This window comes from Scardinius erythrophthalmus (assembly GCF_964197995.2).
Source record: "Scardinius erythrophthalmus genome assembly, chromosome: 1".
In the NCBI taxonomy this organism is placed as follows: Eukaryota; Metazoa; Chordata; class Actinopteri; order Cypriniformes; family Leuciscidae; genus Scardinius; species Scardinius erythrophthalmus.
Genome location: NC_138221.1, coordinates 66,159,052 through 66,231,140, shown reverse-complemented (window position 1 = coordinate 66,231,140; position 72,089 = coordinate 66,159,052). Strand labels below are relative to the sequence as shown.

The 72,089-nt window shown below is 38.3% G+C and overlaps 1 protein-coding gene and 1 pseudogene across 2 annotated transcripts in view; both read right to left on the bottom strand.

Annotated features, from left to right (window-relative positions):
- Positions 1-8,802, bottom strand: part of LOC308687444 (galectin-3-binding protein A-like) — a gene marked incomplete at both ends in the record, with an annotated part of 12,183 nt that extends 3,381 nt beyond the window's left edge. The window contains 4 exons of the mRNA XM_081360001.1: positions 3,229-3,490; positions 6,115-6,246; positions 6,334-6,537; positions 8,742-8,802. Coding sequence (XP_081216127.1) covers positions 3,229-3,490; positions 6,115-6,246; positions 6,334-6,537; positions 8,742-8,802 — 659 coding nt within the window. The remainder of the gene's footprint in view (positions 1-3,228; positions 3,491-6,114; positions 6,247-6,333; positions 6,538-8,741) is intronic.
- Positions 8,803-18,218: 9,416 nt separating this feature from the next.
- Positions 18,219-50,230, bottom strand: LOC308696444 (putative DMBT1-like protein; annotated as a pseudogene). Its single transcript, XR_014032275.1, has 12 exons — positions 50,107-50,230; positions 49,752-49,825; positions 42,557-42,763; positions 42,332-42,463; positions 42,026-42,220; positions 40,866-41,879; positions 26,280-26,366; positions 25,934-26,007; positions 20,223-20,429; positions 19,999-20,130; positions 19,637-19,898; positions 18,219-19,490 (listed from the first exon to the last, which is right to left on the bottom strand). The product of XR_014032275.1 is annotated as a putative DMBT1-like protein (transcript).
- Positions 50,231-72,089: the final 21,859 nt, after the last annotated feature.

Below are 72,089 nucleotides of genomic sequence, written 5' to 3'. Positions count from 1 at the left end.
TATTTGTTGTGCTCCCCCCTGAGATGCTGACACGCATATGATGACAGTTATATGAAATATGCGTCCGAGGTTTTGCGTTCCCAAACGTACATTATCGGAAACCTAAACAAACAGCACATGAGGAGACTGAGTATGTGTGGAGCAGCGTTTACTATGAACGGAGCTGAGGAACTTTTAACAATCTGCAGCATATAAATAATTAAAGCGTCATGCTTCTCTGTAAAAAACAAAAAAAACAGCGCATATATTTTTTGCGCATATCACAGCCTTTACGATTTCATGATAGCACTCTGCTATTTTATGATTGTAAATTGTTTTAAAAAGATCGCGTAGCCTTAGAAAACGGTGTAATAATGCGGTTCATGGATTCGATCTAAACAGGCTATGAAAATGTGAACTTGGAATATGACTTTGGAATAAAGACTAAAGACTTTGTTTACTTCTGTTGGCGGTAAAGAAGATCAAAACAGACTAGCGCGCGAGCCGACCACTACCATCTCTCTCTCTCTCTCTCTCTCTCTCTCTCTCTCTCTCTCTCTCTCTCTCTCTCTCTCTCTCTCTCTCTCTCTCTCTCTCTCTCTCTCTCTCTCTCTCTCTCTCTCTCTCTCTCTCTCATCAGAGATGACGTCTCACGGCCAAATCAAATAAACAATCGGAGGAGAGCCCTTTTAGCCAATCAGAGGTGAAAAAGGCGGTACCTTCTCCTACCATCCTGGGGGAAAAAATATCACACAAATATACAAAATGTGTAGAATGGTAGAATGGCGCTTTTGGGGATCATTTAAAAATCCAGTCCCATACTGTGACGTCGTGCCGCGACGCGGGAATGGACAGAACGGAACGTTCGGAATCGTTAGTGGAATCGTTAACTTGTGGACGTGTACGATTCCGATGGATCGGAACGTTTGGAACCGGTTCCAAACCGGAACCTGGAACCGATTCCCAAGCCTACCTGCACGTAACCTTGATTATGCGGAGTGGGTTCCCCCTCGGGGGAAAACCCCTTGGGACTGACTCAGATGCACTGACACACTGTGCCTGAGGCATGACCTCGCTGGAAACCTCTGCGCCCCGAAGCACAGAGGGTGGCAGGGGTGGCAGACACTGAGAAGGAATGGGCACCACATAATGAGGTTGGAACCACTTACACTTCTCTTTACGGTCTCGTAAACGCGAGATCGAGCCACTAGATTCTTTATTGCGTAAGACTTTCTTCTCTCGAGAACAAAAGTCAACAGGGGCAGAGCTAAAACTCCCGATAGTGCATTCCTGTAATCGTCGGGAAATGTTATGAATGAATAAATGCTCCCTGTATGTGCATGCTCCTCGTAAGCAGGGAATCATTTAAAGTCATGCTCCTCGTAAGCAGGGAATCAATTAAAGTCATTATAAACACAATAAACTTACATGGAACCATGCACCTCTTTGATAGGAGATGCAGGACAAATGAAAACAATAGGTGAATGAGAATGAAAAAATCGGCTCAAAATATCAACCATGTTAGATTAGAGCCCTGCACGGGCCTCAAATCTAAGCCCGAGCCCGGCCCTGGCCCGAGACGCTCAGGCCCTAGCCCGACCCGTGTCCGACAGCTCATCAGAATTATCAGCCCGAGTCCGACCCGAGCCCGTTTTTTTATATATATATATTTTTTTCACAGCAGCAGCCTGCCCTATTTGCAGCCGTTAAAATAGGTCATTTTTGTTAGTTATGTTTCTTTTCTTTTCATTTCTTTATTAAGTTAATTAAGACAAATGTTTTGAGCATTTTTTTTTAAATGACGACCAAGCAGCCGAGCCGACAGCGAGTAAAACATGTGATCAGTTTAGCCTCTCAAATCAACGCTAATACTTTACTTGGCTACAATAAAATCCATAAATATAAAACACTTCAAGCATATCACACAGACAGTTAAGTTTAATGTTTATTTATTAAACCACAGTGAACAAAATTTTTTTGAAATACTGAGGCAGGCTCAGGCTGCTCGCAACAGCGCTCGCAAACGAAATGAGCAATAGCCTACAATCTAAACAAATTAAATTAAATAAATCAAAAACAAACTTGCAGGTTATCTTACCTAAAAAATGCACAACAGAACATGGCCATTCTTTGTAGTTTCCAACAGTTAAACGAAAATAAAGTCCAATCAAACGAAAAGTTAGAACAGTCTCTTACAGAGCATCGTGGAGTAAAAGAATAGCATCCACAGTGGAAGATTTTAACCCAGTCCTCTCTTCTATCACTCTTCCCGCTGCGCTGAAGACACGCTCGCTGCTGCGATTTTCTCTTAATATTCTCCATTATTTGCACATGAGGTGAATCATGGGTTGCGCTGACGGGAAACCTTCTGTGTGTGTGCGTGCGTGCGTGAAACTGTCATGTCAATCATATGTCAGTGTAATTATAAGATTATGAAAGTTATGAGGTTATGAAATGTCTATGTTTGTTTTTCTATCGTCTACGTCAACTTCTCATATTTTTTTAATAAATGTCTAAAAATATAAAAAGAAGGATAACCCAAAAAAGGCCAGAGGCCCGGCCCGCGTGTTACCTATGACGTGAAAATTGGCCCGAAGCCCGGCCCTAGGGGCGTGAAAAAGTCGGGCCCCGTCGGGCTCGGGCTGAAATGCAGGGCTCTATGTTAGATCTCCTCCAATTGGATGGAATCATAGTCAGAATCTGAAATCTAAAAAACAGAGTATGATGCTAATTGTGGATGATAGTGCATGGACGTCATGTTTACAAATGATTGGAATTCACTAACATACACACGTTTAACTATCAAATCTGATTTTTACGAAGCGTTTGTGAATCTGGAGAAGAGTTTTCGGTTAGGTGCGTTTTACACGCAAATTACTCATATAACTCAAATAATAACATTCAAAAATAAGTTAATATATTTACGATAGTTTAATGAATGAGGCCCATTAAATGTCACCGGCCAGTGTATTTACACTGGCGTGATTTTAAGCTTCAGTATTCTTGGATAAAGTTGTTTTCCTCATAGCGTAAGATGCTGACAAATAAATGAACTTGTCATCAAGCAGTAATAACTTTCGTTAATACCTTTTATTTCTAAGGTGTGGCTTATTTTTTTTTAGATCCACAACCGTAAATATTCCAGTTTATCCCATTCATTGTCTAGACACAATAGGCCACCAAATACACCATTCCAGAGAATCACACAGAATAGACTGAGAAAAAAAAGTGTGCTATTCTGAAACTTACCTGAACAAAGTAGGGACATGACGATGGCACGCCTGGCTGACATCCACTGTGAGGTTTCTGGACTCATTTGTTATGTTTAGTTCTGGATAAATCATGAGGATCATACTGTGGGCACAAATAGTAAACTCTGCCTCTTCACTGAGGTCTCGTACATTAATGCTGAAATCACAACCATATCCACTGTCAAACAGAAGACCAAGATCTTCAGACAAACCCAGACTGTTATCCACAGAGAACTGAAGATCGCTGGTTATGTTTGTACCTGCAAAGAAAATGTATAAAACATTAAAATGTTCCTCAAGTTCCTGAATCTGATAAAAAGCTGTGGTTAAAGCATCTAAAAAATGACAAAAATTTCTGTGGAAAACATCTAGGTTACTAATGAAAACACAGTTCCCTGAAGGAGGGAATGGAGACGTTACGTCAGACGTGAACTGACAAATTGGAATCTCACCTGAGAGCCCAATTCCCTTAGAATGTAAACTAAGCAAGCCAATGGACATTGCAATGCAAGCAAATCTTGCCTCGCGAACCCCCCCCCCCCCCCCCCCACAAAGCGCCATGAATGGAAGCGCGCTGCATTCGCTCAGTTAAGTTTTCCACAGAGGAGCTGAGACGGTGTGTCCCAGCCATTCAACGTTGGTACAGCAATTGTGGCGAACGGGACGTGACATCTCCGTTCCCTCCTTCATGGAATGTGGGTTATATTAGTAACCTAACACATCCCCTATTAGTCAGTCATGTTCGATATTACACCAGACGTGAACTAACGAATTGGGATCCCTAACAAAATGCCACAGATGCTGCCCCTTCCAGTGCCCCGCATAAGCCGCCTAACGGTCTCGAAAGGTCCAGACTTTAATGCAGAAAGAGTGTCCATCACTGCTGTTTCTTCTGACACTGGGAAAGTGAGCCTATTCCAAATGGAAAGGGACGCTACGTAGACCACATCCTGCCCGTAGGGAAGTTATTTGTGGAAATTACACATATGGACTGACCGTTAGGGCAGTGCTACATATCTCTGTAGAGATATGGATAGGAAGGTGTCCGTGGTAGATCCAGCCTAGCTAAGTAAATAACGGCAGAGACAGCTCTGCCAAGGGAAAGATGTGGGCTTGCCAACGGGGAAGCTGTTCCGTGGAAGAATACACATGTGGGATCACCCGTAATCGCAAAACATGGGCACCTAGTCTAACACAGGGGCTAACCTTCTGGGCATAAACACAAGTGCTAGACCTAGTCCCAGACGCCTCCGTCGAGACACCAGGCGGGACCCCCCAATTACTATCTACTCATAGCTAGTAAATGCTAGGACACAGGTTCTACATGGAGATTATAAAACTTTTTTCAAATGTGTGGGGTGTCGACCAGCCCGCAGCTGTCTGTCAGTGAGGCCCCGTGCACCAATACCCAGGAGGAGGCAATGCTCTGAGTGGAGTGTGTCCTCACCCCAAGGGGGCATGGCTAGTCTTGAGCCTGATACTCCAAGACCATGGATATCCACTATAGGTTGTGTAGGTTCACCACCAGTCATCTGATAACTAATATTGTTGGGGGGGGGGGGGTACTTCTGGGGGTAGCCACCTATGTCCTCTGCGTCCTATCCAGACACCACCCGTGGAGGTTCCAGAGGTCTGGACGCGGGTCGCATAAGGTGCTCCATCTCTGAGAAAGCAGGTCCTTCCTCAAAGAAATTTACCAGGGAGGGGCTGTCATGAGGAGCACCAGTTCTGGGAACCTCCTCCCTGACCTTGCACAGTGTCTGTGCGAGAAGGCTCACTTGGGGAAACGCATACTTGCGTCGGCCCCGAGGCCAGCTGTGTGCCAGCACATCCTTGCCGAGGGTCTCCTCAGTCAGGGAGTAAAACAACTGGCTGTGGGATGTGTCCAGAGAGGCAAACAGGTCTACCTGTGCGGCTCCGAAGAGTCTCCAGATCAGCTGGACTGCCTGGGACTGGAGTCTCCATTCTTTTGGGAGCATGGGCTGTTGTGGGAGTTCGTCGGCTGCACAATTGAGCTTGCCTGGAATGTAAATGGTGAAAACCGACCTCAGGTGCTTCTGACTCCAGACATGCAACGGGAGTGTAGACCACCCTCATGGTTGATGTATGCAACAAGTGTTACCTCTGCGACCTTCGTGAAGACCCAAGGCAACAGTGACAGCCCGAAGGAGAGGACCTTGTACTGACATGCCCATCCCTCGAACGCAAAGTGTAAGAGTTGTCTGTGTCAAGGGAGAATCTAAGCATGAATGTACACGTCCTTCAGGTTGATCGCTGAAAACCAATCTTGGGGACAAATTCATTCGAAGATGCATCTCTGCATTGACATCTTGAACGGGAGCTTGTGAAGGGCCTGATTCAAAACACACAGGTCCTAGATTGGCTACAATGAAGTATGGGCTGTTAAGCCCTGGCTTCATATCAGCTGGAGGGGCCGGCTCTATCGCGTCCTTCGCTAGTAGGACTGTGATCTCTGCACGCAAGACAGAAGCATCCTTGTCCACCACTGAGGTGAACTCCGCCGCTGAACTTGAGAGGACACCAGGCGAACTGAATTGCATAGCCGATCCTGATAGTCCAAATGAGCCAGCGAGAGGGTCTGGGAAGAGTTATCCAGGCTTCCAGATGGCATACAAGCAGGGTCAGAGGGACTACCGACGTAACCGCAATGGGGCAGCGTGGTGAAGCACAGGGGCCCGACCTGGAAGGCACAGTGTCTCGGAGTGGGGACTGAGTGTTCACGAGGCAGGGGGTGCATGAGAAGGCATCAGGAGAGATCAGGTGAGATCCCAATTCGTCAGTTTACATCTGACGTAACAGCGAACATTACTGACTGAAGAGTTTGAGGAGTTGTAATTTTGGTAAAATCTAGCAGATGTCTTACCAGTATCGCAGGTCACTCCTGCATCCTCTTTATGTGAGCAGTCAGTAACACCCCAGCCTTTGAAGCAGCATTCCGACAGTAAGCTCTCTGAGCCACTACAGTTCATGTCATCCAGCCAGATTGGACCAGAGCCTTAAAAGTATAATAGAATAAATATAATACTATTGTTGTTATCACAATGTGTATCAATCAAATTATCTTCCTCATGTTGCACCATACCTTCACCATATTGTCCTCCAGGCGTAACTGAGATTGCTCCAGGGAAACCCATCTGACGACACACTACTTGTGCTTCAGCCAGGTCCCATCCGTCATCACAAACTGTTCCCCACTGTCCATCATGATAGATCTCCACACGACCAGATGAAGGCAGATCTCCGACGAGCCTCACTCTGCCCTCTCGCTTAGGCTTTGACTGCTCATCTGCCACAAGCAATGTTGTTAATTAATATGTTGATTATCATCATTATTAAGATTATTATGTTTCTACCATTTTATATGTTTGGGAACAGTTCTTCTAACCCCAATTGCCCAGACAGCAACATAGTATAAGCCCAGATCCGGCCCACATCTGCCCACACCTGGGCAGACACTATATTGCTGTCTGGGTGATGGAGTGTGTAGCTTTTCATTTCTTAAACAAACATTTAGGAACACACCTATTTGGCACACCGTCTGTTTACCTGACCAACCCTCAAAATCTGTGTGCCGAACTGCGCGACGCATTGGACAGCGTGAAGAGAATGCATAAGCTACATTGTAGTGAAGCGCAGAGCACAATCGATTTCCTGGGTAGACTATGAAATAACATTTTGAAAAATAAAGTGAAAATATCGCCAGAGATAAAAGAGTAATTTTATATTTATTGCTATCAATCACTGTCAGAAATGAATTAAGCCAAATACCTAGATTGTTTTCTAACATATTAAATTTGTAGGCCTATGACATCTTTAAATTTAAATTCTTAAATTTAGTCAATAAAATTTGAGTTTGACACAAAATCTGAGGCTGTTTCAACCAAAAGCATCTTGTGCTGCATAGGTGGCAAAGAAAGAGCATCTGAATTTGCTTTTAAATGTATTTACACAATTTAATGCTGCTCAGAGAGGTCAGTAAATGCCTTTTAACAGCAACTGCAAATGCATAATGCAATTTGATTAATTTTATGTTTTTAAGATAAAGTTTTGAAAACAGAAATATTAAATAAATTACAAGATGATGATTAGGAAATATCGATTTCATCTAAGCCGGTGGCTGGAAGTCAGTAATAATTCTTGTGTTTCACTTTCCTTCAGTTATTCTGCTCACTATCATCAAGTGTCTTCAATAATTGAACGATCATCAATCAATTAATCATTTAAGTACCTAATTAACTGATTCAGTGTTACTGGTTGCTCCCATATAACACTAGGTGGTGTAAAAGCAATGCATCTCGCTGCAGCCTGCGGTGGACATCCAACCTGGCCCGCATATAGTGTGACCTCAGAAGCTACGCCCATGTCCAAATACGGAACATTCTCATTGGCCTGTTTTATTTTTTTTTCAAACCAGTTCAGCGAAAACTCTGCCCTGCAGCCGATTCTTAAGATTTTATTGGTCATGTCAATCACATTACTGATTACCTACACCAAACACTGAAACTTATTGTAACATTAAGCCTAAAAAACCCTTTTAATCTAGAAACTACATACTGAAACTCACCTAATGTGAGTTGGATATTCACCGCAGGATGCCCTACTTCGTTAATTTAACACTGGGGACCGATGACTCAAATACTTTGAGTAGCATAAACATACTTCAATTGAGTGAATGTAACTCATGAAAACATTGTAAACATGTTGTCACATATTTTTTTCAATACATGAAAAGCGGCAATTGCTTATGTATTATTCAATATTGTAATATGAAGAGTTCACATGCAAAAGCCTCTAAGTGCCATCTGAAATTTTCTTCTAGAATGATAATTTTTATCAAGCTCATATATTTAAATTCAATAATTTCACTTAAATGGCAAAGTGAAATTACTGAACTTAAATATACGAGCTTGATAAAAATGATCATTCTATAAGAAAATTTCAGATGGCACTTAGAGGCTTTTGCATCTGAACTCTTCATATATTAACACAATATATTATTATGTCAATTTTTCAATTAATTAAAACAATTTAATTTATCTCTTTCCATAAGGGCAATGCAATTACCTTTGATTTTATTGAAATGAAAAAAAAAAAAATTTTTTTTTAATAAAAATCAACATTAATTGCGGGTGCAAAAGTCATGGTGATTCAATGCAACTGCAATGATGCATTAACATTGTTTTAATGGTTGCTTGCTACCTGAGTATTTTGTATACATTTATATAAATGGTTCATGAAAATGTGCTCAGAAAGCCCAGAACAAACAAAACAGAGCAATTTGTAAAACGAATAAGACTATATAAAGGACAGTATTGGCTGTGTAAAATCAGATGAGCAGCTTTGCATACCCAATAATTATACAAGATAAATTCTTATATTTGTAAACACATGCTGTTTTTGTCTAAGATTTATACAGAAAATACAAATGATTACGGTATGAAGGTCATATTGTAATTCAAATTTAAAGCAGTGGTATGTTCAGATACTAACCAAACAGAGTCCAACGCTGTGCTGACACAGGTAGAAACAGCAAGGCCCATACAAGGTACATGTCCAATCGCTTGGCGGAAACTCTTTACACCAGCCAATTAGGATGGAAAAGATTCATGAAAGACTATAACAATTCCTCTTGTATCTCATCTAAATATCTACCAAATCAGGTCAAGCATTGTGAGATAGGTATCACTTACATGTTCTACACTGTCCAATCAAATTTGAGGACTACCTTAAATTTCATTTCACGAGAAAACAAAACCTGTGGTGTGCAGACAAAACCTGTTTGACTGCATGGCTTTAGGTTTGCCACACACACACACACACACACACACACACACACACACACACACACACACACACACACACACACACACACACACACACACACACACACACACACACACACACACACACACACACACACACACACACAAATCACAATAATACAGAGAGCAAATTCCCTTATGTAACTATACTGCAAAATATAATGCGATATACTACGTAATACATTTCCATATACTGTATGGGACTAGTGCTTATATTTTTCATTTTACTGCAATGCATTGACATGTATGGCTAATATTGATTCATAAAAAAAAAGAAAGAAATAAAGACAAAAACAGCATTACATGTAATGTTCATAAAGTTTTATCATTTATTGTGTGCATATATTGCGCATTCATGTTCCCATATAAATGTGAATGTATTGTACACGTAACGTTCATGGAATGAGTTATAGCAGATTTCTACACAGCAAAATCCCCAGTGTTAAATTAACACTGCTCAGTGTTTATATAATCCACACTCAGAGTGTTATAAATTAATGAGATAATTAAGTGATTAACTGAGTGATGATTGAGCATTATTGAAGGTCTTGAATCAGCCTGAAGTGGTTGTATTCGCTATAACAACCGCCTCACTCTTTCTCGCTTATTACATGGCCTACCAAATAAATCAATAATTTGACGAAAAATATTTATTTAAAAAGGAGTTTATTGATTAAAATAGTCTGTTCCGTCTCTACAGTTAGAATCCTGTGTCCATAGCAACTCTTTGTTTTTCATGGCAACGGTGTGTTATCCTATGGTTATCCCTAGCAGCGGTCTGTTGTCAACACACTGCATTCTACATTAGAATTCAACCAAGCCATTACATATAGACTACATGTAATAATTAAAAATAACAAATATTATACATCATATATCGTATAGCCTATATGTGTATGTACTGTATATACTGCATGAGTAAATATGTTCAATATATTTATTTGCATGCTGTACCATATCTTATCATTTGTGCATCTATATGTTATGAAGGGTTTTACTGAATATAAAATTACATTCTGATACATAAGTAAATATATTTTCAATATATGAAATCAGAAATTCCTTATGTATTATTCAATTTATTGTAATTTATTTACACAATATATTATTCTGTGTATTTTCTAATATACCATTAAATAATTTAATATATTAATCATTCATATTTTAGGAAGTATATTTCTTTAAAAAAGGGTTCTCAAGTAATTTCTGAGCATATTCTTTATTCTCCAAAAGTCTTTGTTTAAATAAACCGGTCTGTTTGCTTTTTCATTGTATTCATATTTACAAGAACATTCCAGGGTGTTGGCATTCCAGTGACTGCGATTAGACCTGGCTTTGAACCGGACTTGAGCATGACACAGCTGAATAGCGTTACATTTTGATGCAGAAAAAAGTACAGTTTGTATTTAAGGTCACATATATTATCAAATGAGACTTTTGCTCAGAGATAACTAAACCCTTTTGGATCTGAGCAGAAATTAAAACAACAACAGCAAATTAAACTTTAGCATGGGGAGGAGATAGAGATTGATGATGAATGATATGGGGAAACCCTGGGTTTATTAAAGACCACAGAAAGGCAGGGCATTAGTTTAAGTGCTCATCTGAAGCTAAGTGTGGACAAGGACAGACCTCGGGACGTGCTTCCCGTTCTGGCCTCACCAACACACTTTCAGCTGTAGTTTGGCCAGGACGTTTCCCACCCTGAGGCCTCTCTCATGAAGCATTTAAAAGTTGAAAAGCTTTACACATTATAGTCACCATGAAATCAAACTGGACAATTCTCATTTTTTTACAGAACGTTGCAGTGCTTATTATAAATGATTTATCTGTGCACATCATCATTATAATTTTCTTTTTTTAAATTCATATGCACATGTAATCTTTAATCAAAAACGCTAACCTCCCCTCCCCTCAAAACGACATCTGATCTCTTCATGACGTGTCTCGGTTAAATATCCTCCATAACTGGCTGAAAACAACAACTATAGAGAACTTAAATATACGAGCTTGATAAAAATGATCATTCTATAAGAAAATTTCAGATGGCACTTAGAGGCTTTTGCATCTGAACTCTTCATATATTAACACAATATATTATTATGTCAATTTTTCAATTAATTAAAACAATTTAATTTATCTCTTTCCATAAGGGCAATGCAATTACCTTTGATTTTATTGAAATGAAAAAAAAATAAAAAAAAATTATATAAAAATCAACATTAATTGCGGGTGCAAAAGTCATGGTGATTCAATGCAATTGCAATGATGCATTAACATTGTTTTAATGGTTGCTTGCTACCTGAGTATTTTGTATACATATATTTATATAAATGGTTCATGAAAATGTGCTCAGAAAGCCCAGAACAAACAAAACAGAGCAATTTGTAAAACGAATAAGACTATATAAAGGACAGTATTGGCTGTGTAAAATCAGATGAGCAGCTTTGCATACCCAATAATTATACAAGATAAATTCTTATATTTGTAAACACATGCTGTTTTTGTCTAAGATTTATACAGAAAATACAAATGATTACGGTATGAAGGTCATATTGTAATTCAAATTTAAAGCAGTGGTATGTTCAGATACTAACCAAACAGAGTCCAACGCTGTGCTGACACAGGTAGAAACAGCAAGGCCCATACAAGGTACATGTCCAATCGCTTGGCGGAAACTCTTTACACCAGCCAATTAGGATGGAAAAGATTCATGAAAGACTAACAATTCCTCTTGTATTTGTTGTTGTTTCAGAAGTTGTTTCACTCGGATATACGTCACAATAGGGAAGAAAAGACTATTTCATGTCGACTTTAAAGCTAGGGTAGGCGATCCTGTTCAGAAGCATTTTTTTTTATACTGGGTGAAATGGTCCTTCCATTCTGATAGTAGTACATTATGTGTTCAGAAAAAGGAATTAAAAAAAATCTGACCTCTGTAGCAGCTGCAGGACAGTAAAAACTCTGACCAATCACTGCCATTCGGTGCGAATGTAAAGAACCAATCAGATGCCTTCATGTCTCGTGCCCGCGCCCCACTGCGTGCGCTGCCCTACGTGCGCTCATCACATGCAGGGCCGGCCCGAGGCATAAGCGAACTAAGCGGCTGCTTGGGGCCCCCTCGCCACCAGGGGGCCCCCAAGCGAGGTTTTTTTTTTTTTTTTTTTTTATTTACATATTAATTAAATTAAACAAGTGGCATAAATGAATGAATGGATTAATAATTCAAGACAAGAACATTCTGATTTCATGATCAATATAGCCTACCTGCCTACAACTGCTGCTGTGTCTGCCAGTGTTTGAGTCATGCGCATAACCTCGCGTGCATAGACAATTCGTGCGCAAAGACAAAGTCACGGTAATGTTAAGCCATGTCACAAAAATTTTATTTGATCAATGATTTATCCTTTAAATTTAATGATATTCAGAACAGAACAAGAATAAAAAAATAACTAAAAACAAGCCAAAACGAAATAATTTAAAGCGAAAGTGAAAGCGGCGTTGGGCTCACGTATCTCTCTCATTAGAATCAAAATGTTTCAGCATTCGCAATGGATTTGGATGGTAAACTATTCTTTATTATAGGCTTCTTTGTACTTCACCCACGTTCCAATATCGAGGGAAAAAAATCACTCTCTTCACATGCGCAAAAATGTGCCTGGAAACATCACAGTTGAGCGTTGCTAAGGCCGTTACGCAGTGCTGAATAAGAATTGTAGGCTTATTTAAACAGAGCAGTGTAATTTTTATATGTTAGGTTGACTATTTTATTATTATATTTTATTATAACGAACAGGCTGCGATGTCAAGATTGCAATGCTTGAATATGTTGTGTGTGTGTGTGTGTGTGTGTGTGTGTGTGTGTGTGTGTGTGAGTGGCACGGGCGCGATCGAACAGTGGAAACATAAAAACCGTCATGTTCATACAAGACATCATTCAAACTGCAAAGTGTTGCAAAACGTTTGAGGATATTTTGCAAATAAGTTTTTTAATATGTTTTGTGACAATTTGTTCTCAGAAGTTTCAAAGAGTTAGTAAAAGAGTAAAGAAAAAGTTAAAACATTAAGTATCTATTTTTTATTAAATATTTATTTTGTATTAATACATAACCTCATTGTATTAATGTATAATGTAACATTATAGAGTGACATTGTGTCAATAATCGTCAAGCACAGGTGACTCCGCGTGGTGGGAGGGGGCCCCCAAATCAAATTCTGCTTAGGGCCCCCAAAAGGCTCGGGCCGGCACTGATCACATGTCACCGTTTCCGGAAACATATAGCTCACTACACCGACTAAGCAGGAGTTTGCGGCACAATGGCAGATAAAATGCAGCCAAAATTACCAATACCAGCTTTGCTTGTAACTACTCGCCCTGACAAAAAGGCTAAAAAAAGAAAGTCTGAGGCAGAAAAGGCTGCAACGAAACTGGCGCTTGATAAAGCCAGAGGACAAACTCGGGTCAACATCGGTTCATCTTTTGAACGCTGGAGACAAATAAGGAAGCTGGAGGGCCTAAAAAGCGATGCCGAGGTTGCGGTCTTTCTGCTGGACAGGTAATTATTTGTTTTGCTTCGGGGGGATTTGTTATTTCCATGATATATGTTATGTTAGGCAACGTAGTTACTGTTGTAGCTTGTATTAGCCCAATCAGATCCAATGCTCTCGTCGTGGAAGCTCTAACAACCAAAATAACGAAGATTTATAAAAACATAAAATTCACGTTTGCCAGTGATAGTAACAAAACAAAACGTTACATTTTTACATTTACTTTAGCAGACGCTTTTATCCAAAGAGACGTAGCTACATTTCCGAGTTCATACAACACCAAACGTGTAACGTTAGCCTGAAAACTGCGAGTAACATTACTAACAATAGCCATGTTTTTTTTTTTTTTTTTTTTTTTTGCATTCATTTGAATAATAATATAGTTTACTTACAGGTGAATGAGACATGACGTAGTTTGGTTGATGCCCATAATGTGCTGAAGTACTCGGCTTTCCTGTGAAGTGCAGCTGACTCCAAATGTGGATGCGCGTTCATGTTTGTGGGGGGGGCGTGGTTTTGGACGGAGCACTGACAGGAGGGGGCGGAGCTTAGAAGAGGTGCCACTTTCAAATCTGGCTAGCTCTACAGCAGGGGTGGGGAACGTTGATCCTGGAGGGCCATTGTCCTGCAGAGTTTAGCTCCAACCCTAATCAAACACCTAATCAAACACACCTGAAGCTAATCAATGTCTTCAGGATTACTGAAGTTGCAGGCAGCCAAATGTTTTATTCAGGGTTGGAGCTAAACTCTGCAGGACAATGGCCCTCCAGGATCAACGTTCCCCACCCCTGCTCTACAGGATTGCCTACCCTAGCTTTAAACTGAAGTTTTACACATTCAATTGAAAGCTTTTTAATATATAGTTTAAATTTAAAACTTCATATTAATGGTCAAATTAGTATTGACAATGTGTATTGCATTTTGTAAGCCTAAATTCGTAAGACTAATCGACATCTTTCTTTTTAATATAGGCTACTGTAACTTTAACTCCCCCCTTCCATTTTGTGACTCAGACTCAGACTGATTAGGATCCATGTGCAGTTTTATTTAACAAAGGTGCAAGCTCAGTGTACAAACAGGCGTGGGTCAAAATACCAGAGCGAACAACAATATCAGAGACAGAACAACAAACGTGGTCAAAACTGGCAAAAGGTCAAGGCAGGCACCAGGCAGCTAACAACAGAAGTGAGAGTCCAGGTGAAACAGAGATCAAGGGCAGGCAGAGAAGAATCGTAAACGGTAATCCAAGGCAGGGTCCAAACACAGGCAGAAGATACAATCAGAAGATACAATCAGAAGATACAATCAGAAATGCAGCCAGGGCAAACAAGACTTCGCAATTTGTGCATGAGCAGGCAGGGTTTAAATAGTCTGGTGATGAAGATCAGGTGTGCAGTAATCAGTACCAGTATGTGGCTTCTTGGGAAATGTAGTTCAAAACCAACACTAATTCAGGAGAGTGAGACCTCCGGTGGCCGACAGAGGATTCTTCACTGGCGTTCGTGACACATTTAAAGTGAAGAATAAAACTGAAACTAAAACAAACAAAAAAACTAAAATAAAAATAATAGTTATTATTGTTATTAATAATAATAACATTTAATCTGTTATGACTTGGCATTTCAAAAGATTAATTTTAAACAATACTACAGTTTTTAAAATATTGAATTGATTAAAATGTCTGTGATCATTTAACCATAAGCATGCAATATTTGATTAATTTTGTTTATGATGGGGCATAATTTTATTTAAATGCTGTCATAAAATACATTGTAATTTATTCCTGCTCTAATCCAAATCTTCGGGATGTGATGCTTTGAGTGATGAACTGTCGAAGAGTGAGATTTAAAAGTTGTATGTGAATATTTATGACAGTCTAATGCAGTTCAACCCGTGATGCGGTTGATTGAACTGCTTGCTGTTGTACTCACTCAGTAAATGCTCAATCTTTAATTCTCAGACCTGTCTCTCTCAAGTTATAACAGGAACAGATCCAAATTCAAACTTTTAATTCAGGGATATTTATCTCCTTCCTCACTTATGATTAAAAAAAAAGAAAAAGAAAAAGGTCAAATGACTGTCAGCAGTGGCTGCCAAAAAAACCCTGTAAAATTAAAGTAAAATATCCTACTTTAAATACAGTGCAAAAAACTTTACCAGAAATATTTGACAGAAAACTGTTGTTTTACAGGTATTTCCTGAATTAATTCAAATGTCTGGCAGAAACAGAACATTAAACACTAACAGATCTCTCAAGAAATGATTTGATTTCTCTTTGTTCAATTTCATTTATTAAAATGAGCATATACGACATAACCCTTCATAGAAATGATTCCAGCTTAATTTCATTAAATGTAATCAATGTAATTTAAATAAAAATTGGTTTACCATTTTTTTTTTATTGAGTCAACATGAATATTTTTCGTTCGTCTTAACCGGATGTCACTCAAAAAATGAATTTTGACCTCTTGTTAAAATAATTAATTAAAACAAGCAAAAGTAACACGATTGTTTAATATCGTCACAACTTAATTTAATTGTGTTCAATCAACCTAATTAATTTGTGTGAAAACTACATGAATCATTGTTGTTGACATCTAACTGGGCAGTGGATCTGTAGTTCCCAACATGCTTTGCAAGGGACTGCATTAAGAGGGTCAATTTAGGGAAAAAGTGTTATTTTATGTGTTTTTCAGTAAATGGAAAGATGTTGTTAATGTTTAATGTTCAGTTATGTTAGAAACTTAGAGGACTTTCTGTAATGTTTTTTAATTTTGTGGTTACCATTATGCAGAAGAGTGGCGACTGTGTTTAGGCTGTGGGCTCAGTGCATTACTCTTTGCGTACAGGCTGTGGGTACTCATTATACACTATGTGTAAACCTCACTTGCTGACCTGCACAAGTAATATTATATTATCATATAAAAAAATGTTTTAATTCAATTGAACACTAGTAGTGAAGTGACAGTAGAGTCATATTAGCTAAAATTATAATGTTGGTGATTTAAGGCAGGACAAAAACTAAATGTAGTTAACCTGACAAAACTTTATCTAGCAGGAATGACTAAATTAATTTAAATTCATACTTACAACAAATTATTTCCATCTAATTCGATTTTGTTGGAAAAATGTAATTCAATTTCGTGGAAAAGCTTTCCTTAATTTAATTAAGTTCGTTCAACAGCTTATTTTTTTGAGTGATGTTATTTTATTACAATCCAGTTTGACTTTATTTCTTTCATACACAAGTTCTCATTGAGAATAACAGGGGTTTACATACTAATGTTTGGTTCAACTTTATTTATACTCTATACTATAATGACACTTAGTTGACATGTAGTTGCAAAGTTACTTATGCGCAGAATGTCTAAAGTGGACTTTCAAAATAAAGTGTTACCTAATGTTTTATTAAAATTAATAAAGTTACCAGAATGTCACCATTTTGATTATCAGTGTTTGCTTTAGTTGGGCTCTTGACCATTGACTTTTTAAAATTAGTTTTTCTTTGGCTGCATGCTTCAACTGTGTGTTTCTAATACACATTTGTTATGACAAAAAAAAGTTGGTACCGTTTTAGCGTTAATATAGTCATTGTGTGGTCTGAAGCACTGATGTTGCTTAAATTCAAACATCTGAGTACATTAGCAGTTCATTTCACATGAGTAGCCTTGTTATATTGTGGCATCAGTATTATAACAATCTGATATTCAGTTTTTTTTATATGTTTTTTTTTATCAATATACAGAAAAGTTTTTGAGCTGTGTTTTTATTTTATGGCACACAGAGACATCAAGAATCAACATATTAATCTCAACAATGGTGACAATCAACAAAGCTTTTTTGTGATGTTCAGAGTTGATCTGAAAATTGTGTTAATTATCATCATTGTTGAGTTTCATACGCTGATTCTTGATGTCTGTGTGAGTCTTCATTATCGTGTAAAAACATTCTCTGCATAATTACTTCATAAAATCTTTCAGAGTATCACAGCACTGCATTAGTACTGACATGTGGAATTTACAAATAATATTAAACAACTTAATTAAACTCTTATTCCATTGAATCAGGCCATAAATGATGAGTAGTTCATCAGTAAAAAGTAACCAACATAATCTGATCATAGTTTCTTTTGTATTTTGTGCCATAATAAACATGTATCAGAGAAACTCAGTTTCAGAAGCACAGGTTAATTCAGGAAATAATTCAGGAAATACATGTAAATTAAGTGTTTTTGTTTTTTAATTAGTTAATTTTAACGTTTGTTTGGCAGCCATAACTGACAGTCATTTTTAATGAGTCATTTAAAGGTAATTTGGTCGTGAGGAGGTATTTTATAGTAATTTGGCTCAGTTTTGGAGTTTCTGGTGTACTTTTGGCTGAGAGTTGGTTCCAAAACTAAAACCTATTCAGGCCCAGCGCAGGGCCAGTTATGGGTTAGTAAATGGCTGAGACTCGGGCCAGTTATAGCCCATATGTGGCCCTTGTCTTTAATCCAGATCTTTGTGGCATGTGGGCCGTTTGAAAATGGGCTCTGTGGACCAAAGCTGGGCCACAAAAAAACTGCAATGTGAGGAATAAAGGGAATCAAACTAGCAGAGAAAATGAAAAAAAAAATACATTTTTATTTTTATGGGCACTTGCAAAATTAAGCATTTTTATTGCTAAAACAATTAAATGAAACCTTTAAAATCAAGTGAAACATTTCAGACAATTCATTCAAGATTATAAATGAATAACATGTATTTTAAAAAAAGAGACTTGATTGAATCTAATAGATTTGATTAGACTGAAAATGGCTATAGTAAACTACAGTAGCCAAATGTAACTGTGCAGTCAGATATACTCTGGACGCACAACAAATCTAAAACTGTAGTCATCAGGACAGGGGTTAGGCAGACCCATACTGCTGTTGGTTTGAATCACTGCCAAGCTGTTTTTAAATTCTTGGATATGAAAGACATTGTTTTGATTTTTACAGGTGAGAATCAATCTGTTGCTGAAGCGAATGGTGTTAGTGTAACTGTACTGATTGCCACTTGCGAGGAACCTTGCAACAGGAAAAGATTTACATGAGACACCATAGTTAGAGCATTCCTGAGCATTACGAAAAACCTGGGCTTGCCACTGGACCTTCTTCTCTTTGTAAAGAGCACTAGGGTGTGCAGGAGTGGAGAAGGTTTTGAATCTGTTATTTTGACCATAGTTGTAGTTATAGTATGGGTAATTGTTGGTTGTGTCATTGATAACTACACTCCACTCATCAGAAGTGTAGATTCTGGGCAGATAATCATTACTCATGTTATCCATTTTATTCCTGATCTTAGAGAAAGGCAGAGCATTGAACTGAAAACCTCTGAGCAGACCAGTTAGGTACAGTTTCTCATGATTCTGATGGAGAACACTTGAGGAAAACTGCATTTCATACAGTTTATCCACTGGGATCAAGAGGAAGCGGATGTGATTCAGGAGGCTGGCCTGTTGTTCTGAACTAATTTCATCACCTTTGTCTTGGATCCATCTCTCCAGAGCTTCAAGAAGAAAAGCTTCATCCTCCACAATCAGGTCTGAGCGCTGCAGCAGAGCGTCCATCATGTGAAAGGAGATGGTGCTCCACAGCGGAGAGCTTATGAGGAACTCACAGTTCCAGGAGAGATACTGAAGGACATTCTCCTGCAGAACAAGGTCACCTGTGCGGACGCCATACTCGTACATTGATAGCTGTGTCCGGAAGGTGTTGTCTTCAGGAAGGAGGGAAGTGAAGATCCTGCCAACATCCTCCATAAGGGTCTTCACTCCGAAGATAAATGACAGCTGATGGAGACATTGAGCCGAAGTGATGGAAACATCAATCTGACGTGTGTACAAATACCTGAGAAAAACAGTTCAGACACTGTAAGCATCTATAACCCAAAATATATTCAGTAGAATTATGATATGCACTATTCAAAGCAACATTCTCGATTAATTGAGACAATTGGATTGAGCTACGAACTGAAGTGATCTTAAGAAATGTACCTGAGAAAAGCAGAGACATGAGGATGGCACGCCTGGCTGACATCCACTGTGAGGTTTCTGGACTCATTTGTTATGTTTAGTTCTGGATAAATCATGAGGATCATACGGTGCACACAAAACGCCAACTCTGCCTCTTCACTGAGGTCTCGTGCATTGATGCTGAAATCACAACCATCTCCACTGTCAAACAGAAGACCAAGATCATCAGACAAACCCAGACTGTTATCCACAGAGAACTGACGATTGCTGGTTATGTTTTTACCTGCAAAGAAAATATAATAAAACTGATTAAATTTATGTAAATAATACATATACAATGGACAACTGCAAATATATCTCTTGTAGACAATTTTTTTTCTTACCAGTATTGCAGATCACTCCTGCATCTTCTTTATGTGAGCAGTCAGTAACACCCCAGCCTTTAAAGCTGCAATCAGACAATGAGCTTTCTGAACCTTTACACTTCATGTCATCCAGCCAGATTGGACCAGAGCCTGGAAAAATAAATAGCATTTGGGGTAAAAAAAAATTAGACAATTATTGTTATCATAGTGTGTAGCAATAAAATGGACTGAGGATCATATACCTTCACCATATTGTCCTCCAGGCGTAACTGAGATTGCTCCAGGGAAACCCATCTGACGACACACCACTTGTGCTTCGGCCACGTCCCAGTCGTCATCACAAACTGTTCCCCACTGTCCATCATGATAGATCTCCACACGACCAGAAGAAGGAAGATTCCCCACCAATCTCAATCTGCCCTCCTGTGTTGGCTGCTTTGGTGTGTAACCTTCATCCAGCAGCAAAAGATTAAAATATTTATTTATTTTACTGAAAAACACTTTAAAGACTTTAAAGCAGCCAATGAAAGGTGTTGCTTAACCTCAGCTAACTGTGCATTTGTTGCTGTAACAGATGTGTTTGGTTGTAAAATTCCACTGGATGTTTAAGACTTTGTAGATTACATTTAACATAATTTTTTTTTTTTGTAATGTTTACAAATATTACTGATATATTGTATTTATTTGATATAAAACTCACAACAAACCTGTAAATACAAATACTGCAAACAAACAATAGAGCTTTTTACACTCTTTTTCAAAAAGAAATTGGGGCAGTGATGAAGTGAGCAGGTAGGTTAGAGTACAAAAGATGATCTTGAGGGAGACACAGAGGAATGGAGACAGGGAGAATAGTCCACTATGGGTAATTGAGACCGGACAATGAGCTGGGGTGAAGTGTGTGTACAAGTAGTATAGGTAATGAGGTTGATGATGAGGTGAAGGTGTGTGTGAGGTCATGAACAACGTGCAGGTGGGAACCAAGGAGAGCGATGGGAGATAATGTGCAGAACTGTGACAGTAGCGCCGTGTAACATCCCAGGGATGGAAGGGTGGGCGCCTTGGAGGCTGACAAGGAGGTGGAAGCCTCTAGGGTGGTGCTGGTTCAGACGGCCAGGGTGGAGCCGGCCATTCAGATGGCCAGAGTGGAGACGGCAGCTTCGGGAGACCAGGGCAGAGCCGGCAGTACGGGTTTATAGACCCCCCCCCCAAAATAAAATTCTTGGGGAGCTCCAGGCGTCGCAGCAGCGGCCATCTTGGACTAGGGATCAGGCGCGACGGCAGCCATCTTGGACGAGGGATCAGGTGCGGCGGTGGTCATCTTGGACGAGGGCTCTGGCGCGGCAGCGGGCATCTTGGACAAGGGCTCAGGTGTGGCAGTGGCCATCTTGGCAGAGGGCTTTGGAAAGGCGGCCATGACGGGACAAGACTCTGGAACGGCGGCCATCTTGGGACGAGACTCTGGAACGGCGACCATCTTGGGACAAGACTCTGGAACGGCGGCCATCTTGGGACGAGACTCTGGAACGGCGGCCATCTTGGGACGAGACTCTGGAATGGCGGCCATCTTGGGACGAGACTCTGGAACGGCGGCCATCATGGGACGAGACTCTGGAACGGCGGCCATCTTGGGACGAGACTCTGGAACGGCGGCCATCTTGGGACGAGACTCTGGAACGGCGGCCATGGGATGATGCTCTGGAATGTCGTCGAGTTCACCATCGCTGGGATGGCGAACGGGGACTCACTGCTGGCCCACACCCACTCCACAAAGCCTTGAAATTCACCCGAGGTCCCGCAACAGGCAGGTGTGTCTTCATCTCCGCATTTAGGCCTGTGTGGAAGAAAACACTCAATGGTCAGTCGGGGAAGGAGGTAAGGCACGCCAGGTCGAGGAATGCCGCAGTGTGGGCCTCGAGAGAATGCTGGTCTTGGTCCAGGCAAAGTAAGAGCACTGCTGGATCCATTTTCTGTCTTGGTCCGGTCTTCTGTTACATAATGCAGACACTGGAAGATGGAAGGTGAACAGTGAGTTTATTGAACAATAATGGGGCAGTGATGAAGTGGTAGGTTAGAGTCCAAAGGATGATCTTGACGGAGACACAGAGGAAGGGAAGACGTGGCGACAGGGAGATCGCTGGAGACAGGGAAAATAGTCAACTGTGTAATCGAGACCGGACAATGAGCTGTGAATATATGGGAATATACTGCAAAATATAATGCAATATATTACATAATACATTTCCATATATGAGAAACTAGTGCTTATATTTTTCAATATACTGCAATATATGCATTGACTATGTAATGTATGGCTATATATTAATGAATATAAAATATTTATAAATGAAGACATAAATAGCATTACATGTAATATTCACAAAGTTTTATCCTTTATTGTGTACATATATTGCACATAGATGTTCCCATATAAATGTGAATGTATGATAATCAGAGGTGTATAGTCCAGGGGTCAGAAAGTAGAAGTCCTGCCATATGTTTATTCCACCCATGAACTCAGCAGCTGATTTCACTAATTAGTTCTCTCTCCTGTCTGAATTAGCAAATCCAGGTGATTGGAACAAAATACTGAGGAGGACTTTTACTTTTTGAACCCGGACTTTACACATCTGGCCACGTCAGCCAAGAGTAAAAGAAATAACCCAGAACTTGACCTTATCTGAGTCACAAAACCTGTGTATATTAAATTGTTCCATTATTTATTTATTTTTTTAAAAGGTTTTCTGGTATGTGTGAGTTTTTGGGGTTATTAATGTGCTGAAGAGTAGAGACTGTGGTGAGGTTGACAATTGGTCAAAGATTAAGACTGCTCTATATTTTTAAAAGTAATGACTGTGCACTTCTCAACATAGGGTTGGTTAAATACTTTAGTATATGCAGATGTACTTTTGCTGTTGTCAACTAGCTTGAAAATATGAAACATTTATAATGTAAATTATAATAATAAAAAAAGAAACATAACATTATATATTTCTCTATACATGTGTGTTTATGCTGTGTTGCAGATTTTTCCTTAAACCTAACTAACTGGGTCGTCTCCAATCGACGTTCCCTTTCTACTCTAAGTCTACTTGGGTCATCTCCAATTGACGTTCCCTGGGTCGTCTCCAATCGACGTTCCCTATATAGTCTACCTGGGTCGTCTCCAATAGACATACCCTATATAGTCTACCTGGGTCGTCTCCAATCGACGTTCCCTATATAGTCTACCTACCTAACTAACTTGCTTCCCTAACTAGCTTTCTTGCTGCACAGCAATGATCAACAAACAGACTTCAGCAAATGTCCTTTAAATGCTTTAATCACGGCCGGGGGATCTCAGAGCAGTTCTCAGAGAATCTCCCCCAAGAAGAAGCAAGGCCGGAGGATCTCAGACAAATTCCATTGAGAATCCCACCAGCTAACACAAATACAACAGTTTTTAAAGAATAGGGAGGTATGGCAAAAATGTCATGCTGCATTACATAATTTCCCCACAATTTGATGGGTTTTCATAGACAAACCCTTCTGTTACCAGGTAGAACAAAAACTCTGTTTTTGGCTTCAAGTTTAGACATCTGTCTAGTTTCATTTCCCATATTTGTTATTTTTACACTCACACAACCAAAGAAAAATGGCTATGGCAACACAACATACAACATTCAAAAACACAGGACAGAACGTTTTAGTACATTGTGTTTCAAAGTGTTAGTTTTGGTAGGCCTAAAAAGGGAAGTAAGGTTAGATGTTAGAAACATGGTTAGTTTAATATCAGTTTACTATTTTATCTACCCTTGTGCATCCGTAAGGACATTTTTGTCCTTTTCAGTTTTGTTTTTTTGATCACTTTGCCTGTGTTAATGCTAACTGCATAAAATTTGGCAATGTATTTTTATTGTAATTTTACTATTTCATCACCATTTCCTTTGAATTTTTTTTTTTTTTTGCACTAGTTACACAAAATACTTCCTCTCAGGACCTTTTGGACAAAAATGGCCCCATTGAAACCCATTAAAACTGCATTTTTTAATCCCTGTGCCGTTTAACTATAAAATGATGCAGTCTTTGTTAATAGGCTTTCATTCTGTTGGCAAGGCTTCAAAATTTACATTTTTACAATTTGTTATCAGATGGTGCCATTTTTTCAGGTTAGGCCTATAAAGCAAATACTCGCTATATTCCTGTTTTCTTCTTCTATATATTATAGAGCCAATTGGATAAATTATGCAATGATAATCGTGTGCGTGTGTTGGTATGGATGTCAGAGTGTGGTTGGTATGTGCGTGTGTTGGTATGGATGTCAGAGTGTGGTTGGTATGTGTGTTATAAAAAAAATATGTGTTTGTGTGCATGTGTGTGTTTGTAGTATTGAGAGAGAAAAACTCAACCGCAAATAACAAAGCCAATCACTGTGTTCACCAGTGGAGTTTTGCTGGCATCCAATGGGGAAAGTCTGGTACTGCGCCCAAACAAAATCTTACTGAAAGCTCATTTTTTGAGATATCAACCTCAAATTTGGAACACAACTTATTTAGATTTAAGGCTTTGATTTTCTAGCCATTTTAGAGTTCAACTTGTTTCATAAAATATATATATTTTATAAAATAATATTCATAAATAATTTTCATAAACTTAAACCTATATAACTTTTTTTTGGATTTACTTATAAAAACAAATTAACTTCAGCAATAATGTGCCAAGGGTATTCTTTAAAATAATACCAAAGTTAAGTCTGTGCTCCCAAGCTTCAACTTTTTATGACAGTCTTTTGACATGGACATTTTTGTCCACTTTGGACCTATGTGGAACGTTTTTAAATTGATGCACAAGGGTTAAAAATCCACCACAGTTGCATGAGTAAATATATCTGCAATATATTACACATGCAGTACCATATCATATTCATCTATATATTATGAAGAGAATTACTGAATATAAAATGACATACATTATGATATATTAGTATTCATTTTTCAATATATTTTTCAACATTTAATATATTGATCATTCATGTATGGAAAATATATTTTCCTTCCATAAGGGAAGTGTGTGTATAAGCAGTGTTGGTAATGAGGGTGATGATGAGGTGCAGGTGTGTGTGATAATGAACGACGTGCAGGTGGGAAGTGGGAACCATGGAGAGTGATGGGGGATGAAGTGCAGAACTGTGACAATGTTAGATCTTATTGGAACTCTTTATTAAATGGTAAGGTTATCCCATGGGATAAAGTGTGGTTGTTACCCCAGATGTTTCATATTAGAAATAAGGTTAAAGAAATATCTTTTAAACTCATTCATCAATTTTATCCAGCTAATCATTATTTACCAAAAATGTAAAAAATATACATTTAAACTGTGCTTTCTGTAATAATTATCACGAAAACACCTTGGATTTATTTTGGCATTGTACTTTTTCTGTTATACTGTGGTGTAAGGTACAGAAATGCATTAATGAAAATATTCAGTGTTCAAGACCATCAGTCTCTCTCTTATGGGAAAATGAACTCTTTGGTTTCACGGATTATCCTGAAGAAAATGGAAAATATAATTAATTAATTTATACTTTTGACCAAATTTTATATTTATAAATGTAAGTTTACTGATCAGAAACCCAATTTTATATGTTTGGTGACTGAAGTAAGGCTGTACGTAAACAGTATTAGAGATTCTCTGAATAAGAAAGCTGTCAAGACTTTAAAAATCTGTGAGCTTGACAGATATTTAGTTGATATTTTTTTACCTGAATGCACTTTTATTCTGATATTTATGTTACCACCCCCCGGCACCCTTTTCTTTTTCTTTTCTTTTTTATATAGTAATTTTTTCTTTCTCTCTTTTTTGTATTGTATGTATACTTTTATTTGTACAAAATGTATGTTGGTTGAATAATAATTAAAAAAAAAACTGCAAACAATGTATTTTATGTAAAAAATGAAAGAAAAGTTTTACTAACCAAACGGCGTCCAATGTTGTGCTGAAACGTGAAGAAACAGTAGAGGCAATAGAAGATACATGATTCTCCTCATGCTGGAAATATTGCAAAAGCAGAGACAGGAAAACAATTCTCAGTTACAAAACATCTTGCCTTTCCTTTAAATAAGGATCAAAATATTTTGAAACTGGGATAAAACACTGCGTAATCACATTTAAAGGCTAACATTTTTATTTTACGAAAATGCTAAATTTGAGAAGTTTTATTACTGCAACATATGCATTTAAACAAGAACTCTCTGTCAGCACATCTGGGCTAAGGTTAGTGTCAGAAAAAATAATTCTTTAGTTAATCATTTCATACAAACTTTGCTCTGCTGTTCCGTCCGTGCTGCTTCTGATCCTTTTCATGCAGTCCAACAAAGAATGATACAAACACAAAATGGTATCTCCTTCTTCAACAAAGTTTATTGGTCAGACCCAAAGTTGATATACTCTTCTTGTTATGCATATTCATTTGATTTAGAACAAAGACTTTCACAATTGATTGGATAAACAAATGAACATTATCATAAGCCCTCCTACTTCCGTTTACCATAGGTGGATGTTTTACCTCTTTTCAAGGACAAATGTGTCAACAGTTAGATAAAGAAAACATGTTGAAACACAGCTGGTGCTCTAGCAAGGAAAGCAAAACTAAGAGAATGATGGGGGAGAACAAGCAGATCAACTTCCTGAGGGGATTGCATCAGGTATAGTTCTCTGCTGAAGCGAAGAGGTCAACTTCTGATAACTTGTGACAAACCTGGTATAGTTAAATGGTCAAAGTCAACTGTATGATGGATCAAAGTAATTGTAGACCTATTTGCTTCATTCTTGTTTTCTGCAGTGTTTTAGCAAAATGATCTTTTTGTCTTCTTATTGTCTTTCTGCTATTGTTGTTAAAATAACCTTTAAAGGGTTAGTTCACCCCCAAAATGAAAATTCTGTCAGTTATTACTCACCTTCATGTTGTTCCAACCCCGTAAGACTTTTGTTCATCTTTGGAACACAAATTAAGATATTTTTGATCAAATCTGAGAGCTGTTTTACGCATAGGCTTCTATGTAATTTCAGTCTGCCGGCCTGGAAAAGTTAGTAAAAACATTGTAAAAATAGTCCAAGTGACTACAGTGGCTCAACCTTAAGTTTATAAAGCGACGAGAATACTTTTTGATATCAAAAATATCTTAATTTGTGTTCTGAAGATGAACGACAGTCTTACCGGGTTGGAAAAACATGAAGGTGAGTGATTACTGACAGAATTTTAATTTTTTTGGTGAACTAAACCTTTAAGCCTTTACTGTGGCACTCTTTAGCACAAGAGCGAAGCAACCAGCATGGAGCAAAAAGGGCTTGAATGAAGCACGTTTGGCTGTAGATAAATGATTAGAGGATGTGGCGCAAAAGATAATTACCGTAAATGACCCTGAGCACTTATGGTGTGTACCGCTCCATTGTTTTGACGCACTGCCCACTTTAAACTGTAGAAACAGTAAAATGGCACAGTTATGTCCCACTGTCTGGATGGAACCATTTGAAAACCACTGCTCTATATCATTGTCTGGGAGTGTAACCTCCACTCTCTGTAGACTACACCTCTCTTGATAACATGTCCGCTCTGCAGTTCAGATGGTAGAGAACAAATGGACAGGAGATGCTGGTCGGCACATAGAAAACTCCTCGCCAGCTTCTGTAAGGACTATGAATTGATGGTGCCTTGGCAATTTATGTATGCTACACAGTAAAATCCCCAGTGTTAAATTAACATAACTCATGTGGCTTCCAAGATGAAACGAAAGAAGGCGAAAGGTAAGTGGCCAATGTGTCCTCAACTGCTGGAATGATAGTATTGCCCTGCTTCACAGAACCAACCAGGGGTGTGTTTCCCGAAAGCATCGTTGGCCAACGATGGTCGCAAGTTCATCGCAATGTCCATTGAACTCTATTGGTAACGACGGAACTTGCGACCATAGTTGGCCAACGATGCTTTCGGGAAACGCTCCCCAGGTTAGTGAAATCAGAGGCCGCCGCATAAAAAAAAGCCTGCTTTTCGGGTTTTGAGATCTTGTAATGAAGATTGCTGTAAAATGGTAGCTTCCTTCTAATGGGGCATGAAGTGACAGGCCGCTCAGAAAACGCTTGTCGAGCTTGGAGGACTGAGAATCACAAGGCTCGTCAGGCCACTCAATGTTGAGCTTCTCAGTAGCACGAGTTACAGTTTTTCTCAATCGATTTGGTACATTTCTCCAAACTCAGGTAACTGCTCTCAAAACATTTAACACAGTGATCTGTACACTTTGTAATTGTCCTAAACAGATAGAAAATTCTCCTTCATTTCATACAAATTACAAATCAAAAGCATAATTTTCTCAAAACACTGTTCACAAAATTCCCTAATGTTATCACAGCAGTTCATACAGCCAACCCAATCTTTGATATATCAGGAAAAACAGTTGCATCTTTTTCATTGGTCTTCACAAAGATCACAAGCATTTTTACAAGCATATCAACCCCAAATTGATATCTGATGAGTTAGTAATCCACTCAACACAGAAAAAGCCAATTTCCTAATTGTTCACACAGCTGTCTTAATTACAACTACTACAAACGGGGAAGAGAAAAACAACAAAGAAGATGAATGAGGACAAAAGACAATAAAAAGAAGAATGAGCAGTGGAAAAGGAAGAGGTGTAAGAGTGAGAGGTGGTGGACAGGGTAGAAGGAGAAGAAGAGGAAGAGGGGATGGCTGGAATAGCTGAAGATGTAGGAGCAAGAGAAAGAAGAGCTGAGGATGTTGGAGCAAGAGAAAGAAGAGCTGAGGATGTAGGAAAAAGAGAAAGAAGAGCTGAGGATGTAGGAGAAAGAGAAAGAATAGCTGAGGATGTAGGAAGAGGAGAAGATAGAGTAGAGGGAGAAGAGATGGATAGATTGGAGGGCAGTGGTATAGTCAGTGTTGGGGAAGCTACTCTGAAACTGTAGTTTGACAAGCTACAAGCTACTCGTAAGTTAAAGTAGTTAAACTACAGTCAAGCTACCCTTTTGGAAAAGTAGTTAGCTACACTACAAGTTACTATCAAAAAGTAGCTAGCTACATTGAAACTACTTTTGATTTTTTTTGAACAACGTATATTATAAATAACTGAATAAGTGTCTGAGGAAAGCCATAAACAAACTAAGATTACATTTTTTGTTCAACTGACAAACACGATGGCACAAACGTTAGTGGTCTTGTTCATTACCAAACTGGCGGACAGATCATGGCGGGTCATTGTAATTAAATCAGAAATAGAAATTTGATGTAACATAGAGATCAATAAAGCAGGATAATTAATACATTTAAAATGGCCATTACTCACCTGTATGTGCATCCTTAAATTTGTGCTTGAGGTCTTCAACGTAGACAGCGTTTTAAACTTTGGTTTGCAAAGATTGCATACAAAAGTGTAACCTTTAATTTAACACGTCTTGCTCCATCATGGATAATATGGGTGTGTCTACCCACTTCTGTACGTCAGTGAACCGTTAGCCGCAAGATGCGTGATTAAACAACAGGTGGTGGTAATGGCAAAAAATTTGTTTGTAATCTAACAAGAGGAAGAATATCCTTGCATCGCGCTGATTCGCGCAGGCTCGATAAAACGCAATGTAACGTTAGCTTTTGCTCGCGCTACACCGCTACTTGCTGCAAAAAGTAGTTAGCTACTGGAAAAGCTACACTGTTTAAAAAGCATCTGAGCTACTGCCAAGCTACTGAAAAATGTAGTTAAGTTAACTACTCCCAAACACTGGGTATAGTGGAAAGAGAAAGAGTAGAACATATAAGAAGAGATGGACAGAGAGGAAGAGGAGGGCAAGGTGTAAGAGGAGGGCAAGTGTAAGAGGAGGGCAAGGTGTAAGAGGAGCGCAAGGTGTAAGAGGAGGGCAAGGTGTAAGAGGAGCGCAAGGTGTAAGAGGAGGGCAAGGTGTAAGGTGTAAGAGGAGGGCAAGGTGTAAGAGGAGGGCAAGATGTAAGAGGAGCGCAAGGTGTAAGAGGAGGGCAAGATGTAAGAGAAGCACAAGGTGTAAGAGGAGGGCAAGGTGTAAGAGGAGGGCAAGGTGTAAGAGGAGGGTAAGGTGTAAGAGGAGGGCAAGGTGTAAGAGGAGGGAGGAGAGGTACAAGGATAGGGTACACACGTGTTTCAAATGAAATCAGAGCCACACTTACTGACCACGTCATAAATCATGGTCTCTCACTGAGAGAAGCTGGGCAGAGAGTTCAGCCCAATATAAACAGATCCACAGTGGCTTCAATTATCCGCACATTTCAGAAGGAAATCTGGTAAGTAACTATATCATTCTACTTCTACAATGAGAGTCCATGTAGTCTTGTTTGAGATAGGTCTAGATTTCTACAGTAAATGTTCCTGCTTGTCCAAACATTTTTTCAGAATTGAAGTTAGAACAAGTTAGAAACAAGTTAGAAAACATTCAGGTGGACAAGTTAGAAAACATTCAGGTGGACGAACAAGACTTCAATTGAACAAGAGCATGCCATTGTTGACATGGTGGTACAGAACAACACCCTCCGCCTCAAAGAAATTCAGCAAAGAATAACACAGGACATTCAACTGTTCCACAATATCCACCAATGCAGTCTCTCCGCAATTGATCGTGTTCTAAGGAGAAATGCAATCTGAATGAAACAAGTATACAAAGTGCCCTTTGAGAGGAACTCCGTTAGAGTGAAGGAGTTGCGATTCCAGTTTGTTCAGGTATGTGCAACCCAATTACTGTACTTTTACTGTCATCACAAAGATATATTTTGAAGTATGAATTTTAAGTATGTGTCCATAAACTATTCCATGCTACTGTAAGTGAAAAGTTTTAGGCATATCTATTTATACAGCTGCTTCAAAGTGTGAACTCAAACTTCAGCAACAGTTTCACAGTAGTATTGACTGCAATCAATGTCATTACTGTAAAACACTAACTTACTGTATTGTACCTTGTGTTCTTTTTACTCTAGAGAATCTTGGAGTTTGATAGCAGTGCAAGTCATTATGAGTACCTGTATATTGATGAAGCAGACTTCAATCTTCACAAAAAAAGGAGAAGAGGAAGAAATGTGATTGGCCATCGTGCTACAGTCAATGTCCCTGGACAACGAGGAGGTAACATCACTCTCTGTGCCACAATTTCTACAACTGGTGTTGTGGCACACAATGCTGTCTTGGGACCATACATACAGATTTTTTAAACCTCCTCAATGAAATCCTCTTTTCGCAGGGTGATCAGGAGCAAATGGTGTGGAATTTTGTAGTTGTTTGGGACAATGTCCAATTCCACCATTCAGCACTAGTGTGAGAGTGGTTTGAGAATCACCCACATTTCAGGATGGTGTTCCTTCCACCATATTCTCCTTTCCTGAATCCAATTGAGGAATTCTTCTCCTCTTGGAGATGGAAAGTACATGATCGCAACCCTTACAACCAAGTAAGTCTTCTTCAAGCAATGGAAGAGGCCTGTGGAGGTATTGGGGCACAAGCATGTCAAGGATGGATACAGCATTCAAGGCGTTTTTTCCCACGATGCATGACTCGTGAAAATATTTGCTGTGATGTTGATGAAAATCAGGCCCTGCTGTTCTACAAAAATCGCTTAGAAACTTAAAGTTATAGCATAGATATATTTTACTTTTTGAGTAATTTAAACCCACAGCTTCACTATTGGTAAAGAGACGCCGCTCAGACTGATAGGACAAACTCATGCACGCAATCATCCTCCCTCATGCATTCAAATAAATGTAATCTTCTTACCGTTCCACTTCCTCCATATCTGATTCAGAACGCAAAAAAATCGGCAAGTAATGTGACCCATAGACATAAAAATGATTAAAATAAACTATGTTGAGGGTTCCTACGCAGTTAGAAGGTATGGAATTTTAATTTGAGTAATTTACAGGTTGGGATAAGTATGAGAATTTTTTATAATAATAATTCATACAAGCAGTGTGTTTTCACGGCAAAGTTAAAGGGCCCCTTTATGCTGTTTTAAAGTTTCCTAATGTTGTTTTGGAGTCTCCTACAACAGGTTTACATGCATCAAAGACCAAAAAACTGTTTCTGTCATGAACGCAAGAGGAAGCAAGATGCAGGTAAAATATTTTTATTATAAATAAACAGTGAATGGTCAGGTCTACACAAACACAACACACAGGGCAGAGGATAGTTATAATTTTCTCCCTGATATTATCAATCTTATAAGTGAAGAAGTTCATAAAGTCATTACTGCTGTGCTGCTTGGAAACTTCGATGCTTGAAGCTTTCTTTTTTGTTAGTTTAGCCACCGTTTCAAATAAATACCTAGGATTATGTTTATTTTCTTCTAATAGGTTTGAAAAATAAGCAGATCTAACAGCTTTTAAGGCCTCTCTGTAAGCAATTGAGCTCTCATTCCATGAAATGCGAAATACCTCTAGTTTTGTTTTCTTCCAGTTGCGCTCCATTTTTCTGGCTGCTCTCTTAAGGGCCCGAGTGTGCTCGTTGTACCACGGCGTTGGACTATTTTCTTTAATCTTCTTTAAGCGCAACGGAGCAACTGTGTCTAAAGTGCTGGAAAAGAGAGAGTTAAAAGTTTCTGTTGCAATATCGAGTTCTTCTAAGCTATCCGGGATGCTGAGATGATGAAACTGATTAGGAAGATTATTAATAAAGCAATCTTTAGTGGCAGAAGTGATAGGTCTCACATATTTGGAACACGGAGTCGGCTTTGCAGCCTTGGCTAAATGAAGTTTACACAAGACTAGATAATGATCTGAGATGTCATCGCTCTGCTGCAGAATTTCAACGGCATCCACATCTATTCCGTGTGATAATATTAGATCTAGAGTATGATTACGACGATGAGTAGGTCCTGACACGTGTTGTCTAACTCCAATTGAGTTTACAATGTCTTTAAATGCCAAACCCAATGCATCTTTTTCATTATCGATGTGTATATTAAAATCACCAACAATTAGTACTTTATCTGCAGTCAATATTAAAGGGTCATGAAACCCCCCTCTTTCAGCTCAAGTCTAGCTCAAAATCTTTTTGAAAAATGCAACTTAAATGGGCGTGGTGGCTGTGAGAAGAAGGGAGGGGGAGTTGGTGTGGTCAAAGCCAGTGGCCAATGCATATCGACCGTCACTGTCAGTGGTAAAACGTGAGGAAATGCTAGATTTTTTATAGCTGGCAAAGTTAAAGTCTAATGAAATACACTGACACCTTATTTTTGTCCTTAAAAAGTAACTGAATGCCCTGCTACACATATTAGCCTACTACAGTAATCATTCTATTTAAAACATATACATGTACATGCATATCGGCCATTATAAAATATATATTTGTTTATATACACTAACACTATAAATGCATATATTTGAAAATAATACATTTTCCGCTTAAAAAAAAAAACGTTCCGTAAATAGCCTAGACTACGCGCCCCCTAAACCCACTAAAGATGGACAATGAATGTGACATAAATTTGCACAAACTAAGCATGCGTTGATGTATTATCGAAATATCTACATTTTAATAACGAGTGATTATTTAACAAAAAACAAGTAAAAACGGTCAGGGTTACATTTAGACACAAACACACACACACACCTCTGAAGCGATAGAAAAGTCCTCGGGACCGCATCACTAGCAAGACGAAACCTGCATTGGTGTACAAGGCTGAAGTCCACCATTCTCCAGTTGAATGGTTGCTACACACACATATAGTTTAGATGTGCCCGTGGTTGATGGCCAACCAACCGCCCGCAGTCAGAGTCCAGCCCTGGCAGCACCGCGGGGAAAGATGCACTGGAACTTTTGCACCATGAAAACAAACGCGCGTCCCATCATTGCCTCTCTCATCTACTACGCGATATCACAGTTTGACATGTCTGTCTTTGGAAAGATCCACGTGGTATCATGATTAATTCAGTGAAGTGTCTTCTCATTGGATATGAAGGCTCAGCCTCATTAATAATTATGAGAGAACGATGAGTCATCAACGGACGATCCGTACAGAAAAACGTCACATCCTGTGACGTGGACTCGATGAAGATTTCAAACCCGGAAGACGAAAATAGCCGATACAAACTCAAATTTAACCATTTATATCCTATTATTCAATTTTACAGATTATAACATTGTCTTCTATGGTGTTCAACACACCTACCTCTGTTAAAATCTCAGAAAAATTGGTTTAGGGTTTCATGACCCTTTAATTCTGATAGAAAGTCCGCAAATTCTTTGATAAAATATTTATGGTGCCTTGGTGGCCTGTATACAGTAGCTAGCACAAATCTCAAATGTGATTTATCATTTATACTATATATTTTTTCATTAAGTACTAACACTTCAAAATAATTATATTTAAAACTTGATTTCTTTGTGGTTTTGAAACTATTACTATAAATTACAGCAACTCCTCCCTCTTTGCGTTTCAGACGAGGCTCATGTTTATAACAGTAATCTTGCGGGGTGGACTCATTTAAAGTAATGTAATCGTTTGATTTTAGCCAGGTTTCTGTCAAACACAGCACATCTAGGTTATTATCTGAAATCATATCATTAACAATGAGTGCTTCTGAAGTAAGCGATCGAATATTCAGCAACCCAAGCTTTAGCATTTGCTCATCTGTATTAAATCTTTTTTTTATTTATTGAACATCAATTCAATTTTTAACCTTAGATGGGTTTAAAAGGTTTTTGGATATTCAAATTTGGGGAACAGACACAGTCTCTATATGATGATAGCTAGGTGAAAGAGGCTCTATGTGATGGGATTTATCTGACCTTGGTGACGCGAGGCCGCTAGCAGACGGTTGGTTAAGCCAGTCTGTCTGCTTCCTGACCTGAGCCCCAGATTGTCATGTTTGAGCTCTAAGACTATGAGCCATATTACTAGAGAGAAGAGCAGCACCATCCCAGGAGGGATGAATACCATCTCTTTTCAACAGGTCAGGTTTGCCCCAAAAACTTTTCCAATTGTCTATAAATTCTATATTATTAAGCAGACACCACTTAGACAGCCAACCGTTAAGCGAACACAATCTACTAACTATCTCATCACTCCTGCGAACAGGAAGGGGGCCAGAGCAAATTACAGTGCTTGACATCGTACTTGCGAGTTCACACACCTCTTTAATATTAATTTTGGTGATCTCCGACTGGCGGAGTCGAACATCATTTGTGCCGACGTGAATAATAATCTTAGAGAATTTACGATTAGCATTAACCAGCACTTTTAAATTTGCTTTGATGTCAGGCGCTCTGGCTCCCGGCAAACATGTGACTATGGTGGTTGGTGTCTCTATTTTCATGTTCCGTGTAATAGAATCGCCAATAACTAGGGCACAATCATTCTCAGTGGGTGTTTCACTGAGCAGGGCAAATCGATTTGTTATGGTAACTGGAACGGAAGAGTGTTTTTTTGATCCGCGACTAGAGCGATCCCTCACTGTCACCCATTTGCCCGGCTGCACGGGCTCTACTTCAGCTGGAACCGAATCATGTAAAGAGTTCACTATGCTAGGCGCATCCAAAGCATCTAAAGCTCTAGCACTCTTACTATCCTCAATTAAAGTTTGGATGCGTGTCTCTAGTTCTGAAATCTTCTCCGTTAGCCTAACTGTCTCCTTGCATTTATCACATATAAATCCTATAATGCCAACAGAGAAGGCTATGCTAAACATGTGACATGAAGTGCAGGTGACAATAACAGGACAAGACATTACTCACCGTGTTTGTTGAGTGATTCTTACTCACCTGAGCTTTTTATGAACTCAAAGGCGCGAGCGCGCGAGAGAAAAATAAATAAATAAAAATAGCTGAGCGCACGGGTGGCGCGTTAACAGGTTTGCGAATTACTAGCGTGTTGTGCTAGTAGTAACGGAAGCTTATGTCAGGTTAATCTGAGATGTTGGGTAAGCTGTATTTAGTTGTAGTATAAACAACTAGAAATTGTAGTAAATGATGGTTCAAAACAAGGAAATACGAGGCTAAGACGGAGCTTACAGCACCGAAGCAAACACACACACAGCAGGCAGCGAGGCAAACAGGAGCAATCGATCCCTTCAAAGCACATGAACACGCACAGCAGAGTCTACCTCAGCAGAGTCTTCCAAAACTGAACGAACTGACTCTGGCCATTTTATCTATCTATTGAAGGTTCTAATTGAGGACTGCAAATGAAAACTAGCTCAAGCTAAATCTGGTGCAAAGCATCTTTAATTAATGTTTTTTGCACATTGTCCCTGTTGAAATAAAATAAACTAACTAACTAACTAATTGGTGTGTGATCAATTTTGACTCTTAGTGTTTCCACTTGGATAATTGTATGCATATTTAGCTGAAGCTGTGCTGACTTGAGTGAACAATATTGAATGCTAGTGCTTTCTAAATGACAACATGGTGTAGGCAATGAGAAATGAAAGGATTTGTGTGTACAGTTTTAGTTCTACAAATCTGACTCATGTGTCAAAACAGTGGAATAGTGTTTATAGTTTAGTGAAATGGGTGTGCTTTTTGATAAATGGCGTTATGGTTTTGAAATTTTAGTTCAAAATCCTGTTTAAAGTATTTAAGCAATCAAGAAAAACTGTAACAGAGGTTTAGATGTTAAAGTTTTATTGAAAATACTAAAGTTACCATACTGTCACCATTGTGGTGATCAGTGTTTGCTTTAGTTGGTCTCTTGACCCTTGACTTTTCAACGTTAGTTCTTCTTTTGCTGATTTAACTGTGTTTCTGATACACATTTGTTATGGCAAAACAAAAAAAACTCAGGATAAATTCTCATCAGATGAAGTTAATCATGTTTCAGTGATGATATCGTCATCATGTAGGGGCCTGATTCACTGATGTTGCTTAAAGTTAAATCTCAGAGTACATCAGCAGTTAATTTAACATGATTTACAGTAATCTTGTGATATTGTGGCATCAGTATTATGACAATATGATATAAAAAAAAATTTATACAGTCATTATACAGAAAAAAAAATAGCTATTTTATTTTACGGCACACAGAGACATCCAGTGTTGTGTCTGAACGCGTTCATTGAACGATAGTTCATGAACTCGTTCATATTTTGGGCGAACGTGAACTGAACGTACCGTATTACTGCCTGATGAATGTTACTGTGAACTCGTTCATTCTGGTGTCTGTGAACGCCACACTCTCTCAGATTAACTTCGTTCAATAGGATGCCAGATTTCTATAGAGCCTTCCAGGCGAAAACCCACCTAAAACACACCGTAAACCGGCCTTAATATGTAGTGGAAAAAACACCCAATCTGGCAACACCAGCCACCAGTATCCACTGACTCTCTTGTTCGATCTTGTTCATCAAAATGAACAAATGAGTTTTATGACAAGGTCGGCGAGGATGGGAAAAATCTGACGCATAGCTTCAGTGTTAAAAATGATAAAATAATTGTCTGTGGTTCTATATGGGCTGGGGTAATCATTTTGAAAAATAATATCTCGCAGCAACCTGGAAAAAAAGAACTATGAACTAGTTAATTTTTGGAACTGTGAACTTAGTTACAAATTTTGAGTATATGAATTATGAACTAAACTAGATCATTTTAAAATTTGTGAACTAAACTTTGAACTAGTTCATGTAGAAAGTGAACTTTCCCAACACTGGAGACATCAAGTATCAACATATGAATCTCAACAATGGTGACAATCAACAAAGCTTGTTTTGTGACGTACAGCGTTGATCTGAATATTTTGTTGATTGTCAGCATTGTTGAGATTCATACACTGATTCTTGATGTCTGTGTGAGTCTACAAAAACATTTTCTGTATAATGACATCATACTAATCTTTATGAGTATCACAGCACTGCAGGAGCTACTACAGTAGTACTGGCATGCGAAATTTAAACTAATATTAAACAACTTATTCAAACTTTAATACCAACGAATCAGGCCACTAAATGATGACTAGATCAAAGTGACCATCAAAATCTGATCATAGTTTTTTTTTTTTTTTTTTTTTTTTTGCCATAATAAACACGTATCAGATAAACACAGTTACAGAAGCAAAAGAAAAACTGATGTTTAAGAGTCAAGAGGCCAAATTAGGGGCTGTTTACATGACACTGTTTTTAAAAAAGAAAAACGTAAAACATTTTATTCATTTTGGCCATTCATTTACATGACAACGGCGTTTGGATGCCTGAAAACGTAAACTTCTGAAAACAGGTTTCAAAGTGCACGTTTTTGAAAACGTTCTCCGTGTAAACAAGAAGTTTTAGAAAACAATCTCTGTGTAAGAAAACGTGAATCTCTGAAGAAGATGACGTCATGCACATGCTTATTACATCTTTAGTGTTTCATCACCTTCTAATGGCCTGGCAACAGAATACAGCATTCTTATTAATTATTAATTTCCGCAGATCCGTGTGAATGGGGATCCTTTTTGACAATGGTGTCGCCTTTACACGGAAAAGCATATATTTGTTGTAAATGTACCCTGAAACACTGATCATCATAATAATGACCTCATAATGTATTATTTTCAATAAAACATCAACATGTAATCCTCTGGTAATTCTCAATAAGAACTTTTATATGAAAGAAATAAAGTCTGGATTGTAATAAGTGAAGATGCTGAGATCTTGAGAGATCCATTAGTGTTAAATGTTCTTTTGGGATTTAAAGGGTTTCTGTTGTCTGAGTTTTTGGGTCACCATTGTGCTGAAGAGTAGAGCCTGAGCTTCAGCCCAGGATGGGCCAGACAACATTGATGTTATGCTGCATGTTGTTTATTAAAGAGGTGGTAACTGTTTAGTTGCTGATGCAGTGAAATAGTTATGTAAATTCACACGTTTTTAACTGCAAGAGGTTCACATTTAACAGTGTATGTTTTTGTTGGTAATAATTCCAGAAATACCTGTAAAATAACAGTGTTTTTCTGTTAAATGTTTAATGAAACTTTCTGTAAAAGTGTTATGATGAGGCAAGGACGAAGCAGAGAGAGAATCCATATGCAAGCATACTTTAAAGGTATAGCGGAGGATCTTTCCGAATTTTAGATAAGAACCGCCCTCTCCACTTTTTGAAAAAATGCACATGCGCAACACTCTACCTGCTCCCGAGAGGGAACGCCTATTAACGTGTGCGAGGTTCTCCTCGTGCACGCTCTGTTTACAAGTTGCTGTCGGCATCGCTCATACAAGATTACTTTCCAAAAGAAGATTTGCACTTTTTCTCCAAATAGCATGCCAAACTTTACCTGTCGAGTAGAAACTTCGCGACTGAGGCATCAGTGGGAAGCCCAACCTGTGTTTTCAGCGCACGCCATCGTGTGAAACAATCTCCCAAAAACACTCTGATCTTGTTTCTCTCTTCTGAGGCCTTTCTCTTCTTCTCATACAGTTCGTACAAACTTTTTCTCTTGCGACCCTCAGACATTTTCAAAGGACCCGGTGAAACGGCGAGCTTCAATGAATGGCTTAGCTCTAGCTCACCACACATAAACACCTGAAAGTGCGCATGCGCAGAAAGCGAAAACTAAGGGACGAGCACGTACGACGGCCTTACGTAAACATATCACCAGAATGATTGACACTTAGGTGGACCAATAGTTTACACTACCCACCCGGAAAAAGAAAATCCTCCGCTATACCTTTAATAGAACAAAAAGAACACGGAACTCTGGACAGGAAACAGCTGCAACGACCGACAAACAACAACTGAAGCACAGAGGTATATATACACAGGCAAACAAGATAACAAGGGGGTGTGGTTAATCAGAAACACCTGGGGAGACTAATAAACAAGAAAAACTACAAAGGACTACAAAACATGGCACAGGACAGGAAATAACAAAAGTCCACACACGACAAGGGAAACACAGGACAGGAATCATGACATAGCCCCCCACTTAAAGGGATAGTTCACTTTGAAATTAAATTTTGGTTTGTTTTAGCTTACCTCAAGGGCATCCAAGATGTAGGTGTCTTTTTTTCCGCAGTAGTTTCAATTTTGATATTTTTAGGTCAAACCGTTCTTGTCTGACAGTCATATAATGCAGGTCTATGGTCACTGTCTCAAAGAGCATGCACAGAGTCCAAATTAAAACAATTCCCCATCGTCCAAATTAAACAATTCCCCATCGCTCGTTTCGTGTCTTAGGCCATCAATGTGTACTTACGATGGGGAATTGTTTAATTTGGACGACGGGGAATTGTTTTAATTTGGACTCTGTGCATGCTCTTTGATGGGGTGACCATAGACCTGCATGATATGACTGTCAGACAAGAACGGTCCACACACGACAAGGGAAACACAGAACAGGAATCATGACAAAAAGTATTTTTTTTTCTTCTTTATTTTTAAATGAGTTAATTTCAACGTTTTTGTTTGGCAGCCGTAGCTGACAGTCATTTACTTTTTTTGTGTAAATAAGGCTCCGTTTCCGGGTTTCTGGTTTAATTAGGCCTTTGAGTCAGTTCCAACACTAAAACCTATTCAGGCACAGTGCAGGGCCATCAATGGGTTAGTGATTGGCTGAGACTCGGGCCAGTTATGGCCCATGTGTGGCTCTTGTCTTTAATCCAGATCTGTGCCACTCGAGGGCCGTCATTTTTTGTGGCATGTGGGCCGTGGGAAAAGGGGCTGTGTGGACCGGAGCTGGGCCAGAAAAAATGTGAGCAATAAACGGAATCAAACTAACAGAGATAATGAAAGAAATATATTTTTATTTTTAAGTGCACATGCTAAAACAATTAAATGAGAACTTTCAAATCAAGTGAAAAATTTCAGAAAAATGATTCAGGATTATAAAAGAATAACAGGCATTTTAAAAAAAGAGACTTGATTGAATTTAATAGATTTGATTAGACTGAAAATGCCTGTAGCCAAATGTAACTGTGCAGTCAGATATACTCTGGACGCACAACAAATCTAAAACTGTAGTCATCAGGACAGGGGTTAGGCAGACCCATACTGCTGTTGGTTTGAAGCACTGCCAAGCTGTTTTTGAAGTCTTGGACATGAAAGACATTGTTTTGATCCTTACAGGTGAGAATCAATCTGTTGCTGAAGCGAATGGTGTTAGTGTAACTGTTCTGATTATCCTCAGTGAAGAGCCTTGCAACAGGAACAGAATTACATGAAACTTGATAGTTAGAGCATTCCTGAACGGTAAGAAAAACCCGGGCTTTCCACAAAACCCTTTGCCCCCTGTAAAGACCACTAGGGTGTACAGGAAAGTAGATGTTTTGGATTCTGTTACTTTGTTCAAGGTATGGGTGTTTGAAGCTGGTAACATTGATAACTACACTCCACTCATTAGCAGTGTAGATTCTGGGTAGATAATCATTACTCATGTTATCCATTTTATTCCTGATCTTAGAGAAAGGCAGAGCATTGAACTGAAAACCTCTGAGCAGACCAGTTAGGTACAGTTTCTCATGATTCTGATGGAGAACACTTGAGGAAAACTGCATTTCATACAGTTTATCCACTGGGATCAAGAGGAAGCGGATGTGATTCAGGAGGCTGGCCTGTTGTTCTGAACTAATTTCATCACCTTTGTCTTGGATCCATCTCTCCAGAGCTTCAAGAAGAAAAGCTTCATCCTTCACAACCAGGTCTGAGCGCTGCAGCAGAGCGTCCATTATGTGAAAAGAGATAGTGCTCCACAGCGGAGAGCTTATGAGGAACTCACAGTTCCAGGAGAGATACTGAAGGACATTCTCCTGCAGAACAAGGTCACCTGTGCGGACGCCATAATCGTACATTGATAGCTGTGTCCGGAAGGTGTTGTCTTCAGGAAGGAGTGAAGTGAAGACCCTGCCAACATCCTCCATAAGCGTCTTCACTCCGAAGATAAATGACAGCTGATGGAGACATTGAGCCGAAGTGATGGAAACATCAATCCGACGAGTGTACAAATACCTGAGAACAACAGATCAGACACTGTAAGCATCTATCACACATAATATATTCAGTAGAATTATGATATGCACTATTCAAAGCAACATTCTCAATGAATTGAGATAAATGGATTGAGCTGCAAATTGAAGTGATCTTAAGAAATGTACCTGAGAAAAGCAGAGACATGAGGATGGCACGCCTGGCTGACATCCACTGTGAGGTTTCTGGACTCATTTGTTATGTTTAGTTCTGGATAAATCATGAGGATCATACGGTGCACACAAAACCCTGAAGACCAAGATCATCAGACAAACCCAGACTGTTATCCACAGAGAACTGACGATTGCTGGTTATGTTTTTACCTGTAAAGAAATATATAATATATAAAATATAATAAAGCTGATTAAAATTATGTAAATAATAGATATACAAGCGCACATCTGCAAATATATCTCTTGTAGCCATTTTTTTACCAGCCTCGCATATCACTCCTGCATCTTCTTTATGTGTGCAGTCAGTAACACCCCAGCCATTGAAGCTGCAATCAGACAATGAGCTTTCTGAACCTTTACAGTTCATGTCATCCACCCAGATTGGACCAGAGCCTTGAAAAATCAATAGATTTTGGGGTAATTTTTTTTTGACAATTATTGTTATCATAATGTGTAACAATAAAATGGACTGAGGATCATATATACCTTCACCATATTGTCCTCCAGCCGTAGCTGAGACTGCTCCAGGAAAACCCATCTGACGACACACCACTTGTGCTTCAGCCACGTCCCATCCGTCATCACAAACTGTTCCCCACTGTCCATCATGATAGATCTCCACACGACCAGAAGAAGGAAGATCCCCCACCAATCTCATGCTGCCCTCCTGTGTTGGCTGCTTTGGTCGGTGATCTTCATCCAGCAACAGAAGATTTAAAGATTTATATGTTTTACGGAAAAACATGCTCACAAAAAAAGACTTTTAAAGCAGCCAATGAAATGTGTTGCTTAACCTCAGCTAACTGTGCATTTGTTGTTGCAACAGATGTGCTTGGTTGTAAAATTCCTCTGGATGTGTAAGACTTTGTAGATTATATTTAAAAAATGTTGTAATGTTTACAAATATTACTGTGATATTGTATTTATTTTATATAAAACTCATGACAAACCTATAAATACAAATACTGCAAACAAACAATAGAGCTTTTTACACTCTTTTTCAAAAAGAAATTGTTACTACATCATATGTTTGTTACGTAATGCAGACACTGGAGAGGAAGATGGAAGGCGAACAGTGAGTTTATTGACATAATGGAGCAGTGATGAAGTGAGCAGGTAGGTTAGACTCCAAAGGATGATCTTGAGGTAGACACAAAGGAATGGAAGATGCTGGAGACAGGGAGATTGCTGGAGACAAGGAGAATAGTCCACTATGGGTAATTGAGACCGGACAATGAGCTGGGGTGAAGTGTGTGTACAAGTAGTATAGGTAATGAGGGTAATGATGAGGTGCAGGTGTGTGTGATCATGAACAACGTGCATGTGCGACCAAGGACAGTGATGGGATATAATGTGCAGAACTGTGACAGTAGCCCCCTCCTCCCGGAAGGCACGTCCTCGTGCCATGTAACATCCCAGGGGTGGGCGCCTTGGAGGCTGACGAGGAGGTAAAAGCCTCCAGGGCGGTGCTTGTTCAGGCGTCCAGGGCGGAGCTGGCCATTCAGACGGCCAGAGTGGAGCTGGCAGCTCAGGAGACCAGGGCGGAGACGGCAGTATGGGTATATCACCCCCCCCCCAAAAAAAAAAAAATCTTGGGGAGCTCCAGGCGTCGCTGGAATGGACTCTGGACGGGGACAGAGACTGGAGCCCCCACTGGACTCTGGACGAGGGCGGAGACTGGAGCCACTTCTGGGCTCTGGACGAGGATGGAGACTGGAGTCACCTCAGGATTCAGGATGAGGACGGAGACTGGAGTCACCTCAGGACTCAGGATCAGGCGCGGCGGCCATCTTGGACGAGGGCTCAGGCGTGGTGGCGGCCATCTTGGACGAGGGCATAGGCATGGCGGCGGCCATCTTGGACAAGTCTCTGGAAAGCCGGCCATCTTGGGATGAGACTCTAGAATGGCGGCCATCTTGGGACGAGACACTGGAATGGCGGCCATCTTGGGACGAGGCTCTGGAATGGCGGCCACCTTGGGACGAGACACTGGAATGGCGGCCATCTTGGGACGAGACACTGGAATGGCGGCCATCTTGGGACGAGACACTGGAATGGCGCCATCTTGGAATGAGGCTCTGGAATGGCGGCGGCCATCGTGGGACGAGGCTCTGGAATGTCGTCGAGTTCACCATCGCTGGGATGGCCGATGGTGAACGGGGACTCACCGTTGGTCAATACCCACTCCACAAAAGCATTGAAATTCTCCCGAGGTCCTGCACAGGGCAGGCGTGCCCTGGTCTCCGCATTGAGGCCTGTGTGTAAGAAAACACTCAATGATCGGTCGGGGAAGGAGGTAAGGTCGAGGAATGCCGCGGTGTGGGCCTCGAGAGAATGCTGGTCTTGGTCCAAGCAAAGTAAGAGCACTGCTAGATCCATTTTCTGCCTTGGTCCGGTCTTCTGGAGACAGGTAGAAGAGTCGACTACGTGTAATCGAGACTGGGCAATGGGCCGGGGTGAACCCTTAGGGACCGTTCGGTATTTATGGAAGGGGCCACCGGAGGAAAATAGGGGAGGGTCATGTCTTTTTATTCTTTGTTGAGGGGAGGGGCATCCAACTTTTTTTAGTCTAGGGGGAGGGTCACCCAACTTTTATATTCATGAAAACAGCAACATTTCAAAGTGGCTTGTTTGGTGCTTTTTTCTTCCATTTAGCTCCATGTTGATCTCGCGTTATCAGCCCCCCTTCGATATCAGATGGGTCTGACCCAACAAAAATCCAGTTTGGCGCTGTTTGACAGTGCGCGCGCACTTCAGTTCGCGCTTAGAAAAAGTGCATCATGTCAGAACAGAATGCCAAAGAAATGTTTACCTGGCAAAGCTTTAAAGCACGAGCAAATAATGAACTTTTGTGATTGCGAATAAGTGCACAGTGTCCTGTGAGTGTAACTCTACCACTGCATTAACATGTGATGTGAACGTACGTCGAGTTTTACAGTATTGGGACTAAGGCCCCGTCCACACTACTGCGTTTTCGTTTAGAAACGGAGAATTAAAACGAATACGATCTCCGTCCACACCAGCGTTTTAGCTGCGTTTTAGAATTGATCTCCGTCCACATTAAAACGACTGAAAACGCGGATCACGTGACCATTCACCAACACTGGGCATGCGCGTGCCGATGTAAACACAACTTCATTGATAAAATTATCCCACCATGCGCTGGTTCTTCCCGGGTTAACCCAAAACCGACGCTCAATGAACAGTCGATACCGCCGCTGCACACAGGAATTGTCTCAGATCGCTCGAATAATAGCTTGCCTCCGGCGCATGTAGGCAGTTATAGCATTGTTAAATGCAGAATTTACTTGGACAACAGCTGCTAGCAAAGATATACGCCATGACTGATGACACCCAATCATAGAGCCGAACGTGAGCTCTAGTACGTCATCGTTTCTAAAGTCCTCCGTTTTGACCCGTCCACACTAAAACGCCCTCCGGAGATTCAAAACGAAAAACGGGTCGGCAGCGTTTCTAAACTTCTCCGTTTTGGGTCTCCGTTTTTGCCGTTTTAGTGTGGGCGGGAGGTGCAAACGTAGCAAAAGGTCTCCGTTTTTAAACAAAAACGCAGTAGTGTGGACGGGGCCTGAGGAGCCAGAACTGCAGCCGATAGAATTGCGCTGTAGCGCGATACTACCATATTTTAGTTTCCATTCTTATTTTGTTTCCACGATGTGTAAGATGTAGGCTAGGGCTACCACCTTTACAGTACAGGCCAAAAGTTTGGACACATTACTATTTTTAATGTTTTTGAAAGAAGTTTCTTCTGCTCATCAAGCCTGCATTTATTTGATCAAAAATACAGAAAAAAATGTAATATTGTGATATATTATTACAATTTAAAATAATTGGTTTTCAATTTATTATACTTTAAATTATAATTTATTTCGGTGATGCAAAGCTGAATTTTCAGGATCATCACTCCAGTCTTCAGTGTCACATGTGACATCCAGTCAATCACATGATCCTTTAGAAATCATTCTAATGTTCTGATTTATTATGAGTGTTGTAAACAGTTCTGCTGCCTAATATATTTGATGAATAAAAGGTTAAAAAGAACTGCATTTATTCAAAATAAAAAACATTTTTTTTAATATAAATCTTCTTTATAATCACTTTTTATCAATTTAACACATCCTTGCTGAATAAAATTATTGATTTATTTAAAAATAATAAATAAAAAAATTACTGACCCCAAATTACTGACCAGTAGTGTATATTGTTGTTATAAAAGATTTCTATCTTGAAAACATTTGCTGCTTTTTTTTTCTTTTCTTTTTCTTTTTTTTTATTCATCAAAGTATCCTAAAAAAGTATCACAGGTTATGAAAAAAATATTAAGCAGCAGAACTGTTTCCAACTTTGACAATGAATCATCATATTAGAATGATTTCTAAAGGATCATGAAGTAATGATCCTGAAAATTCAGCTTTGCATCACCGAAATAAACGATAATTTAATGTATAATAATTTGAAATCCAATTATTTTAAATTGTAATAATATATCACAATATAATTTTTTTTCTGTATTTTTGATCAAATAAATGTAGGCTTGATGAGCAGAAGAAACTTCTTTCAAAAACATTAAAATAGTAATGTGTCCAAACTTTTGGCCTGTACTGTATATTAGTATTATTTAAGTTAACATAATAAAACGTAGACCTACACCACAAAAACTAGTTGAGGATAGATTCGTTAAAATTGGGCGATTCCAGTGTTATGGACGTGACATTTGCAGTCAAAACTTGAAAAATAAATTCTCAGAAAATGCATTTAATACCAATATTTTGAAACGTCTGAAAGGAGTCAAGACATTAGAAAAATATCAGTCTACACATGCGTTTTATATTTAATATGAGGGAAATACACATGTGACGTGACACAAAAAATCTTTAACTTTTAGGTGGCAAAATATTTTTTAGTAATTCTATGAATTACACTGTGCAAACCAAAAGATATATAGCCTACCCACCGGATGAATAAAGATCGGCCTCCACAGAACATAAAATATTATTTTTATTTTATTTTTCGAGTTCGCATTTATGTGAAAAAAAAAAAAAAAAAAAAACAATGTTACGGGCGTACAGTTCTCCATTACGGACATGATCGACTGCTCTGAAAGCGACTTTAAAAATTTCACAGAGACCTCAAACAAAAAGCACAAAGCCTTTCTTTAAAGTGAATTTGTTTTTTTTATTAATTGTATCTTAATTTTAATCAATGTTTCATCTGGATTAAATAAATAAGTAAATATAGTAGAAAATAGATCACCATGACACGGAGGCGCGGGCGAGTGAACTGGACTCTTGTCTCATAAATGAACCGAAACTCAGCGTAAGGTAGGCTACTTGCCTCACAGACCTGAGAAATATATAGAAAGCTTGAAATGTCTACTTTTAAAAAGAACAATTCAAAACGAAGGAAAACAGACTGCTTTCTGCTTATGAAATGTGCATTTCTTTCTGGCGCGTTCGCATCGTCAACTTCATCTTTGCAGTCGACACAGAAAACACTTGTTTATTAATAAACAATTAAAATGTCTCCTTGCTATATTTGACATATTAATAATCATTACTTTAGCCGGTTCTTTGTGACAGCTTTTAGATGCTTTGTTGGCAGCGCCACCCACATACGTTGAACGAGTCACACACCGCATCAGAACCGAAAACATGATTTTTTTCAAATCTAAAATCAAAAATCGTGATACGAACCGAATCGTAGGTTTGGTCTATCGTTACAGCCCTAATAAGATGAAAAAGCGAGAGTTTATGGTTTAAAAACAAACAAACAATGGCTATCTGAACATATTTGCCAAGCGCAAACCAGTACAGAAGTAGGCTAATCAATAAATTATCGGGGAGGGTCATGCCTTTTTTCACAATCATTTTGGAGGGTCATAGAAAAATGTATTGCTGGCGAAGGGAGGGTCATGTATTTTTTGACAACAGATCTCAAAACTCCTCCGGTGGCCCCTTAAATAAAAAACGAACAGTCCCTTACGTAAAAAAAAAATATATATATATATATATGGGAATATACTGCAAAATATAATGCAATATATTATATAATACATTTCCATATATGGGAAACTAGTGCTTATATTTTTCAAATATATTGCAATATATGCATTGATCATGTTTGGCTATATATTAATGAATATAAAATATTTATAAATAAAGACAAAAATAGCATTACATGTAATATTCACAAAGTTTTATCCTTTATTGTGTACATATTGCACATACATGTTCCAATGTGAATGTATGTTCACACATATATATACACACACATTCACGGAATGAGTTACAACAGATTTCTAGTTCCCAGCATGCTTTGCTTCTGACTGTTAAAGGAGAGCAAATGTTAAAATGAAGTGTTATTTAATGTGTTTTGCTTAATATTAATATAGGGGGGAAATCTGTTAGTGTGTAATGTTCTATTATTTTTTAATTTAAAAGGTTTTCTTGGTATGAGTTTTTGGGGTCCCCATTGTGCTGAAGAGTAGAGCTTGTGGTGAGGTTGATGACTGGCCAAAGACTACAGTATTAAGATTTTATTTTTTAAAAGTAATGATGAGTGTGTACTCCTCAACATAGGGATAGTCTCTTGGTTAAATACTTAAGTATATGCAGATGTACTTTTGCTGTTGTCAATTAGCTTGAAAATATTAAACATTTACAGTAAACCCTTTAAAATGTGATTTTAAGATCGTTTTTATTATTATTACTGTTATTGTTATTATTAATAATAATAATTTTGCATGCAGCTGCCACACACAAATATAATTCAATTGCAATTGCAATATTTGGTGATTTTATTTATTTATTTATTTATTGCAAAACTGTGCAGCCCTTTCCTATATCTCTATCCATGATATTGATCCATAATAAGGATGATTGGATGAGGGATGGATGTATGGATATCTATCTATACAGATGTACTGTACAAACAATATCAAACTAGCTAAAATAGTACTGAATTATGTGTGTTACACACAAGTGTTACAACTAACCCCTCTTTCTGTCACAATTAATCCTGCATATGGGTCAAGTTGTAACATTTGCACTTCTGTCACTTTCAGTGCAACTGTACGAAAATGGTAGGTCCTAGAATATAAGTGTTCATTTGTAGCAGAGATGTGTATATTGCTTGTGTAAAAAAAAAAAAAAAAAAGATTAATCTAACTTAATTATTTTTTAAATAATTGAGCCAAAACCAAAATGTGTCCCGCTCTCCCCTACTCTTTGGTTTCATGGATTATCCTGAAGAAGATGGAAAATATAATTTATTTATTTATACTTTTGACCAAATCTTATATTTATAAATGTAAGTTTACTGATCATAAACCCAATTTTATATGTTTGTTGACTGAAGTAAGGCTGTACGTAAACAGTATTAGAGACTCTCTGAATAAGAAAGCTGTCAAGACTTTAAAAATCTGCGATCTTGACAGATATTTAGTTGATATTTTTATACCTGAATGCACTTTTATTCTGATATTTATGTTACCTGGCACCCTTTTCTTTTTCTTTTCTTTTTTATATAGTATTTTTTTCTTTCTCTTTTTTTTTGTATTGTATGTATAATGTTTAATACTTTAATTTGTACAAAATGTATGTTGCTTAAAAAAAAAAAAAACGCAAACATATTTTATAAAAAATGAAAGAAAATGTTTACTAACCAAACGGCGTCCAATGTTGTGCTGAAACGTGAAGAAACAGTAGAGGCAATAGAAGATACATGATTCTCCTCATGCTGGAAATATTGCAAAAGCAGAGACAGGAAAACAATTCTCAGCTGAATGAGTTACAAAACATCTTGCATTTTAAATAAGGATCAAAATATTTTGAAACTGTGATAAAACGCTGTGTAATCACATTTAAAGGCTGCCAACATTTTTATTTTACGAAAATGCTAAATTTGAGAAGTTTTATTACTGCAACATATGCATTTAAACAAGAACTCTCTGTCAGCACATCTGGGCTATGGTTATTGTCAGAAAAAATGTATTGTTTAGTTAATCATTTCATACAAACTTTGCTCTGCTGTTTCGTCCGTGCTGCTTCAGATCCTTTTCATGCAGTCCAACAAAGAATGATACAAACACAAAATGGAATCTCCTTCTTCTACAAAGTTTATTGGTCAGTTTATATACTCTTCTTGTTATGCATATTCATTTGATATAGAACAAAGACTTTCACAATTGATTGGATGAACATTATCACAAGCCCTCCTACTTCCGTTTAACATGATGTTTTTACCTCTTTTCAAGGACAAATGTGTCAACAGTTAGATAAAAAACATGCTGAAACACAGCTGGTGCTCTAGCAAGGAAAGCAAAACTAAGAATGATGGGGGAGAACGAGTGGATCAACTTCCTGAGGGGATTGCATCAGGGATAGTTCTCTGCTAAAGCGAAGAGGTCAACTTCTGATAACTTGTGACAAACCTGGTATAGTTAAATGGTCAGTCAACTGTATGATGGATCAAAGTAATTGTAGACCTATTTGCTGCAATCTTGTTTTCTGCAGGTTTTTTGTAAAATTATTATTTTTTCTTATTGTCTTTCTGCTACTGTTGCTAAAATAACAAGTCTTTAATGTGGCACTGTTTAGCATAACAGAGAAGCAACCCGCATGGAGCAAAAAGGGCTTGAATGAAGCACGTTTTGCTCTAGATAAAATATTAGAGGATGTGGCGCAAAAAATAATTAACGCACTGCCCACTTTAAACTGTAGAAACGGTAAAATGGCACAGTTATGTCCCACTGTCTGGATGGAACCAGGTCCTCCACTCTCTGTAGACTAGACCTCTCTTGATAGCATGTCCGCTCTGCAGTTCAGATGGTAGGGAACAAATGGACAGGAGATGCTGGTCGGCACATAGAAAACTCCTCGCCAGCTTCTGTAAGTCAAGTCAAGTCAAGTCAAGTTTATTTATATAGCGCTTTTCACAACACAGGTTGTATCAAAGCAGCTTCACAGTAATAAATTAGAACAATACATCAATGTTTGTTTCTAGTGGAACGTCTACGTTCGGTAATGCTGATCAATAGTATCGTTGATTGATTAATTCAATTAAATATCCCCAAATATCCCCAACTGAGCAAGCCAAAGGCAACAGTGGCAAGGAACCGAAAAACTCCATCAGGTGACCTAATGGAGAAAAAAAAACCTTGGGAGAACCCGGGCTCAGTCGGGGGCCAGTTCTCCTCTGGCGTTTATGAACTAGAGGTCGGATTTAACTGTAGGATTAAAAGTATTATATGAATGCCTGGCTGAAGAGATGCGTCTTTAATCTAGTTTTAAACTGGGAGAGCGAGTCTGAGCAACGAACAGTATCCGGAAGACTATTCCAGAGTTTTGGTGCTAAATGTGAAAATGCTCTCCCTCCTTTGGTGGATCTGGATATCCTAGGTATGACCAAAAGCCTCGAATTTAGTGACCTTAAAGAGCGCGATGGATTATAGGGCGATAGAAGATCGGTTAAATAGACTGGAGCTAAGCCGTTTAGGGCTTTATAAGTCAGTAGCAATACCTTGTAATTAATACGGGACTTTATAGGTAACCAATGTAGGGATGATAAAATCGGTGTTATATGATCATATTTTCTTGATCTAGTTAGAACTCTAGCGGCGGCATTTTGGACTAACTGTAGCTTGTTTATTAAGGATGCAGGACAACCGGCTAATAACGCATTACAGTAATCTAGTCTCGAGGTCATGAATGCATGAACTAACTTTTCTGCGTCAGAAACTGATAGCATATTACGTAGCTTAGCAATGTTTCTAAGGTGGAAAAAGGCTGTTCTTGTAACATATGAAATATGATTTTCAAAAGACAGGTTGCAGTCTAATATAACACCCAGGTCTTTTACTGTAGAGGATGAAGTAACAGGACATCCTACTATGTTAAAGTTGTATTGTGAGAGGTTTTGTGGGTGGTTTTTTGAACCGATAAGTAGTACCTCTGTCTTGTCTGGATTTAATAAAAGAAAATTATGCGTCATCCAATCTTTTATATCTTTAACACACTCTGTCAATTTGGATAATTTAGCGTTTTCATCTGGCCGTGATGAAATATAGATTTGAGTGTCATCAGCATAACAATGGAAACTAATTCCATGTTTCCTTATAATATTTCCAAGTGGTAGCATATATATTGAGAATAATAGAGGGCCTAACACAGATCCCTGCGGCACTCCATAGTTTACTGGAGTTATGATAGATTTTTCTCCATTTAAATAAACAAAATGGTAGCGGTCAGATAAATACGATCTAAACCAGCTTAATGCTTGTCCTTGAACACCAGTATAATTTTGTAGTCGATCTAAGAGTATTGTATGATCTATAGTATCGAACGCAGCACTAAGATCAAGTAAAACTAATATTGAGATACAGCCTTGGTCAGAAGCTAAAAGTAAATCATTTGTGATTTTAACGAGCGCAGTTTCAGTGCTATGATGCGGCCTGAATCCAGACTGAAACTTTTCATAGGTGTCATTTTCTTGTAAGAAAGAGCCCAGTTGAGCGGACACAACTTTTTCTAGTATTTTAGACATAAAAGGTAGATTTGAAATGGGTCTATAATTTACTAGATTATTCGGATCTAATTGTGGTTTCTTAATGAGAGGTTTTATAACTGCCAGTTTAAATGTTCTTGGAACATGACCTAAAGATAAAGACGAGTTAATAATATTGAGGAGAGGCTCTTCCACTACAGGTAACACTTCTTTCAATAGTTTAGTTGGTATGGGATCTAATAAACATGTTGTTGTTTTAGAGGAAATGATAAATTTATTTAACTCTTTTTGTTCTATAGTTGAAAAGCACTGTAATTGTTCTTGCGGCGTGATAATTGAGGCTGAATTATAAGGCGCGATTGAGGATTGAACGTTTACAATTGTGGTTCTGATGTTTTCTATTTTCTCAGTGAAGAACTTCATGAAATCATTACTACTAAACTGTAATGGAATACTTTGTTCAGGAGACATCTGTTTATTTGTTAGTCTCGCCACAGTGTTAAATAAGAACTTAGGATTGTTATGGTTGTTTTCTATTAGTTTGCGTAGATGCTCAGCCCTGGCCGCTTTTAGGGCCTTTTTATAACGTGACATACTGTCTTTCCATGCGATTCTAAAGACCTCTAAGTTGGTTTGTTTCCATTTACGCTCTAAATTACGGGTTTCTCTCTTTAGAACACGCGTAGTACTGTTGTACCATGGTGCTTTACTTTTCTCTCTGACCTTTTTTAATCTAATGGGCGCAACAATATCCAATGATCCAGAGAGAATGGTGCTCATAGTGCTAGTTAATTCCTCAAGTTCATCTGTTTGTTTGGGTTCACTGAGCAGCTGAGACAGATCCGATAAGCTGTTTGAAAAATTATCTATGGTGGATGGAAGGATTGTTCTGCCTAATCGATAACGCGGCGCAGTATGATATATTACAGGAGTACGTAATATGCAAGTTACCATGTAATGGTCAGTGACATCGTCACTTTGTGGAATGATATCTATATCGGTTGGATCGGTTCCATGTGATATAATTAAATCGAGTGTATGATTAAATCGATGAGTCGGTCCGGTAATGTTTTGCTTGACCCCAAAGGAGTTTAATAAATCTGTAAACGCAGCCCCTAACGCATCATTTTGATTATCTACATGGATATTAAAGTCTCCAACAATTAATGCTTTATCGAAGTTAACTAATAGGTCTGAGAGAAAATCTGCAAACTCTTTTAGGAAATCAGCGTAAGGCCCAGGCGGTCTATATACGGTAGCCAAGGCTAGAGATAATAGGGATGTTTTTCGAACATCTAAGAGCGTAACATTTAGTACAAGTACTTCAAATGAAATAAACTTATAACCCGTTTTCTGAGTAACATTGAGAAAATCTCTATAGATTGTTGCAACACCGCCGCCACGACCATTCAGACATAAGGACTATGAATTAATGGCGCTTTGGCAATTTATGTATGCTACACAGTAAAATCCCCAGTGTTAAATTAACACCACTCATGTTCATATGTGTCCACTCTACACAGTGTTAAAATAACACTGAAGATGTGTTGAAGTTAATTAGATAATTAGGTGATTAATTAAGTGACAGAGTATTAGTGAAAAACAGCTGTTAACAAGCAGAATCACTGAAGGAATCTGAAACAACTACAGGAATTCAATAATGAGACAAGCAGAAACGTCTAACTTTGTTATGTAATGTGTCCTCAACTGCTGGAATGCTAGTATTGCCCTGCTTCACAGAACCAACCAGGTTGGTGAAATCAGAGGCCGCCGCATTAAAAAAAGCCTGCTTTTAGGGTATTGAGATCTTGTAATGAAGATTGCTGTAAAATGGTAGCTTCCTTCTAATGGGGCATGAAGTGACAGGCCACTCAGAAAACGCTTGTCGACCTTGGAGGACTGAGAATCACAAGGCTTGTCAGGCCACTCATGAGCTTCTCAGTAGCACGAGTTAACACATCCACGAGCTCAGTGTAGGCCGCAGAAGGCCACGTATCCTGGTCGCTAGGTGGGAGATAGTCTGTCGAGGGCCCAAAATCCTCAGATTTAGAAGTCGGGGTGAATAAAACATCCTCTGTTCCAAAGGAAATTACATTGTGTGCTTCTGAACTGGGGCATAAAATATGTTTTATTACAGTTTTTCTCAATTGCTTAGGGGCTGTTTACACCTGGTCACTTCATGCGTTTTCTCAGATCGGATAGCTATCTGATTTATAAAAACGATTCCATTTACACCTGGTCACATAAATGTGTTTTTGCGAAACGGATTTAAATCCGATCTTCAATTCCCTGCGCTATATGCAGAATTAATGGAGTGCACGTCACCGAAAGCAACAGATATGAGCTGCATTTTATTGATCATCAGCTAAAATTTCAAAATCAAAGACCGCAATAAGAGAGAGCAGCAACAGCCCTGGTGGTAAGATCATTTCGTTTCTTAAGAATTTACTTTTAATGATGATGATTGTTTGTTAGCGTCTGCGACTTACTTTCACTTTGATTTGCGATAGTTTGCACGTTGGCTTAATGAATAGATGCTCAGCTTCTCATCTGCGGAGATGCGTGTTGCAGTAGCGTCGTCATATCTGGATATAACACATATAGCCTATAACACACGCTCACACGTTTATTTTTTTTAGCATTTTTGGGAGGAGTACAATTTACATGTGGTTTCAACAACCAGATGCATTTACACTTGTCCAGTTTTGTCTGGAATGCGGCCCAGACCTCCTCCTGAAGTGGTTTGAGCGATCGGATTCAAATCCGTCTCGAATGCGCTTCGGAGGGCATTTACACCTGGTCTTTTCACGATCGGATAGCTATCCGATCTGAGAAAATGCATGAAGTGGCCAGGTATAAACAGCACCTTAGACACTATAACCAGGCTTTTGAACTAAAAATTCAAAACCATAATGCCATTATCAAAAAGCACACCCATTTCCCTAAACTATAAACACTATTCCCTGTTTTGACACATGAGTCAGATTTGTTTCAAATCGATGGTATCAAACCAATGCGTCAGAGGTGAATATACGCAGGCTATAAACAGTTTTGGCCTCTAAACTCTAAACCTGTAAACTTACAAGCTCACCATCTCCACCTTCCCCACCATTCCGCAGGATCCTACTCCCTTCTCACACTGCCGCAGCAGTGCCATCTCCTCCGCTCCTGCAGGAGCTCCGTCTCTGGCTAACTTTGCCTTCACAGCCAAAGGATTGTTTCAAAGGATTCCACTTTGCTGGGCTTCCAAAATTTGTCACTCCACCGTCAGCTGGTAGGACCTACCACCCTGACGCCGTGGGCTGCTCCCGTCGGAGGCTACATGGGCCCTCTCCGTCGGCCGTCTTTGATCTCACTGCTCCCTGCCCATCGGTCGGCAGAGGTCACCCGTCTGACGCCATGAGCTGCTCCCGTCAAGAAGCGGCGTGAGCCCTCCCGATTGGGCATTTCCAAATCTTGCTGCTCCTCATTCGCCGGCCAGTAGGTTGTTCCTAATTATGGCCCGATTGGTTCCAAAATATGTCTGCTCCCTAGTTCGTGGGCCAGCAGGACCCGTCCGCCAGGCGCCGTGAGCTGCTCCTGTCGAAGGCAACACGAGCCTTCCTGGTCAAGCAACCAGGCTTCTTCTCAAAACGCCAGCCCGCCAAATCTCTGCTTTTTTTGGGAGGTCTTTAGGTCTGACAGCTGTCCTTTGCTCTTTTTTCTTTTGGGGGAGTACTCTAGGTTCGGACAAAAATTCCGAGCTCGGAGTCCTCCCCCTGGACAGCACGTCAAACACACATAACCTTTACTCCACTTATTTACATGTAAGTGTGAACTTGTGATATTATGTTTTATTAACAAAGTTCGGGAGGAGCATGTTCAGATAATTAACCTAAATTAACACAAGAGGAGAACACTCAGTTAATCAACCAATTGCCAAAATAAGAGGTATAAATACAGCAGAATTACCTCCGTTCGTTGCCAGTTTAACAGCATCCCTCCACCACCCCATCTCCTCACTTCTAGTCCTAGCTACTCTTACAACAACCGGTGGGAGTACTCTGGGTTTGGGCAAAAATTTCGACCTCAGAGCCCTCCCCCCGGACAGCACGCCAAATAAGTATAGCCTTTACTCCACTTAATTACATGTAAGTGTGAATTTGTGAAATAATTGTGGAGAAATTCCACAGGAAAATCAGCGCGGTGCGAGCGCTTGGGCGAGAGAGAGGGAGAAACCGGCCAAATCTCGCGAGAATCACGACTTGCTTTACGGCACAACGCCACATACATCAAAACATATGAAGCAGCCTCTATGGAAGACACTAGCACGCATTTCAGACGTGAATCATGGCAGAGTCGACGAAGAAAACGCGGTCGGAAGAGTCAAGGAAAAGAAAACGAGAAAGTGAGACACAAGAGTCCCACTCGGTCAGGCTTTCACTCGTTGGCGAAAGCTAAAAAGCAGCAAAGGATGCAACAGCGATGCTGACCTGGCATTCTTGTTGATGGACTAGTAAGTAAATCTCTTATTTGTAAACTTGCTTGCGTTCTGTGTTGTATGTTGTTTCGCTTGCTTGTTGTATGTCATTTTTTACGAAGTTGTTCATTTATCCATTGTTGATAATAAGACCAGTCCACTAATTTCCACATATGTCTAGCTAGCTATCGATTAGCAGAGCTATTAGCAGACTTGATAACAAACACTCGTTTCTCTTACGTGTTTTTGTGTTATGTTTTATTGCCCAGCTTGCCTCACGAGCAAGTTTACCATCTGAACTCAGGTGTTGCGATGTGTATTTATCACATAGTCCTTTGTCTGGTTCAGGTTTCGTATGGCATGTGTACTGTGCTTATGCAAACTTTAGCTGGCATATTTGTATGAAATCGTGAAACATTACCTCGTCAGTAGACATCTTCGGAGGCTATCTGTGCCTGTTCGATGTCCGACGCTTCCATCCTACTGAATAGGTACCGGTATACAGGTGGGAAGGGATCAGGTCGTGAGTGCAGAGACTGCTCTGCATGAGTGGTATTAACGACAGTAACGTTAAATACAAGTACTCCACAGCGACTCTAGGGGTTGTTGTTTGACAAAAACGGAAAACTGCATAGTGTGCCTTTAAGAGTGAGTGATGTAGCACTGCTGAGGAAACACCGCACCATCAGCCAATGAATTGGCGTGATTCTATATGGGTTCAGACAATCAGCACCGCCCCGAAAGCATTCCCATTGTGTCATCACTACGTAGTGTTGAGTGAACCTATGAAAGAGAACACAACAGCTACAACTGACTTCTAGCCATCTACAAAAGTTCTCATTGAGAATTAATAGAGGTTTAGATGTTGATGTTTTGTTGAATTGTCCCCAATATGGTGATCGCTGTTCGATTTAGTTGGTCTATTGACCCTTGTTTTTTAGCATTAGTTTTTCTTTGGTTGCTGCAACTTTGTGTTTATAAAGCGTTTTTGTTATGTAATTATCATTTATACCATGGTCTGGGTGAATACTCGATTCTGATTGGCTGCAGGGTGTCCGTTAAAAAGTGATAATGTACACCTAGGAAAGGCGTCCCGTCAATTTGCCTGATGACAGTTCTAAATGATTGCGCTGGCTCAAACTCACTGATCAACTGCTGCGGTCGGGTCGCTGTGGCCACGTGGCTTGGCAACGCCTGTATACGGGAGATATTAAATAGTGCGCTCGACTTAATAAATAAAAACCCTCACGATTTTTACTCTAAAACACATTAAAATATTATTAATTGATTAAATATTTCTTTCTTTCGTAAGTAACCATGGTATAAGCGGGTTAATGCCCTTCGAGGTGTCCATTATCAGGTTTTAGGTCTCCGCTGCGCGTCGGACGGTTCACGCCTCGCCGTCGTCCATTAAAACCTGATAATGGACACCTCGTCGGGCATTAACCCTTACGTAATGACCAGATTCACATTTCATTATAAAGTTTAAAGCTCTGGTTATATGATTGATGTGTAATTTTAATATGGTTGTAGACCTGTGACTCTAACTAAACTCTGAACTATACTGTTTCATAAATACATTGTACACAGAAACCACTGTATTATTTAGACACACACAAACATCAATAATCAGCATATGAATCTTAACAATGGTGACCACTAAATAATTAGAACAATGCAAAACAAGCTACCAAAGTCTCAATAAAACAACAATGATTCATTGGTACTCGCACATCAAGCGAACATGCTTGAGCTTCTTTTTACCACAACTGATGTGTGAGTTGATGTTTATGTGTGAATAAAAGCCTAAATTCAATTTGTTCATCATATAGAGCGATTGTGTCTCTTCTGAAAATATGGACTAAACCGATCAATTCATATGGATTAGTTTTACGATCTCTTTATAAACTTTTGTAGGCATCAAAGTAGTAGTTGCATCCAAGTGCGTAGCTGTCAATGGAGGGACAGAAAACTCTCAGATTTCATGAAAAAGATCTTCATTTGTGTTTTGAAGATGAACTTACGAGTGTCTTACGAGTCTGGAAAGACATGAGGGTGAGTAAATAATGACATAATTTTAACTATTGGATGAACTATCCCTTTAAAAATATATTTCCAAGTTCATGATGATGAGCCAAGTGCAACGAAAATAAAAGTGAAAATATAATTGATATTTGTGGCTATGTTAGGCATATCAACTAAACAAACTGAATAACAAAGAAATCTTTGAACTTTGTTTTGTGTGAGGAGATAATAAAAGACATATCTTACTACGAGTTTGAAAGAGTGTGTTCCACAGAAAATTTAAATGTTGAAAGTTTATATACATGGAAATGGATTCAGGAGGTATCAAGAAATCAGTGGAAAATAATGTTTATTATAAGTGTGTGTGTTACCGTGTGACATCTAGCACATGATGGAGGGGACACACTCATTCAGTTTTAAGATATTGGACAATTAATGTTATTTTTTTTAATAGTGCTTAAATATTATCACAAACTATCACAAAGCAAAATCAACAAAGCAAGAGTTGTAATTTTTGTAAGATCCAGTAGATGTCTTACCAGTATCGCAGATCACTCCTGCATCTTCTTTATGTGAGCAGTCACTAACACCCCAGCCTTTGAAACAGCATTTAGACAATGAGCTTCCTGAACCTTTACAGTTCATGTCATCCAGCCAGACTGGACCAGAGCCTAAAAAGTATAATAGAACAAATATAATAGCTACTATTGTTGTTATCACCATGTGTAATCAAATTCTCTTCCTCAAATTGGAGGACTTTCACAGAGCTTTATGTTGCGGATGAAAGAAAGATCGCCATGTTACTTACCATTGCTGGAGCAGATGCTGTGGAGGTTTATAACACCTTTATTTTTGAAGAGGAGGCTAAATATATGTTGTAAATAGTTAAGTTCAATGAAATATACAAATAAACTGGAAAAGGTATTAGAATAATTGGATGCCCTTTAGAAGAAAGTGACACGAATTTGAACGATATGTTTTCAGAATGTGAATGCAGCATGAAGGAGAGGTTTTTGATTGCATTCTTCCAGACCTCAAGTTAAAATCTAACAACTTGTAATTTTAACAAATTGAGAGATTCGGTGATTCGTGAATTTTCATTTTGGGGTACAAATAAAAAACAATACATTTTTTGGGGTTATTTTAACACTCTGTAATGTGGATACACATATGAACACTGTACAAATGTTCCAAGGATTTTCTTTTAAAACAGCACACAAAACCTTATTCATTTGAAGTTTGTTGTCATTATAATGTTTAAAAGAATGTTTTCTGAGGACATTTAAAAATCCTTCTACAAACGATGCAAAATGTGCACCCATTCAATGTCAGTTCAGTTCTCATCCAATAGTGTCAGTGCAGTCAAGTCAATAATATTGCACATTAAAAAAAAAAAATAATAATAAAAAAAACAGCAATGTCCATACATGATCATTCTCTTATAGAAACTCTTTAAAATTCAAAATTAGGATGAACACAATTCATGAAAGTTTTTACGGAAAGACTTACAATTCTTATTGTCTTCCATTTAAATATATACCAAATAAAGTCAAGCATTGTGAGATAGGTATCACTTACATGCATTGTCCAATCAAATTTGAGGACTACCTTAAGTTTCATTTCACAAGAAAACAAAATCAAGTAACTGCAGTGTGCAGACAAAACCTGTTTGAGTGGCTTTAAGTTTGCCACAAAAACGTTTCAAACAATGCAAAGAGGAGGTTCTCATGTCTCATCACTGGTATATGAATATAAAAAGTCTATTTTCAAATAAAACTGACTGTTTACTTTTTCATTTATCCATATTCATGATGAGACATTTTTAATGCTGGGTGTTGACATTTCAGTTATGTTTGTGATTAGACCTGGCTTTGCTCTGGTCTTGACATGACACAGCTGAAACATAGCATTAAACAAGTGCATCTTAAATTCTTTCCATAAAATGTTAATCTATGGAAATGTATCATTGATTAATTATTGAATTAGTACTTTTGCATAACGCAAAACTAACAAGCATAGTTAAATGAAGCCTCTGCTAAACTCACTGACGGTGAGGTAATTCAATGTTCACTGTGGTTTTTCTCCGGTATTCAAGAGTTGGAAAACTAGGTACGCTGCAGCTATATTTAACTAGCTATATTTAACTCAATTTTATATTTGTACCGTTCAATGACAGGACAATTTTAAGCATAATGGGCCAATTGTGACCATTTGTTGGTCCAGTGTGATCACCCATGTGACCCTATAAGGGTTTTTTTGTGTAGCCCACCTCAGCCACATTATTAGCACCCATTTGCTACCCAAGTGAGCCCATATAATGAACTACTAAATGGGCCCCTCTTAGAGCCCACTATGGACCCATCATGTGCCCCTGTGGGCTAACATACATGGGTGTGGGCAACCCAAATGGGGCCCATAGAAATTTGTCCATCGGCTCCACTTGGGCCCAAATGACAGCCCATCAAAAACCCACATGAGGCTCACATGGAAATGTTCACTTGGACAGCATATTGACATCAAACACTAACAGTAGATATGGCAACCAAAACCAGACGTCTGCTAAACATCATAATGTTAATGTCCATACAACATTAAAATGTAACATCATTACACACTGATATTTTGTTGGTTTTAAATTGTGGTGATAAGTAATTAATATATAACATCTTCCAAAAATCTAAGAATGATGTAGAACGACTTTGGTCAGAAGACAAAAAGCAAGATCTGACAAGTGAGTTTACTCGCTGATCAAGTTTCAAATCACAAACAAGCAGTGCTCAGCTGACTTTGCTAGAGCTACAGTGAACAGAATTAGCTTGGCAACAAAGAGCTGGGGGTGTCCTTCTTGTAGTGATGCACTGTAAAAAATAAAATCATAAAAAAACAGTCATTGACTGTCAGCTACGGCTGCCAAACAAAAACCGTAAAAATAAAGTAAAATATCCTAATTTAAAATAAGTGCAAAAAACTTTTACAGAAATTTTCCTTAAATGTTTTACGGAAAAACAGTGTTATTTTACAGCTTTTTCCTGAATTATTACGATCAAACACCTTCATTGTAAAAAAATCCCATAAATAACAGTCAAATGACTGTCAGCAATGGCTACCATACAAAAAACGTAAAATTAATGTAAAATATCCTAATTTAAATAAGTGCAAAATACTTTTACAGAAATCTTCATTAATCTTTTTAATAGAAACACACAGTTAAAACACAGTTAATTCACATTTTTTCAGATTTTTTACTGAAAAACATGCAGGTAATTATATGCATGATTTGTTGTGACTATACGTCACTGCATCAGCAACTACACAGTTACTGTCTGTTAAATACAGCAACATGCAGCATATCATCAGTGTTTCTCTGCTCATTCTGAACTGAAGCTCAGGCTCTACTCTTCAACACAATGGTGACACACGAAACACACCATACAGAAACACTTTAAACCCAAACAGAACATTAAACACTATCAGGATCTCAGCATCTTCACTTATTACAATCCAGACTTTATTTCTTTCATACTAACATTCTTATTGAGAATTAACAGAGGTTTAGAAGTTGAAGCTTTATTGAAAAGATTAAAGTTGCTGCAGTGCTGTGATACTCAGATTTTATGAAGTCATTATACAGAAAATGTTTTGACAGGATCATATAGACTCACTCAGACATCAAGAATCAGCGTATGAATCACAACAATGGTGACAACGAAAAAAAATCTGAACTACTATAAAGTCACAAAAAGGCTTTGTTGGTTGTCACCATTGTTGAGATTCATATGTTGATTCTTGATGTCTATACTACAAAAAAAAAAAATTAACCAGCTCAAAACTTTTTCCATATAATATATATCCTTTTAAATTTCAGATTATTACAATATTGTTGCCAAGGATCATGTGAGAAATTATGACATTATAGACTTTGTATAAAGCTAACTTCCATCTACATATTATGTAATCTAAACTAATATATTCAGAGATTTGACTGTCAGATCATCACGATGACTGTAACATCACTGATGAATGACCAAGATCATCTGATATTTCTCCTGTAATTATTACTATAACAAATGTGTATTAAATACACAGTTAAAGCAGCATGAGGAAACTAATGTTATAAATTCACGGGTCATGAGCCCAACTAAAGCAGACACTGATCTCAATCATGGTGATATCAAATTTATTTTAAAGCTGTCAGCTGCGGCTGTCAAACAAAAACCGTAAAAATAAAGTAAAATATCCTATTTTAGAAGTGCAAAAAACTTTTACAGAAATTTTCCTTAAATGCTTTACAGAAAAACACTGTTATTTTACAGCTATTTCCTGAATTATTACGATTGTAAAAAATAATATGCATGTGAGAAATTATGACATTATAGACTTTGTATAAAGCTAAATTCCATCTACATGTAATCTAAGCTATTATATTCATATTTTTGACTGTCATATCAGAGAATTAAGCCATCATATGATGACATCTTCAAAGAATGACCAAAATCATCTGAATTTTTCTCCAGCATTTATTGCTATAACATATGTTCATCAAATACACAGTTAAAGCAGCCAAAGAAAACATAAGTTAAAAATTGAAGTCATGAGACCAACTAAAGCAGACACTAATCTCAATCATGGTGACATCAAATTTATTTTAAAGTTTTTTACAATTTATTTAAATTAGCATATTTTACTTTAATTTTAGGGTTTTTGTTTGGCAGCCGCAGCTGCCAGTCATTTGACCCTTTTTTTTACGATTTTTTTACAATGAAGGTATTTGATCACAATAATGCAGGAAATACCTGTGAAATAACAGTGTTTTTTCGGTTTATTTAAATTACCATATTTGACTTTAATTTTAAGGTTTTTGTTTGGCAGCCGCAGCTGCCAGTCATTTGACCCTTTTTTTACGATTTTTTTTACAATGAAGGTTTTTGATCGTGATTATTCAGGAAATACCTGTAAAATAACAGTGGTTTTCAGTTTATTTAATTTAGGATGGTTTACAGTTTTTTGGGGAGCTGACAGTCATTTGACCATTTTATCATTTAACTGTTTTCTTTCTGTTAAATTACAGATTATATTTGTAATTTTACATACATTTGTATGTAATTTAAGAAAACAGAAAAAATACTGTATGAAAAATACAATACATTTTCTGTATAAAAAGTGTGAATTACTGTAATTTGTCATTAATGTCACAATACCTAAAATTACAGCTGAATTTTTATTTTACAGATATTATTTGTAATTTTACAGTGTTTTGAGTACAATTTAAAATTAAAGAAAATGATCGTAAAAAAATCACAGTTATTTTCTGTAAAATTAGGATTTTTTTTTACAGTGTGGGCAAATGAGGCTTTGGTGAAGCACTGAAACACTTAGAAGAATTGTTTTGAAAATGGGTTCATTACTTGAAGCTTCAGTAACAGTGACCTCTTCCGGTGAAGTGCCAAGGCTGCATCTTAATTATCCCGGCTAGATAGTGGACAGGAGGCTTTTAGACGAGTGAAATAAATCTAGTGCACGTATCTTTGACCCAGAGGCTCTCTTCTCCTCAGATAATTATACTGTGGCCTGGTAGAAGGGGGCAAGCAATTTCAGGCATGCAGAGATGGTCTCACGTCAGTCCTGAGTGTTGCAAGAGATGCCCCCACTACGTCTCTCCTCAAAAAGGCGCTGAAGCATGTGAAAAGTGCTATTCCAACGTGTGTCCACCTCCTGAATAAGCTTCATGACGGGACACTGCATTTGCTCCTGCACTTCTCTTAGCTTCTCCTTGGCTGTGGTGCTGGTCTTAAAATATGCCACCACCTTCCTTGCCCTTGATCGTATGTCTGCTAGGCCAGGAGTTGCATCCAGGCTCTTTTTAACTACTAAATTAAGAGCATGTGCAAAGCAAACCACGTGGAGAAGATTTAAATTTCTTCAGGCAACCACATTGGCTCCTGCATCTGTCACAATAGAGGTGACTTTGGTTTCAATGCCCCATTCCTCCATCAGCGACCTCTGTGCTGCTGAGATGTTATCTGCTGTATGAGCCACAGGGAAAGGCAGCACTCCCAAAAGGACTGTGGCCAGCTTTGAAGAGTCATCCACATAATGGCAGGTGACTACTAGATATGCATCCATATTAAAGGAGAACTCCGGTCAGTTTTAAAGGACAAGTTCGGTATTTTACACTTAAAGCCCTGTTTACAGATCGTTTCTGATGGAATAGAATGGTTGAGATAAAAATGTGGACACATGCTGCTGTCCCGAGAATTTTAGGTTTATTTCGCTTCTCCCCCCCACCTACACAATGGCAGCCTATGGGCACTGGAACAATCCTTCCTAAAACGCATTAAACTTTCGATTACAAAGACGTGAAACTCACCGAGTGGTCAGGGGTGTTCACTGATATGCTCACACAAAAATCGCTGCAAAAGATGCTTTCCAACAGGTTTTATCGTAGTTTTTGTCCAACTCCATTGACTTGAATTGGATGGGCTGTGTGCAGTACGGTATTACTCCGCCGCTTCTTCTTCTGCTTCTTCTGTGTATTCAATTAAATGCCAGTGGTTTGCTTGTAATTGGCAAAGGTGCATTATCGCCACCAACTGGGCTGGAGTGTCTATTATTCAAGCTCTCAGCGGAAGAATCTACGGGTGTGAGACGTTTGGAAAAATAGATCCACAGTTTTACAACGAATGGTAAAACACCTGTTGGAAAGCATCTTTTGCAGCGATTTTTGTGTGAGCATATCATTGAACACCCCTGACCACTCGGTGAGTTTCACGTCTTTGTAAACGAAAGTTTAATGCGTTTTATGAAGGATTGTTCCAGTGCCCATAGGCTGCCGTTCTGGAGGTGGGGGGGGAAGCGAAATAAACCTAAAATTCTCGGGACAGCAGCATGTGTCCACATTTTAATCTTAACCGTTCTATTTCATCAGAAACGATCTGTAAACAGGGCTTTAAGTGTAAAATACCGAACTTGTCCTTTAACATTGAGCTTATTTTTTGTAAATTTGGAGTGCTGTCAGTACAGAGAACAACGACAAAAATCGGTGTTGACTACACCGTGTTATCCTCTTTTTAAAATGTGCACCCTGTTGACTTCAATGGGGCAAGTTTTAAACCTGCTTTTAGCCTCTTAACATCCTTGATGTGTCATTACAAGTGCACAGCCAATGTGAGTGATTCCTTCAGAGTGAACACGGGTGAATGCGCGTGAACTCGACAATCGATTACTGTGGACTTCGACCGAAAACAGGATGTAAATACAGGTATGTGCGCTGGCTGAAATAACATCATTTTTATTCATATCTTTCACATCTACTGCAGTCAGATTCACACGCGTTCTCCTTTAATGGAGGTCCACACATATCAGCAGTCAGGCTAACAGCTTCTACCTTATGCATGACAGCCCTAGCCTTGATCTTCTCCTCCTCATACTTCTGGACCACCATGTTCTTCAGAGTCCGTCTATATGGCAGAGTGTATGTGGGATCCAGCAAAGCCACAAATTCGATTAAGGGAATTTGGCCTTTGTGTTACCTCATATTTATAGTCATGTGAAACAGGAAGTCGTGGCTGGACAATTTCATGTTCCTAGTCACCCTGGTGTGCTAATAATTGTAAATATGAAGGGGAATATTCTTATTTTATAGAAATATTTTACTCACAATAATTTATAGGGGTGCCAATAATTGTCGCCAACTTGTTTTGGAGAAAAACATTTATTTCATAATGTGATTTTCACCCCACTTTTAATTGTTTTACTTCAATGAAAGGTTTTTTTTTTAATGCAAGATCAAAAAGATAAACAATGCAGATTTGTTTTCACTGCTATCTTTGTTCAAATTTACCAAGGGGGACAATTCTGACCATGAAAATATGGTCAAACAGTAATATTTGCTGGAAATATTGCAAACAGTAGGAACACAATTCTCAGCTGAATGAGTTATAAAACATCTTGCCTTCCCTTCAAATAATGACCAGATCAGGCCATGTGAAATTTGGATAAAACGCTGTGTAATCACATTTAAAGGTTATGATAAGTTTCATTTCATGAAAATGATCATTTTTTGCAACATATGCATTCAAACAAGAACTGTCTGTCAGCACATCTGGGCTAAGGTTAATGTGAGAAAAATTGCTAACATTTCATTTTTATAGTCCCCTTTACACATTCTGTTGACTATACTAGCCATAACCTTAATTCAAAAAGAGAGTTAGTTGACATGTAGATGCAATGTTACTTACTGTCAGCAGAATATCTAAAGGGGACCATCAAAATAAAGTGTAGCCGAAAAATGTATTCTTTAGTTAATTTTTTGGTAACACTTTAGAATACTGTATCTTACTTACTGCATAACTAATAAGTAATTATTGGAGAACTAAAAGGTAATTATTCATTAACTACTTCTTCACTACTGTTAACTACTAAGGAAGATGTGTTAACTAATCAGTATGTAATATATTTTTATGATTGTGTTAAGTAACAGTTAGTTAATCAATAAATAATGAATTCTGTCATAACTCTTGAAGAACTACTACTAATTATCTACTAATTAAGGTTCAAGAAAAATAACTAAGAAGTAACTACTAATGAACAGTCATACAAAACTAACCTGTTTTTATATTTTATATACAGTACTGTGTGTGTCTGTTTTCCTCAGCATAGAATGCCATTGAGTTAATTCATGTTTGAGGCAATGACTGAGGGAAACTGAAAATATAGGGAACTTATTAGTAATTCATAAATAATTATCAAATAATTCTGCAGGAATTACTTGGAACCTGGAACAGTATTCTAAAGTGAGAATATAGGGAACTCATTAGTAATTAATAAATAATTATCAATTAATTATCCAGGAATTAGGCTACTTATAACCTGAAACAGTATTCTAAAGTGAACATATAAGGAAATTAATTGGTAATTAACAAATAATTATTAGATAATTCTTCAGGAATTACTTGGAACCTGGAACAGTATTCTAAAGTGAGAATATAGGGAACTCATTAGTAATTAATAAATAATTATCAAATAATTATCTAGGAATTAGGCTACTTATAACCTGAAACAGTATTCTAAAGTGAACATATAAGGAAATTAATTGGTAATTAACAAATAATTATTAGATAATTATTCAGGAATTACTTGGAACCTGGAACAGTATTCTAAAGTGAGAATATAGGGAACTAATTAGTAATTAATACAGAATTACCAAATACTTCTGACTCAAATCAAACTTACTGTAAAAAACACATTATCACTGCTCTGGGAAACATGGAAAGTAGTATTGCGGGGAAAAATCATATCATATTCAGTCCATAAAAAAAAGAAGGAAAAAGAAAAAGAAGTCCAACTGGAAGAAAAAATTAAAAATTTAGAAATTCTACATGCAAATAGCCAATCGGAAACCATTTATAAAGAATTAAGAAAAAATAAATTCTTGCTTAATGAAATAATAAACAAAAGAAACCAGTTTCTGATTCACAGACTTCGTCATGAAACTTTTCACCATAGCAATAAATCCGGAAAATATTTAGCCAGTCAAATTAAAAGAAATAAAGAAAAAACAGCTATAACATCCATTAGAAACTCAGCAGGGAAGCTAACCAATTCACCTATTGAGATAAACAAAATATTTGAAGAATACTATACAAAATTATACTCATCTGATCTGGACCCAAAGCAAGAAGACATAAACCAATTCCTCGATAACACCATTCTACCAAAACTCAACCCGGAGCAAATTACCTCTCTCGATTTACCAATCACTGAAAAAGAACTTCACTCCGCGCTGAAACACATGCAAAATAATAAAGCACCAGGACCGGATGGCTTCCCTGCTGAGTTCTACGAACATTTTTGGTCAACTTTATACCCACTATTCAGTAGAACAATAACGGAAATAAAACAAAATGGTAAATTCCCATCCCACATGAATACAGCGCTTATATCACTCATTCCCAAACCTAACAAAGACCACACCCTCACATCTAACTACCGTCCTATTTCACTTATAAATGTCGACATAAAAATCATTAGCAAAGCATTATCTCATAGAATTGAAAAAATTATACCATATATCATCCATCCTGATCAGACCGGCTTTATAAAAGGTAGACACGCATCTAACAATACCCGCAGATTATATAATTTAATGCATTACTCATCAGTACAACAGAAAGATACTCTCATTGCCACATTAGATGCTGAAAAAGCTTTTGATAGGGTCAACTGGAAATTTTTATTCACCACACTACAAAAATTCGGCTTTGGAGAGTCATTTATTAACTGGATCAAGATTTTATACACATCACCATCTGCCACAGTCACAACCAATGGACTAACATCACAAAGCTTCACACTGCACAGGGGGACGAGGCAGGGATGTCCACTCTCTCCATCTCTATTCACTATTTTTATCGAACCTTTAGCAGCAGCTATCCGCCAAAACCCAGCAATCAAAGGTATTGAAACACCACAACAAACACATAAAATCTCACTTTATGCAGATGATATTCTACTATTTATACAAGAACCTCTAGCATCTACTCAAGAAATAATTAAAACAATCCAGTCCTTCTCAAAAATTTCAGATTACGCAATAAACTGGAACAAATCTTCCATCCTCCCTTTACATAAAACCAAATGGGATGTGGCACCCCACCAATCACCAATACCTATATGTCATGATCACATCACTTACTTAGGCATTAAAATTTCCTCCAGACTGTCAGAGTTGGTAACACTCAACTTCACACCACTGCTAAAAAAAATAGAAGACGACTTGCTTCGATGGCTCAACCTTCCAATCTCCATAATTGGCAGAATAGCAGCAATAAAGATGACAATTTTACCAAAAATTAATTATCTATTCTCAATGATTCCAACCCACCCCACACTCACCTGGTTTAAATCACTAGACTCTATTATCACTCACTTCTATTGGAAAAACAAAACGCCAAGGATAAAACTCACCATACTACAAAAAAACAAGGTTCAAGGAGGACTAGAAGCACCAAATTTTCATTATTACTCAATGGCTAACCAACTGCAATACATATACAAATGGATTCACCCCACCCAATCCGATATTATATGGCTAGATATAGAACAATCACTATGCAAAGAATTAAATATAGCTGACATACCATTCCTCACCAAATCAATCAAACAACACACATGTTTTAATGCTGTAACTATAGCTTCCACTCTGACAGCCTGGTGGAAATTTCACCAAATCACAAATTCTATACTAGCTCCATCTAACCTCACCCCACTGTGGAACAACCGTGACTTCATAAGCAATAAAAAAATACTGAATTTTCACACATGGGCTGAAAAGGGTATCACCCACATTAACCATATTTTCAAATCTAACACGTTAACAACATTTCCGCAATTGGCCCAGGAGTTTGGCATCGGGAGCAATGAATTTTTAAAATACCTACAACTCAAATCTTCTGTTCTGGCAAAAATAAACATCAGAGCCACAAATTTAGAACTTCCACAAGCAATAGCAGACTTGGTTAACATTTCCTCTCCAAAGAAACTTCTCTCTAAAATATACAAAATCATTACAAATCAACTTCAGACCATATACTTACCAACAATAAAATGGGAAAACGATCTTTCAATAGCTCCTGATGCCAACTTCTGGACCCAAATCTGTAAAAACATTTATCTCATGTCTAAAAATGCTAATCTTCAATTAATACAATACAAAACACTTCATAGAACACATTACACGGGCAATAGATTAGCTAAAATGGGTTTCACATCAGAAGTTTGCACACATTGCAATCACAATTCTATAGATACATACATCCATGCAACCTGGCACTGCACTCCAATCAAACACTTTTGGGAAGAGGTCACACAGTCACTATCCACTATAGTCGGCTGCCACATCCCACTATCGCCCTCTCTTTGCTTGCTGGGGGACCTCACAATAATTACTGATAAAAATATAAACTCTAAAATGCTCCTCATAGCTCTAACCATCGCCAAGAAAACTATCCTCATGAACTGGAAAACTCGTAACAACATACACATTAACCACTGGAAAAATCTCATTACAGACTTCATTACAATGGAATACACATCTCCCCCTGATAATTACGCAGCTGAAACCGACCTCTGCCATCCAACACTTTCTGACCTCTTACAACTATGAATCCCTTCTCTCCTCTCAACTCCGACTCCTACCACCTTTTAATCAACCCACGGATATTACTGCATTTTTGTTACTTTTATCATCACTGTCATTTTTTTTTTTTTTTTCATTACTGTTATTGTTATCATTACTATTATTATTTTTATTATTGTTGTAATTGCTGTTGTTATTGTCGTTGCTCTTATCATTGTTATCACCATTGCCATCATCATCATCATCATCATCATCATCATTATTATTATTATTGTACTGTTATCAGTACTGCTATGGTTAAATCAATTGAATATTTCCAATTCCCCCCTAATCTTTTCATGTGTTTTTAATGCACCACAACATAGAATAGAGAAAAAAAAAAAAAAAAAAAAAAAAAAAAAAAAAATTATATATATATATATATATATACATTGAAAAACCTCATAAACACTCAGGCAGGCAAGACAGGCGAGAAGTAGTTTCCATAGGACAGTATCTCTGTCCTAAGTTGAGACACTCTCACACTGTACCCCTTCTTTTAATGCACCTTAGACACTACACATAACATACAAAAAAAAAATAATAATAATAAAAAAAAAAAATAATAATAATTATATATATATAGGAGAATAGTATAGAAAATAGGGACTGAAGAGATGTGGGGGGAGGGTTATCTTATATTATCTTATTATATTATCTTCTATTATTATTTTACTATCTAAAAATTTATTTGGCAGTATGATGGTAGTGAGGAGTGATGGTAATGAAGATGGTAATAAATAATAAATGGTTACTTTGCTTATGCATATACACACACTCACACACACACACACACACACACACACACACACACTCACACACACACACACACACACACA